The sequence below is a fragment of the Triticum dicoccoides genome, chromosome 1A, assembly GCF_002162155.2.
Source record: "Triticum dicoccoides isolate Atlit2015 ecotype Zavitan chromosome 1A, WEW_v2.0, whole genome shotgun sequence".
Lineage (NCBI taxonomy): Eukaryota > Viridiplantae > Streptophyta > Magnoliopsida > Poales > Poaceae > Triticum > Triticum dicoccoides.
Genome location: NC_041380.1, coordinates 463,401,460 through 463,473,548, shown reverse-complemented (window position 1 = coordinate 463,473,548; position 72,089 = coordinate 463,401,460). Strand labels below are relative to the sequence as shown.

The 72,089-nt window shown below is 46.2% G+C and overlaps 1 protein-coding gene across 1 annotated transcript; it reads right to left on the bottom strand.

The window, feature by feature from the left end:
* Positions 1–27,358: 27,358 nt before the first annotated feature.
* On the bottom strand, positions 27,359–30,350 carry LOC119279117 (protein NRT1/ PTR FAMILY 3.1-like). The gene is made up of 3 exons (XM_037560501.1): positions 30,154–30,350; positions 28,810–29,638; positions 27,359–28,534 (listed from the first exon to the last, which is right to left on the bottom strand). The coding sequence occupies exons 1-3, from the start codon at positions 30,242–30,244 to the stop codon at positions 27,622–27,624; spliced, it is 1,833 nt and encodes a 610-aa protein (XP_037416398.1). The 5' UTR covers positions 30,245–30,350; the 3' UTR covers positions 27,359–27,621.
* Positions 30,351–72,089: the final 41,739 nt, after the last annotated feature.

Here is a 72,089-nt window from a genome sequence, read left to right as displayed (position 1 = left end):
GTTACGTGGCTTGATGTAGGGTCCAAGTCTCCTGAGTTGTATTCGATGAGAAAAACACGTCCCCAAAAGTTCCATTCCGTTTGGACTCCGTTTGATATTCCTTTTCTTCGAAACCCTAAAACAGGCAAAAAACGGCAATTCTGGGCTGGGCCTCCGGTTAATAGGTTAGTCCCAAAAATAATATAAAAGTGGATAATAAAGCCCAATAATTTCCAAAACAGTAGATAATATAGCATGGAGCAATCAAAAATTATAGATACGTTGGAGACGTATCACATACCTTTCACATAGAAAAGTTATGAATCGTCCTTAATAGTCGGGGTTCTATTGATTCATGGGAGCATGAAGTTCAAAGACGGCAACACCGTGGGTAGTGCATCGAGGTGAGATGACGACATGGCTCGCTGCGAAGGCTCAAGCGGAAGCGAGTCGGAGGTTTTCAGGTGCAAGGGTTTCATTTTTATCCTCTGGAGATGGCAATTGTGCGACCAGCAAGGCTTGGATAGGTGGCAACCCGAGGAGTGGCGGTAGGTAGGCTCGATAAGGGAGGTTGTGATCTGGTTATCCGTAGAAGGAGATGAACATGTGAAAACAAGGAGGATGGAGATGACAATCCAATCGTCTATTTCTAATCCAACAGGCTCACAAAATCAACATTACCCAAATCTTTTTTGGGCGGCTGGTCAATAGTTGGTACCAATATTGTCGTTCAAATAGCGTGCGACAACTCTGCTAGTTTTTGTTGCACTGGATAGGATTTTGCACCACTCCTCATGACCTCATGTGCTGTGAGGGAAACAATGAGTTGGTAAACAATCAACAATCAACATTTATTTATTCCTTTTTTAACTGCAAATGACATTTTTTTAAAGTTCACAAGTAGAATCACATGTCATTTTTTAGGATAATCGCATGCCCGTTTTGGAAAGTAGAAAAACTTCCCTAAAATGCAATCCATATAACACCAAATTCACTTGGACATGCCCAGTCCCATATGTATCCCTAATGTGTTGTTGACCCATAGGGTGAGTTGAGCTGGTCAAAATTGTGGTATAATCCGTCATGGCCTCATGGGATCCTAAGATTTCCACATTAACTCATTGAACTGTCAATCTCAAAACAAACAAAATCACTAAAAATCCGAAGTCAGGTTTTTAGAGACTTAAAACAAACGTGGTAGTGGTAGTTGATCTTTTCGCATAGATCTTAGAGCAGTTAAAAGAGACACATCAGCTTCTATAAACGCCCGCTCAATGTGTACGTCCACGCAAAGGCATTTTCTCCCCCGATGCGACTCTTCCATCCTCTACCCCAATGCATCTCTCTCCATCTTCTGCTTTATCCCATTTTCGTCCAGGTGAGAGCACCAGCACCGCCACCAATGAGACCCCGGGCGTAGCCATAATAGATCAACAGAGAGGGAAGGTCAAATGCTGGTGCTTCCTGTTGGCATAGGCGGGCTCGAGGTGGTCGCTACACTAAGGCGGAGTGCGACGGGAGAGATCAAGCGGTGGAGCGGACATCGACATGGCCCTCCTGGAGGAGGCCGGGGTGTGGAAGGGGGAGGTGTAGGCGACGAAGCCGACAAGATGGTCCTCGGTGGCGATGGTTGGATCGTGGACCAGGTCCTCCAGGGCCGCAGCTGTTAAGGCATATCTCTCTCGATGTAGTTTTGGTGATTGATGACAACATATTTGCGGACTAACCGTGTGCTTTGAGCATTTCAGAGATTCATCCTTTGGCTCGAGACGATTTCTTTCCCCTCGGAGTGTTTTTCAAGACGGTGTAGCTCTTTCATTTCTTGTTGGTGGACTAGTTTCGTAGGAGTCACCGTACTATCAAGAGGGGGTCCGCTTTGGTACGGCTTGGGTGGAATCATCACGTACACTTCTGTTTCACACCCTCTGAGCCTTCCCGCTTCGTTGGAGGTTTGATTCCCTGCTGAATGGGCTGTCTTTGGCCTCAACGGTAGTACTGCAGTGCCCAGCGGTAGTACCGCTTGAGGGTCCTCAGTGGCAGTACTGCTGCGGTACCGGGCCACTACCGCCTCGACTCGAGGGGGGCGTTTCTCGTGTCGGGTTGAGCGGCACTTGCAGCGGTAGTAGATGCGGTAGTACCACTCGAGAGCGGTAGTACCGCCCTACCACCACGACAGTACCGTGCTGGACACGGTCCCTACTCTAACTTCAAGCCCTCTCTGACTGGGCGGTAGTACCGCAAGGGGGAGCGGTAGTACCGCTGGGTCCAGCGGTAGTACCGCCCTCTGCGGTGCTGTTTAGTGGGGTAACGGTTGGATTGTTACCCCCACTATAAAAGGGGGTCCCCTTCTTCTTCGTTGACTCACCTCTTCCCCCAAAAGCTCCATTAATGCTCCAAGCTCCATTTTCACCTGATCTCTCTCCCTAGCCAGCCAAACTTGTTGATTTGCTCGGGAGTAGTTGAGAAGGCCCCGATCTACACTTCCACCAAGAGATATTTGATTTCCCCACTAATCCCTAGCGAATCTTGTTATTCTTGGGTGTTTTTAGTACCCTAGACGGTTGAGGTCACCACGGAGCCATAGTCCATTGTGGTGAAGCTTCGTGGTGTTGTTGGGAGCCTCCGATTGAGTTGTGGAGTTTGCCCCAACCTTGTTTGTAAAGGTCCGGTCGCCGCCTCCAAGGGCACCAATAGTGGAATCATGGCATCTCGCATTGTGTGAGGGCGTGAGGAGAATATGGTGGCCCTAGTGGCTTCTTGGGGAGCATTGTGCCTCCACACTGCTCTAACGGAGACGTACTTCCCCTCAAAAGGAAGGAACTTCGGTAACACATCCTCGTCTTCACCGGCTCCACTCTTGGTTATCTTGTACCTTTACTTGTGCAAGCTTTTAGTGTTACTTCCCTTGCTTGCTTGTGTGGTTGTTGTTGTTGCATCATATAGGTTGCTCACCTAGTTGCACGCCTAGACAACTTACTTTGATGCAAAGTTTAATTTGGTAAAGGAAAGCAAAAAATTGTTAGTTTCCTATTCACCCCCCCTCTAGTCAACCTTATCGATCCTTTCAATTGGTATCAGAGCCTCGTCTCTTTTTTAAGGACTTTGTCGTCCAAAGAGTATGGTTGATACCGTAGACGGTGTTGAGGAACACTCTGGTGTGAATCCGATCTTGTCTACGGCCGACGGGGGAACCTCGGTCTCTTGTGAGTAATTCAATGTGGCCTTGGAGACATTGAAAACCTCCATGATGACCGAGGTTGAAAGCATGTTTACTAAATTCATTAAAGGGCTTAAACTATCCACTGCACTGTTGAAAGTGGGTGATCCCACTGACAAGGTGACGGATGCTAACTCCGACAAGGGGGAAGCTAGTAGTGAAAAGGCTCCTTATTCTAGTGGCAAAAATGGCACCGGCATCTTTGCCCATGTGGAACCACCACTTGTTTATGGTGGACCGATTCCTTCCACTCACTTGAATCATGCTGGTCTTCCGCCTAAGATTGTGAAAAATGAGGACTTTGATTCTTGGGTTTATCGCTTTAAGCGTCATTTAAATCATGTGAACACTAATCTTTGGAGAATCATTGAAGAAGGTTTCTATCCGCATGACCCAAGCAACTTCACTTCTCGAGAAGCCGCAGATAATCAATTCAATGAGAATGCTCTCTTCATCATCCAAGTTGCAATCCCACCCGAAGATCTACCTCATCTTCGGCCCTTCGCCTTAGCCAAAGATGCATGGCTTTGTGTTGTCTCTCTCTACCGGGGAAGATGAGGTAGACAATGAGTTTGCAATGAAAGAAGTAGTGCAAGACGAAGCCAATGAGTTTGCAATGAAAGAAGATGAAGAACCTCGTGAGCTTTATCGGAGAGTAACTAAACTCGCGGTCTCACTCCGAGATCGTGGGATCAAGGACACAGATGACAATTGGATCAAGCGCAAATTCCTCAAGGCAATGATGCCATACCACAAGGCGATGTCATCCGTCATTCGTCAAAGGCCGGACTTCCACACATTGACCTCAAGTGAAGTGTTGGATGAGTTTGTGGCTATGAACATCTTGGACAAGACCGCCGACAATGTTGTGCTTCATTCTCAAAGAGCAAAGAAGCCCAACCTTGCATTGAAGGCCAAGGTTTGTGTTGAAGAAGAAGAAGAAGAGGAAGAAGAGGGAAGCAGCCCCGAAGATACAAAACATGCCTATCATGAACACATGGCACTTTCTTCAAGGCAATTTTGGAGCAAGAAAAGCTCAAGGCCAAACTTCAACAAGAACAACTCAAGTGGCACGAAAGGCAAGCAACGTGTGAGGACTTGCTACAATTGTGGCAATGTGAGCCATTTTGTTGCGGAGTGTCCATATGAGAAGAGGGAAGACAATGGTGGCAAGCTCATTCGAAAGGACAAAGCCAAGTCTTTCCCCAACAAGAGCAACTTCACCAAGAAGACCCCTCACAAGGCATTGGTGGTTCAAGAAGAGTACCATGAGGATGATGATGATGATGAAGATGGTGAGTCGGTTGTCATGGCCTCCATTGCCATTGCAAAAACTCCACGAGTGTCCCTCTTTGACTCACCCAATGAGAACATCACCGCCAAGTGCCTCATGGCCAAATCCACCAACAAGATAAACCCCAACATTAAAACTACCATCATTAATAATCCTTCCTTGACGGATTGCATTGATGAGTGTGAGGGATCTAATGTGGAGGAAAATGAGTTTGAGTCCTTTATGGGTAAACTCAAGGGTAAAACCAAGAAGCATTTTGTTTCTCTCTTGGAACAACTTGGTGAAGCCAATGACATGATCGACTCTCATGAAGATACTATCTCCAATATGGAGGGGCATAGTCCTGACTATGCCAATGAGATTTCGGATCTTTCCAATGCTCTTGAGGAAGAGCGTGGTCTTCGTTTGGCTCTTTAGGAGTCACACAACGTTGATCATGCTAAGTTAAAGAAAGATTTTGATCATGCTCTCATTGTTTCTCGTGTGCTAAACTCCGAGAAGGCCAAACTTGGGGTTGATCTTTCTAGACTCAAAGAGGAGTTTGATCTACTTGACAAGGCTCACAAGGTCTTGAAGGATGCTCATGCTAGCCTCAAAGAGTCTCATGATCAACTTCAGGTAAAGCTAACCAAGGAGAAAGCCACTTTTCCTCGTATGATGTTAATTGATAATGCAAATGCTACTAACCCGTGTTGTGAGCATGTGCATCTTGTTGAGGAGAATGCTAAGCTAAAGGTGCAACTTGAGAAAGGTCTTGTGTCTTGCATACAAGGCGAGAAGAACCTCAACGACCTTTTGACCAACCAAAAGGGAGTTGTGGCCAAGGAAGGGATTGGGTACGTGCCCAAGTCCAAGAACAAGAAGAAGAATGACAAGGCCAAACGACCTCCTCCTCTCAAGCAAACCTTTGTGAAGGAGGGGGAGGGTGCTACTAAGGAGAAGGAGAAGAACTCCATGAGGGGTAGTGATGCCAAGAAGGGAAACGCTCCCCTTGCCAACAAAGCCGGCGACTTTAACCCTTCTTATGTGTTGTGCCGCGCTAGAGATGGGCATGTTTATGCCAAATTTGTTGGTTCTCCTTATGAGTACATTGAATGGTCCATTTGGGTTCCTAAGACCCTTGTTACTAACATCAGAGGACCCATTACAAAATGGGTACCTAAAACCAAGCATTGATCTCTTGTAGGTGTTTGCTTCCAGTGGGGGATCATGGTTGCTCGATAGTGGAGCTACTAATCATATGACCGGAAGCAAGGACTTGGTGGTGGACGTGCAAAAGATTCCATCCATGCCCACCAATGTCGAGTGGGGTGATGCCTCGTCTTCTAAGGTATTGGGACTCAGCAAAGTTGTCATTTCTCATGATCTTACGATCGAGAAGGTCATGCTTGTTGAGTCCCTTGCATACAATTTACTTTCCGTTCGTCAACTAACACTCATGGGCTTTTCCACTTTCTTTGATATTGATACCGTGGCCCTCTTGTGGAGCAAGACTCTTAAGTAGCCTTTGTTGGGCATGTTGAGAACGGTCTCTATGTGATTAACTTTTCGGAGCGACCCACTAAGACCGCGACATGCCTAATGGCTAAAGTTGACGTGGGATGGCTTTGGCATCACCATCTTTCCCACGTCAATATGAGATCTTTGCAAAGTCTTCTCAAGGGGGACCATGTCCGTGGACTAACAAATGTTAGTTTTGCCAAAGATCGTGCGTGCAGTGCTTGCATCGAAGGAAAGCTACATGAGAAGGCTCACCCTCCCACGACTATCATCTACTCGAAGAGGCCTTTGGAGCTCCTTCATTTGGATCTCTTTGGACCTCCATCCTTTGATAGTCTTGGGGGTAGAAAGTATTGCTTGGTGATTGTATATGACTATTCAAGATACACTTGGGTATATTTCTTCAAGAGGAAGAGCGAGACCCAACAAACCGTCATCGACTTTGCAAATGAAGCTTAATGACAACACAATGCAAAGATCTTGACAATAAGAAGTGACAACGGCTCCGAGTTCAAGAACTACAACTTGGATGAGTTTTTGAGTGATGAGGGAATCAAGCATCAATATTCCGTACCTTATACCCCTCAACAAAATGGTGTAGCGGAGAGGAAGAACCGAACGCTGATGGATGCGGCAAGGACCATGATGGCGGAGTTCAAGTATCCCTACAACTTTTGGGCCGAAGCCATCAACACCGTGTGCCATGCATCTAATCGGCTCTACCTCCGCAAAGGCTTGAACAAGACTCCATATGAGATACTCACCGGTAACAAGCCCAACCTCAAGTACTTCCGGGTGTTCGGGTGTAAGTGTTTCATTCTCAAGAAAGGTGTCCGTTTGTCTAAATTTGAGGCTAGAGCTTATGAGGGCATATTTGTTGGTTATGCTACAAACTCTCATGCTTACCGTGTTCTCAATAATTCCATGGGACTTATTGAGGAAACGTGTAACGTGGAGTTTGATGAGAATAATGGCTCCCAAGTGGAGCAAAGTGGTACTTGTGATGTAGGTGATGAAATTCCTCCCCAAGCCATAAGAAGAATGGGTGTTGGTCATATCCTACCCATTGAGGAACCCCTTGTGGCCGAAGGAGAAGAACAATGTTCTACTCAAGTGAAACCTTCACCAACCCAAGACCCACATGCTTCCGAAAAACAAAGTGAGGGCCCTCAACCTCAAGAACAAGACCAAGGGCAAGATCAATCTCAAGATGGTGTTGTAACATCACGTGATGCCCAAGGTCAAGCTCCCTCCTCCGAGCAAGTTCAAGATCAAGAGCTTCCACGAGATCAAGAACAAGCTCAAGACGACGCTCAAGATGATCAATTGACCACTCCTCGTCTCACCCTCGAGGAGGAATTGGAGCGTCGTGCCGCCAAGGTTGCTTCCAAGCTGTCCACCAAGGATCATCTCATGACAAATGTGCTTGGAAGCTTAAGAAAGGGGGTAAGCACTCGTAGACAATTAGCAAACTATTGTGAACATCACGCGTTTGTCTCTTGTGTTGAACCCCAAAAGGTCTATGAGGCGCTCGAAGATCCGGATTGGCTCAATGCCATGCATGAAGAACTCAACAACTTCAAGCGCAACAAAGTGCGGAGATTGGTGCCAAGGCCAACGGTGAACCACAATGTCATTGGAACCAAGTGGATATTCAAGAACAAGCAAGATGCTCATGGGATTATCATTCGCAACAAGGCTCGTTTGGTAGCACAAGGCTACTCCCAAGTCGAGGGTATCAACTATGGTGAAACCTTTGCTCCCGTTGCTCATCTTGAATCCATTCGCATGTTGATTGCATATGCTTCTCATCATAACTTTAAGTTACAACAAATGGATGTGAAGAGTGCTTTTCTTAATGGTCCTATTAATGAATTGGTTTATGTCAAGAAACCCCCTGGGTTCGAGGATCCCTACTTTCTCGATCATGTGTATCAACTCGATAAGGCACTCTATGGCCTTAAACAAGCCCCACGTGCATGGTATGACCACCTTACCGAGTTGTTACAAGACCGTGGTTTTGAAGTTGGGCTAATCGACCCCACTCTTTTTACTAAGAACGTCAAAGGGGAGTTGTTTGTGTGCCAATTATATGTTGATGATATTATCTTTGGTTCCCCTAACAAAGCTTTCAATGAGGAATTTGCCGCTCTCATGACCTCAAAGTTCGAGATGTCTTCCATGGGAGAGTTGAAGTTCTTTCTCGGGTTCGAAGTGAAGAAAAGGAGAGAAGGAACCTTCATCAACCAAGCCAAATACACTCAAGACATGCTCAAGAGATTCAAGCTAAGTGATGTCAAGCCGACTTCCACTCCCATGCCCACCAAGTGCCAACTTGACATTGATCCCAATGGTAAAGCGGTGGATCAAAAGGTATATCGTTCCATGATTGGCTCCTTGCTTTACCTTTGTGCATCTAGACCGGATATCATGTTGAGTGTGGGAATTTGTGCACGGTTTCAAGCCGCACCTAAGGAAAGTCACTTTGTGGCAGTCAAGCGAATCTTTCGATATTTGGCTCATACCCCAAACTTTGGCCTTTGGTACCCAAGAGGAGCAAACTTTAAGCTTGTAGGTTATTCGGACTCAAATTGGGCGGGAGATAAAGTGGATAGGAAGTCTACTTCCGGAGGGTGCCAATTTCTTGGTTGCTCTTTGGTGAGTTGGTCTTCCAAGAAGTAAAGTTGTGTGTCTCTCTCGTCCACGGAAGCGGAATATGTGGCCGCCGGTAGTTGTTGTGCAAAACTTTTATGGATGAGGCAAACTTTAAAGGATTACGGTGTCACTTGTGACAAAGTGCCTCTTTGGTGTGACAATGAAAGTGCCATCAAGATTTCTCTCAACCCGGTGCAACACTTCAAGACAAAACATATTGAGATTAGGTATCACTTCATCTGGGATCACATTAGGCGAGGGGAGATCGAGCTCAACTATGTCAGCACTCATGATAACCTTGTAGATACTTTCACGAAGCCTTTGGATGAAGCAAGATTTCGCGAGTTAAGGCATGAGCTAAATATCATTGATTCGAGCAATGTGACTTGAACCCTTGCACACCCCACCTCACTCAACTTCTTGTCTAGTTTAGGTGTAGGCATGTACATAGGGAGAGTGTTTTTCTCTCAATGAACTTTCCCTCCCCCCATAATGCATAAACTAACCAAACTCTTTCACATTAGCCATTTTTGATGGTACCTGTGTCTCGGTTGTGTGTGTGTGTGTTCTCGTTTTGTCTCGGTTTCTTCTCTTGTACTAAGCCCGGTTTGGTCGGTCCTTTTTGCGGCAGAGCGGTACTACCGCTGCGTGCACGGTACTACTGCTGACAAGCGTCAAGCGGTACTATCGCCTACCCTAGCGGTACTACCGCTGCGGGGCAGGCGACGGGGGGTTATGTTGGGGCAGGGGGGTTGTTTATCCCCCATACACATTTTCCCCCACTCGCTCGTCTTCCTCGTCGCTCCAGCGACCTCTCGACGCAGGAGGGGCCCGGCTGGCCGCTGCTTTCGGGCCGTCTCTCTCCATTTCCTCCGGTGGAGTCGATCCCCACCATGTCCTCTAGCCATGGATGCCGGTATTGCCCCTGTTCCCGTTCTCTCTTTGCCTAGATCTTGCATCTAGTTTTTAGGGGCAATAGGCATTGTTCTTCTCGTCTTTTGGCTAAGGCGAGGCTTGAGTTGGATGGAGATGGCTTCTAGGCACTGTGGATTGAAGTTTGGTAGGTTTGTTTTTGAACTTGGCATCTCCGGTAGTGCCGGATCTGACCACGATAGTAGGGAACCGCCGTTCCCCATCTGGTGTGGTACTACCGCTCTCCTCGAGCGGTACTACCGCTCAAGCGGTACTGCCGCTATTGGGTCACGGTACTACCGCTCAAGTGGTACTACCGCTGTTGGGTCGCGGTACTACCGCTGGATGCCCAGTTCCATCTTTTCCTACCAAGTTTTGATTCTTTTTGTTTTGTTTGGTGGCTTATGCTCTTTCTTTCGTGTGTTTCTTCTGGTCATGTGTTTTGGTTCCAGGTGATGATCATCCTGTGCAGCAGGTCCGCCCTGTCAACCCCGGTCGTGCAACGTCAAAGCGTTACCGCACTTCTGAGTCAGCAGGTGGTTCCTCTAGTGATCAACCGCCGCCAGCAGGCGCAACCTCAAGTGCTCCACCGCCACCTCAGCACTCGAAGAGATCCGCCAACAAGCCAAAGGGAAAGACTGTGACTGAGATGACTGCCAAGGAGTTTTGGGCAAAGCGTCGCCGCAGCCCCTATGAGGAAGACCAAGATCCCACTTTGGTCAACCGCCCGTTCTGGAACCGCTTTCAGTTTGCCATCTATTTTGATGTGATCAAGGCTAAGAAGAATATCTATGTTGATGTACGCTCCATCGACACAGATGTTATGGAGAAGGACCCTGAGTACTTTGGCGAAGCCCTTCATATGTGTTCTCAGTTGAACATTCTCAGAATCATGCAGTTCAACAAGGATTTTAATGCAGATTTGGTGGCTCAATTCTTTGCTACTGTTTATCTTGGAACTGATGCAGACAGGACTCTGACTTGGATGACAAATGGCAAGTTGCTTTCCGTCAAGTGGAAGGCCTTCATGGAGTTACTTGAGGTGGAATATCATGGGCTTGAGACTCCAGTCGGCTTCCGCCCTCACCGCAATTCTACCTCCACTCACAAGCAAGCCCTCTGGCCCTACTGTACTGTGAAGGTTCACCCTGTGACTAAGAAGGAAACCTATGAGCTGTCTGCCTTTCTGGACATCCTTCATCGTGTCTTCCGAGAGACTCTCTTCCCTCGCATCGGGAATCTGGATATGGTCCACTCCTATCTCGTGGACATGCTTCTATTCTGCCAGCATGAGAAGGAAGCAAACACTGGAGAGTGCCTAGACATTTCTCATGTTATGTGGACTGAACTTCTTTCTGCCTTTTCTGAGCGCAAGTGCCTGATCTATGGTCCATTCATCATGCGGCTCATTGAGAAGGCCTGGGCACGTGTCTATCCCAAGGAGATGTTGGAAACTGGAGAATTGGTTTCTCATGAGATCAAGCGTCTGAGGAAGAAGGACAATTGGGGCACCCCAGTGCCTAAACCCGGGGATCCATCTACTGCTGCTGACATGGAGATCGAGGGTGGGGCTGTGGTCGATGATCACGATGAGGACTATGGGCCTTCTAGTGCAGAACCCTCTTGGGCAAAGAAGTTTAAACGCAAGATGAAGAAGCTTTTCTGCATGGAGTCACATGGCCAGTACATCTCTCATGTCTCTGAGAAGAAGGCCCGCAGATGTCACAAGGAGCTCATGCGCCAGTTGGGTGCCTCTGTTAACAGCGGATCTGAGGAGAGGATCACTGACGAGGAGGAGTGGGTTCAGCAGCATTGCCCATGGACCGATTCAGACGCCGAGCAGTTTTCGACCGACGACGGCGGTGCAGACGATCACGCTGAGATGTGATGTTCGAGATCCTCAGCTTGCTATCACCTGGAGCCGTAGCAATGATCTTTGCCCTTTTGGTGTCTCGCTGCCAAAGGGGGAGAGAGTTTAGGGATTTGTGTTATTACCGTGTTGCGAGTGTGTCTTTGTGGTTTGTGGTGTCTTGTGTTTTCTCGTCGTTTTGCTTGGTTTGGTTTGGTGCCGTGAGACCTAAGTTCTAGACATATGGTGTGAGACATATGCTACCTTGTCTTTACCTTTATTATCTATGTCTATCCAGTACTGTAGTATCTTATGAGTTGCATGCTTATCCTGTTTTATACCCTGCTCTCATGTATCCTGTGCTTAGAATTGTTGGACTATAAAATATAGGGCGAGTGTTGATCCTAATGTGTGTGTCTTGCATTCCAAAGGCACTACTTACTAAGTGCACACATTCAGGGGGAGCCCGTCTATATTTTGTAGTTCTAAGTATCTTTACTTTCATGTCTTTTCCCTGTGCAAATCCCTGGTTGTCATCAATCCACCAAAAAGGGGGAGATTGTTAAGGCATATCTCTCTCGATGTAGTTTTGGTGATTGATGACAACGTATTTGCGGACTAACCATGTGTTTTGAGCATTTCGGAGATTCATCCTTTGGCTCGAAACGATTTCTTTCCCCTCGGAGTGTTTTTCAAGACGGTGTAGCTCTTCCGTTTCTTGTTGGTGGACTAGTTTCGTAGGAGTCACCGTACTATGAAGAGGGGGTCCGCTTTGGTACGGCTTGGGTGGAATCATCACGTACACTTCCGTTTCACACCCTCTGAGCCTTCCCGCTTCGTTGGAGGTTTGACTCCCTGCTGAATGGGCTGTCTTTGGCCTCAGCGGTAGTACCGCGGTGCCCAGCGGTAGTACCGCTTGAGGGTCCTTAGTGGCAGTACCGCTGCGGTACCGGGCCACTACCGCCTCGACTCGAGGGGGCGTTTCTCGTGTCGGGTTGAGCGGCACTTGCAGCGGTAGTAGATGCGGTAGTACCGCCCTACCACCGCGGCAGTACCGTGCTGGACATGGTCCCTACTCTAACTTCAAGCCCTCTCTGGCTGGGCGGTAGTACCGCTGGGTCCAGCGGTAGTACTGCTGCCCCCTGCGGTAGTACCGCCCTCTATGGGGCTGTTGAGTGGGGTAACAGTTGGATTGTTACCCCCACTATAAAAGGGGGTCCCCTTCTTCTTCGTTGACTCACCTCTTCCCCCAAAAGCTCCATTAATGCTCCAAGCTCCATTTTCGCCCGATCTCTCTCCCTAGTCAACCAAACTTGTTGATTTGCTCGGGAGTAGTTGAGAAGGCCCCGATCTACACTTCCACCAAGAGATATTTGATTCCCCCACTAATCCCTAGCGGATCTTGTTACTCTTGGGTGTTTTGAGCACCCTAGACGGTTGAGGTCACCACGGAGCCATAGTCCATTGTGGTGAAGCTTCGTGGTGTTGTTGGGAGCCTCCGATTAAGTTGTGGAGTTTGCCCCAACCTTGTTTGTAAAGGTTCGGTCGCCGCCTCCAAGGGCACCAATAGTGGAATCATGGCATCTCGCATTGTGTGGGGGCGTGAGGAGAATACGGTGGCCCTAGTGGCTTCTTGGGAAGCATTGTGCCTCCACACAGCTCTAACGGAGACGTACTTCCCCTCAAAAGGAAGGAACTTCGGTAACACATCCTCGTCTTCACCGGCTCCACTCTTGGTTATCTCGTACCTTTACTTGTGCAAGCTTTTAGTGTTACTTCCCTTGCTTGCTTGTGTGGTTGTTGTTGTTGCATCATATAGGTTGCTCACCTAGTTGCACGTCTAGACAACTTACATTGATGCAAAGTTTAATTTGGTAAAGGAAAGAAAAAATTGTTAGTTGCCTATTCACCCCCCCTCTAGTCAACCTTATCGACCCTTTCAGCAGCCACACCCTGCATTCGGAAGGCCGGACATATAATTATATTTTTGTCGCACCATAGAATTCTAGGTTGGGTACTTGTGGACTCAAAAGCTCCCATAACCCTGTTGTACAAAAATGGGATATGCATAGAAATTAATGTCCAAGTTATTATGTATCTCATGATCGATATTGGACAATGGCAAACTTTAGTTATTCGAACATGGTCAATAATTTTGGGAACATGATCAGTTATTTCTTTTTGGAACATGGACAATTGTTGTCGAACAAACCATGTAAGACTCCATATTTTTTTGTACAAAATTCTTTAAACAAAAAAAAAACTTATTACACCACGGCAAATTCATCTTTGAAACATCCCATTACAGATTTTTTTTTCATATGACAATTTTTCCATGATGTTTCTTTTTTCAATATTTTCTCGCCATCATTTTTAGACCATGGCGACTTATGTTCTTTAATATTTTTGTCATTTTTCATTTTTTTAGTTATGTAGATTTTGTTGGGGAACGTAGCAGAAATTTAAAATTTTCTACGCATCACCAAGATCAATCTATGGAGTTATCTGGCAATGAGGGGAGAGGAGTGCATCTACATACCCTTGTAGATCACGAGCGGAAGCGTTCACGAGAACGGGGTTGATGGAGTCGTACTCGTCGTGATGCAAATCACCGAAGATCCTAGCGCCGAACGGACGGCACTTCCGCGTTCAACACATGTACGGAGCGAGGACGTCTCCCGCGCCTTGATCCAGCAAGGAGGAGGGAGAGGTTGAGGAAGAGGGCTCCAACAGCAGCACGACGATGTGGTGGTGGTGGAGCTGCAGTACTCCAGCAGGGCTTCGCCAAGCTCTTGCGGAGGAGGAGAGGTGTTGGGGAGGGGAGGGGCTGCGCCTTGGATGGTGTCTACAGCCCTCCCCTTTCCCCTCTATATATAGGGGAAGGAGGAAGGGGGTCGGGCCCCTCTAGATGAGATCTAGAGGGGGGGCAGCGGCCAAGGGGTGGGGGCTTGCCCCCCAAGCAAGGGGGCGCCCCCCTTAGGGTTTCCCCCCCAGCCCTAGGAGCATGGGCCCAAGGGGGGGGGGTGTGCCCAGCCCATGTAGGGCTGGTTACCTTTCCTCTACAGCCCATTAGGCCCTCCGAGAGAGGTGGCCCCTCCCGGTGGACCCCCGGAACCCCTCCGGTGGCCCCGGTACAATACCGATATGCCCCCGAACCTTTCCGGTGACCGTATGACAACTTCCTACATATAAATCTTCACCTCCGGACCATTCGGAACTCCTCGTGACGTCCGGGATCTCATCCGGGACTCCGAACAACATTCGGTAATCACATACAAGTCTTCCTAATAACCCTAGCGTCATCGAACCTTAAGTGTGTAGACCCTACGGGTTTGGGAACCATGCAGACATGACCGAGACAACTCTCCGGCCAATAACCAACAACGGGATCTGGATACCCATGTTGACTCCCACATGTTCCACGATGATCTCATCGGATGAACCACGATGTCGAGGATTCAAGCAATGCCATTTACAATTCCCTTTGTCAATCGGTACGTTACTTGCCCGAGATTCGATCATCGGTATCCCAATACCTCGTTCAATCTCGTTACCGGCAAGTCACTTTACTCGTGTCGTAATGCATGATCCCGTGACCAACTACTTAGTCACACTGAGCTCATTATGATGATGCATTACCGAGTGGGCCCAGAGATACCTCTCCGTCATACAGAGTGACAAATCCCAGTCTCGATTCATGCTAACCCAACAGACACTTTCGGAGATACATGTAGTGCACCTTTATAGTCACCCAGTTACATTGTGACGTTTGGTACACCCAAAGCACTCCTACGGTATCCGGGAGTTGCACAATCTCATGGTCTAAGGAAATGATACTTGACATTCAGAAAAGCTCTAGCAGACGAACTACACGATCTTGTGATATGCTTAGGATTGGGTCTTGTCCATCACATCATTCTCCTGATGATGTGATCCCGTTATCAATGACATCCAATGTCCATGGTCAGGAAACCGTAACCATCTATTGATCAATGAGCTAGTCAACTAGAGGCTCACTAGGGACATGTTGTGGTCTATGTATTCACACATGTATTACGATTTCCAGATAACACAATTATAGCATGAACAATAGACAATTATCATGAACAAGGAAATATAATAATAACCATTTTATTATTGCCACTAGGGCATATTTCCAACAGTCTCCCACTTGCACTAGAGTCAATAATCTAGTTACATTGTGATGAATCGAACACCCATAGAGTTCTGGTGTTGATCATGTTTTGCTCGAGGGAGAGGTTTAGTCAACGGATCTGCGACATTCAGGTCCGTATGCACTTTACAAATATCTATGTCTCCATTTTGAACATTTTCACGAATGGAGTTGAAGCGACGCTTGATATGCCTGGTCTTTCTGTGAAACCTGGGCTCCTTAGCAAGGGCAATAGCTCCAGTGTTGTCACAGAAGAGAGTCATCGGGCCCGACGCATTGGGAATAACTCCTAGGTCGGTAATGAACTCCTTCACCCAGATTGCTTCTTGTGCTGCCTCCGAGGCTGCCATGTACTCCGCTTCACATGTAGATCCCGCCACGACGCTTTGCTTGCAACTGCACCAGCTGACTGCTCCACCATTCAAAATATACACGTATCCGGTTTGTGACTTGGAGTCATCCAGATCTGTGTCGAAGCTAGCATCGATGTAACCCTTTACGACGAGCTCTTCTTCACCTCCATAAACGAGAAACATATCCTTAGTCCTTTTCAGGTACTTCAGGATATTCTTGACTGCTGTCCAGTGTTCCATGCCGGGATTACTTTGGTACCTTCCTACCAAACTTACGGCAAGGTTTACATCAGGTCTGGTACACAACATGGCATACATAATAGACCCTATGGCCAAGGCATAGGGGACGACACTCATCTTTTCTCTATCTTCTGTCGTGGTCGGGCATTGATCCGTGCTCAATCTCGTACCTTGCAACACAGGCAAGAACCCCTTCTTTGACTGATCTATATTGAACTTCTTCAATATCTTGTCAAGGTACGTACTCTATGAAAGACCAATGAGGCGTCTCGATCTATCTCTATAGATCTTGATGCCTAATATATAAGCAGCTTCTCCAAGATCCTTCATTGAAAAACACTTGTTCAAGTAGGCCTTTATGCTCTCCAAGAATTATATATCATTTCCCATTAATAGTATGTCATCCACATATAATATGAGAAATGCTACAGAGCTCCCACTCACTTTCTTGTAAACACATGATTCTCCATAAGTCGGCGCAAACCCAACGCTTTGATCATCTCATCAAATCGAATGTTCCAACTCCGAGATGCTTGCACCAGCCCATAGATTGAGCGTTGGAGCTTGCACACCTTGTCAGCATTCTTAGGATCAACAAAACCTTCCGGCTGCATCATATACAATTCTTCCTTAAGGAAACCATTAAGGAATGTCGTTTTGACGTCCATTTGCCATATCTCATAATCATATAATGTGGCAATTGCTAACATGATTCGGACGGACTTCAGCTTTGCTACGGGTGAGAAAGTCTCATCATAGTCAACCCCTTGAACTTGTCGATAACCCTTAGCGACAAGCCGAGCCTTATAGATGGTCACATTACCATCCGCGTCTGTCTTCTTCTTAAAGATCCATTTATTTTCTATGGCTCGCCGATCCTCGGGCAAGTCAGTCAAAGTCCATACTTCGTTTTCATACATGGATCCTATCTCGGATTTCATGGCTTCCAGCCATTTGTCGGAATCTGGGCCCGCCATCGCTTCTTCATAGTTCGAAGGTTCACCATTGTCCAACAACATAATTTTCAGGACAGGGTTGCCGTACCACTCTGGTGCAGAACGTGTCCTTGTGAACCTACGAAGTTTAGTAGCAACTTGATCTGAAGTTTCTTGATCATCATCATTAACTTCCTCTCTAGTCAGTGCAGGCACCTCAGGAACATTTTCTTGAGCTGCGCCACTCTTCGGTTCAAGAGGCAATACTTCATCAAGTTCTACATTCCTCCCACTTACTTCTTTCGAGAGAAACTCTTTCTCTAGAAAGGATCCATTCTTGGCAACAAAGATCTTGCCTTCGGATCTGAGGTAGAAGGTATACCCAATAGTTTCTTTAGGGTATCCTATGAAGACGCATTTTTCCGATTTGGGTTCAAGATTTTTAGGTTGAAGTTTCTTCACGTAAGCATCGCATCCCAAACTTTTAGAAACGACAGCTTAGGTTTCTTCCCAAACCATAATTCATATGGTGTCGTCTCAACGGATTTCGACGGAGCCCTATTTAAAGTGAATGCGGCAGTCTCTAAAGCATAGCCCCAAAATGACAGCGGTAGATCGGTAAGAGACATCATAGATCACACCATATCCAATAGAGTGCGATTACGACGTTCAGACACACCATTACACTGAGGTGTTCCAGGCGGCGTGAGTTGTGAAACTATTCCACATTTCCTTAAGTGCGTGCCAAATTCGTGACTCAAATATTCTCCCCCACGATCTGGTCGTAGAACTTGATTTTCCTGTCATGTTGATTCTCAACCTCACTTTGAAATTCCTTGAACTTTTCAAAGGTCTCAGACTTGTGTTTCATTAAGTAGACATACCCATATCTACTCAAGTCATCAGTGAGGGTGAGAACATAACGATAGCCACCGCGAGCCTCCACACTCGTTGGACCGCAGACATCAGTATGTATGATTTCCAATAAGTTGGTTGCTCGCTCCATTGTTCCGGAGAACGGAGTCTTGGTCATTTTGCCCATGAGGCATGGTTCACACGTGTCAAATGATTCATAATCAAGAGACTCCAAAAGTCCATCTGCATGGAGTTTCTTCATGCGTTTGACGCCAATGTGACCAAGGCGGCAGTGCCACAAGTATGTGGGACTATCATTGTCAACCTTACATCTTTTGGTATTCACACTATGAATATGTGTAACATCACGTTCGAGATTAAATAAGAATAAACCATTGACCAGCGGGGCATGACCATAAAACATATCTCTCATATAAATAGAACAACCATTATTCTCGGATTTAAATGAGTAGCCATCTCGTATTAAACGAGATCCTGATACAATGTTCATGCTCAAAGCTGGCACTAAATAACAATTATTGAGGTTTAAAACTAATCCTGTAGGTAAATGTAGAGGTAGCGAGCCGACGGCGATCACATCGACCTTGGAACCATTCCCGACGCGCATCGTCACCTTGTCCTTCGCCAGTCTCCGCTTATTCCGCAGCTCCTATTTTGAGTTACAAATATGAGCAACCGCACCGGTATCAAATACCCAGGAGCTACTACGAGTACTGGTAAGATACACATCAATAACATGTATATCACATATACCTTTGGTGTTGCCGGCCTTCTTGTCCGCTAAGTACTTGGGGCAGTTCCGCTTCCAGTAACCACTTCCCTTGCAATAAAAACACTCAGTCTCGGGCTTGGGTCCATTCTTTGGCTTCTTCCCGGCATCTTGCTTACCGGGCGCGGCAACTCCCTTGCCGTCCTTCTTGAAGTTCTTTTTACCCTTGCCCTTCTTGAACTTAGTGGTTTTATTCACCATCAACACTTGATGTTCCTTTTTGATTTCCACCTCCGCTGATTTCAGCATTGAATATACCTCAGGAATGGTCTTTTCCATCCCCTGCATATTGAAGTTCATCGCAAAGCTCTTGTATCTAGGTGGGAGCGACTGAAGGATTCTGTCAACGACCGCATCATCCGGGAGATTAACTCCCAGCTGAGACAAGCGGTTGTGCAACCCAGACATTTTGAGTATGTGCTCGCTGACGGAACTATTCTCCTCCATCTTACAACTGTAGAACTTGTCGGATACTTCATATCTCTCGACCCGGGCATGAGCTTGGAAAACCATTTTTAGCTCTTGGAACATCTCATATGCTCCGTGTTGCTCAAAACGCTTCTGGAGCCTCGGTTCTAAGCAGTAAAGCATGCCGCACTGAACCAGGGAGTAATCATCAGCACGGGACTGCCAAGCATTCATAACGTCTTGGTTTGCTGGGGGTGGTGCTTCACCTAGCGGTGCTTCAAGGACATATGCTTTCTTGGCAGCTATGAGGATGATCCTCAAGTTCTGGACCCAGTCCGTATAGTTGCTACCATCGTCTTTCAGCTTGGTTTTCTCTAGGAACGCGTTGAAGTTGAGCACAACATTAGCGTGGGCCATTTTATCTACAAGACATATTGTAAAAATTTTAGACTAAGTTCATGATAATTAAGTTCATCTAATCAAATTATTTAATGAACTCCCACTCAGATAGACATCCCTCTAGTCATCTAAGTGATACATGATCCGATTCAACTAGGCCGTGTCCGATCATCACGTGAGACGGACTAGTCATCATCGGTGAACATCTTCATGTTGATCGTATCTTCCATACGACTCATGTTCGACCTTTCGGTCTTCCGTGTTCCGAGGCCATGTCTGTACATGCTAGGCTCGTCAAGTCGACCTAAGTGTTTTGCGTGTGTAAATCTGGCTTACACCCGTTGTATGCGAACGTTAGAACCTATCACACCTGATCATCACGTGGTGCTTCGGAACAACGGACCTTAGCAACGGTGCACAATTAGGGGGAACACTTTCTTGAAATTATTGCGAGGGATCATCTTAGTTATGCTACCGTTGTTCTAAGCAAATAAGATGTAAAACATGATAAACATCACATGCAATCAAATAGTGACATGATATGGCCAATATCATTTTGCTCCTTTTAATCTCCATCTTCGGGGCGCCATGATCATCGTCGTCACCGTCATGACACCATGATCTCTATCATCATGATCTCCATGAAGTTGTCTCGTCAACTATTACTTCTACTACTATGGCTAACGGTTAGCGATAAAGTAAAGTAATTACATGACGTATAAGTTAACACGCAGGTTATAAATAAATTAAGACAACTCCTATGGCTCCTACCGGTTGTCATACTCATCGACATGCAAGTCGTGATTACAAGAACATGATCAATCTCATACATCACATATATCATTCATCACATCCTTTTGGCCATATCACGTCACACGGCATATGCTGCAAAAACAAGTTAAACGTCCTCTAATTGTTGTTGCAAGTTTTTACGTGGCTGCTATAGGTTTCTAGCAAGAACATTTCTTACCTACGCCAAGACCACAACGTGATATGCCAATTTCTATTTACCCTTCATAAGGACCCTTTTCATCGAATCCGATCCGACTAAAATGGGAGAGACAGACACCCGCTAGCCACCTTATGCAACTAGTGCATGTCAGTCGGTGGAACCAGTCTCACGTAAGCGTACGTGTAAGGTCGTTCCGGGCCGCTTCATCCCACAATGCCGCCGAATCAAGATAAGAAGCGGCAAGTAAATTGACAAAATCGACGCCCACAACAACTTGTGTTCTACTCGTGCATAGAAACTACGCATAGACCTAGCTCACGATGCCACTGTTGGGGAACGTAGAAGAAATTTAAAATTTTCTACGCATCACCAAGATCAATCTATGAAGTTATCTAGCAACAAGTGGAGAGGAGTGCATCTACATACCCTTGTAGATCGCGAGCAGAAGCGTTCAAGAGAACGGGGTTGATGGAGTCGTACTCGCCGTGATCCAAATCACCGAAGATACTAGCGCCGAACGGACGGCACCTCCGCGTTCAACACACGTACGGAGCGAGGAACTCTCCCGCGCCTTGATCCAGCAAGGAGGAGGGAGAGGTTGAGGAAGAGGGCTCCAACAGCAGCACGACGATGTGGTGGTGGTGGAGCTGCAGTACTCCGGCAGGGCTTCACCAAGCTCTTGCGGAGGAGGAGAGGTGTTGGGGAGGGGAGGGGTTGCGCCTTGGATGGTGTCTGCAGCCTCCCCTTGCCCCTCTATATATAGGGGAAGGAGGAAGGGGGCCGGCCCCCTCTAGATGAGATCTAGAGGGGGGCGGCGGCCAAGGGGAGGGGGCTTGCCCCCAAGCAAGGGGGCGCCCCCCTTAGGGTTTCCCCCCCCAACCCTAGGAGCATGAGCCCAAGGGGGGTGCGCCCAGCCCATGTAGGGCTGGTTCCCTTTCCTCTACAGCCCATTAGGCCCTCCGAGAGAGGTGGCCCCTCCCGGTGGACCCCCGGAACCCCTCCGGTGGCCCCGGTACAATACCGATATGCCCCCGAACCTTTCCGGTGACCGTATGACAACTTCCTACATATAAATATTCACCTCCGGACCATTCCGGAACTCCTCGTGACATCCGGGATCTCACCTGGGACTCCGAACAACATTCGGTAATCACATACAAGTCTTCCTAATAACCCTAGCGTCATCGAACCTTAAGTGTGTAGACCCTACGGGTTCGGGAACCATGCAGACATGACCGAGACAACTCTCCAACCAATAACCAATAGCGGGATCTGGATACCCATGTTGACTCCCACATGTTCCACGATGATCTCATCGGATGAACCACGATGTCAAGGATTCAAGCAATCCCGTATACAATTCCCTTTGTCAATCGTTACGTTACTTGCCCGAGATTCGATTGTCGGTATCCCAATACCTCGTTCAATCTCGTTACCGGCAAGTCACTTTACTCATGCCGTAATGCATGATCCCGTGACCAACTACTTAGTCACACTGAGCTCATTATGATGATGCATTACCGAGTGGACCCAGAGATACCTCTCCGTCATACGGAGTGACAAATGCCAGTCTCGATTCATGCCAACCCAACAGACACTTTCGGAGATACCTGTAGTGCACCTTTATAGTCACCCAATTACATTGTGATGTTTGGTACACCCAAAGTACTCCTACGGTATCCGGGAGTTGCACAATCTCATGGTCTAAGGAAATGATACTTGACATTCAGAAAAGCTCTAGCAGACGAACTACACGATCTTGTGCTATGCTTAGGATTGGGTCTTGTCCATCACATCATTCTCCTGATGATGTGATCCCGTTATCAATGACATCCAATGTCCATGGTCAGGAAACCGTAACCATCAGTTGATCAACGAGCTAGTCAACTAGAGGCTCATTAGGGACATGCTTTGGTCTATGTATTCACACATGTATTACGATTTCCGGATAACACAATTATAGCATGAACAATAGACAATTATCATGAACAAGGAAATATAATAATAACCATTTTATTATTGCCTCTAGGGCATATTTACAACAGATTTTAGTTCCCCATGCACATCTTTTTATATTTTTACATGTGGCATGGGTTTTTTATTTACTGTTTGTTGTGTTTTGGACTTTTCTAAAGTTCAACAGGAATGCAGATTGGCTATGCCCTGGCCCCCTTTTTTGGGCGACTGTTTTTTTGTGGCATGATGTGCCCGCTACAATCTTTACACGACAGGCCCTAGATTAAACGTATTCATCCGATCATGGATCGATCATGGGGAACGATTTCGTTCAAACAGGGAACATGCCAGATCGAACATCACCGCGATATTGAGGTCCAAAAAAACTCATTGAACTGACGGTCTATACTGTACTACTCTCTCCGTCCCACAATATGAGATCGTTTTTCAAGCTATGTGAGCTTGAAAAACAATGTTATGGTGTGGGACGGAGGGAGTAGTTGTTAAATAAATATTTTTAAAAATTCTAGTTATTAATAATCACCTGAACCCAAAGTTAAGGCTTGGATGCTCTTTCTTTTTAGATTAAAAGGGCATCATCCCGGCTTCATTTCATTAAAATGAAACCAAACAATTTTAGATGACCGAGCATGCAAGCAGGCTGACATGTCAACCACAATGGAGAACTAAGTAAAAGAAACTATAACAAGAAAAATAAGCATTCCCATAGATTAAATAGGGGAATATGTGAAAGTCATCTTCTGCTCGTGAGCTCAAATGAGTTCCGATGAATAGCAAAATAAAATAAAAATCATTAAATTTCAGAATTTTTGTGTGCGAATGTTGGCAAATGTTTAAAGTCCTTACAAAGTTCCATCATGAAATGACATTTGTGTAAGTGATGGCAAAAAAACAATACTCCAAAATTCTTTAAAAAATAACACTTTTGGAGAATCGATTTGTTTATTTTTGCCACGACCTTCATGAATGTAATTTCATGTTGAAATTTTATGAGCACTCAAACATTTGTCAATGTTTGCCAAAAAGTCAGATTTTTTTCTTGGAATTTTCTGTTTACCCAAGCTCATTTGAGCTCGAGTTTAGAAACACCATGGAACATGCTACATTACTAGAGTCATAGACATGACCATTGTAGACTCACAAACAAAGCATGGGATCTCATGTCAGCAACACAAGCCCAACACATTTAAGCTCCACGTGCACTCTTGAGCCAAACGTTATCTTCAATCAGACAGTGAGAGGATTACTGTGCATGCTTCACTAACCTAGCAATGGTGGATTCCAAACAACTACATTTTTTTAACACTGGACTGTAGAACAATTGTTCTATGGTAATTATATATATAAAAGTAATATGTACAAATCAAGCAAGTATAAAAAAGAATAATCATCCCATGCAAGTTCTTAGTAACATGATCAATAAACTACAAGTGGCTATCAATCCAAGTGTGTAACTTCTAAACCTTTGTTGGCCCAGCTCTGATTGCAATAGTAGAAATGCCCTCCTTCAAGTAATGGAGCCAATTAAGAATGTGAGTGACAGCTTGTCTGAAGATCTTGTCATTTCTGATGGACCAAATACCCAGGAGCCAATGAGAATAATTTTTAGAGGACGACAGGCCTAACAACGACGACGACTACAACCACTATCCAATCAGCATGTATCCGACCACATCAATGTAGGTGGGCTCCTGGCCAGTGCCCATATATAATGAACTCGTGATATCCAACGTGCGCTCTTTTGCAAGATCTGGGCATAGAATTTTCCATTGAGAGCATGCTACAGATATGCCTCGCAGAACTACCTACACACCAAGCCATGAAAATGTGTTAAAGCGGAGTTCATTTTTATGCTTCCAAAGAGCTCGTAAGGTTGCAACATGAATAAGGTGAATTGCTTGATGCTTTTGGTACTAACCACCACTTAGCAATGTATTCAAAGTCTACAGTAGCATAAGTTCCAGAGAGGGCGTTAATATATCTCCATACTTCTTTAACAACAACACAAACAAAGAACAAATGCATGCAAGTTTCCTCTTCATTACACAAGAGGCAGGACAACTCGAAATTTTTGCTCTTAGCTAGGTTACCTCTCTAGTGAGTGACTTATTATGAGCTAAAAACAAATAAATATGTAAATTTTAGGAGGGACATTTAGCTACCGAACATCAGGGATATGCATAGGAGTTATTCCTCTAAAATTTCACCACAACATACAATGATCTAATAGTATAAATACCATTGGATTCAAGCTTCCAAATAACTGCATCTGAATCATTAGTGAACTAAATAGACCCAGCAATGTGAACCAAATCAAACCACATAAGAAGCAGCCAATTGTTTACACATCTCCTAAAGGTGATTTTAAGGTTAACACCATCTCATGCATCAGCAATGGTGATGTTTTTCTCAGGCCCAGATGCTCTTTCAACGCAGAGGTGCATTCAAGGTGGAGTTAAATTGCACCCTAATCGTGTAAGAAGACTAAGTTGGTGGAGTTAATAGTTCACAAGATCGCCACATGCACCTCTATTTTGACATTTGTCACGTAAAACTAAAAGAAATTCAATTTAGCTATACATAAGTCACCTGAAAAATTGATTTTAGGTCAGTTGATTTTTGGGCCTTTCATTTCTGCATCAAGATTCGTGCATCTTTTTTTCTACGTTAGCCTGTGTGGTGGCTTTGACTTTTCCGACTGACCATTAAGTCTGTCAATTCTTTAAAGGGCTGAAGCCCATTCCTGTGCGAATATAGCCTTCTTTTTCCTCCTTTGTTTTTTCTGTTTTGTGCTTTTGTTTTCGTTTTTTTCTTTCCTTTATTAGTTGTTTTTTATTTTATGGGCATTTTTTGGATGTTAAATGAGTGTAAATATATACTATAAATACTATCTAATATGTGCCAAAATTTCAAAATTATATGATATTTTTTTGCATATTACAAAAAGTGCAATTTCGGTGCAAATTTGTGTGCAAGTTTTTATTATTAAATTTTATTTCTTCTTAAAGGGAATACCTACACCACTAATTAATACCCCTTTTTATGAAAATTCATTATTTTGATATAGTTTTAGTCTTTATTTTATTTTCATTCTACTTTAAGGGTAATACTAATGCCACTGATTCATTCGTTCTTAGATTTGTTTTGCAAAAGTTACATTTTATATGCTATATTTTTAAAAGTGCATTTTTGTGTGTGTTTGTGCAATTTTCTCACTGTTTGTTTTAGTTTTTCCCCCTCATTTTCTTTCTTCATAAATGGTAGCACAAATGTCACTAATTCATTACTTCTTAGTAAATATATTTTTTGTGAAATTCCCCTATTATATGGTTATTCTTGCATGTTATAAAAAATGCAACTTTTGTGTAAATTATGTGCCAATTTTATCACTATTTTCTTTTATTGTTTTCACTTCTCTTTCTTCTTAAAGGGTAGTACCAATGCCACTAATTCATTCTTTCTTGAAGACATTTGTGTGTGTGTGTGTGTAAGTATATATGCGAGTACTAAATAATATGTGTGTAAATTATAGTAGAAATATGAATGTTGCACTACTATATGTTTACTTTGCATACTTCGGAAAGTGCAATTTCAGTGCAAAGTTGTTCTCAAGTTTTGAAAGATTTTTTCTTATTCTTAAAGGGTCCAATTCTTTCTTAGAAAAGTTCATTATTTTGATTTCATTTTGATTTTTTATTTTCTTTCTTCTAAAAGGGTAAAACCAATGCCACGAATTCATACTCCATAGAAAACTTCATTTAACTATTATCTTGTTTTAGTTTTAATTTCGTTTTTTCCTTTATTTTAGTTTTCATTTTCTTTCACTAATCCATTACTTTTTAGAAAACACTCTTTTTCACGGAAATCTCACTAGTATATGCTTATTTTCATCATAATAACACATTTTGATATATACATATGCATATATGCATTGTATGCATGTATAAAACTAAATATACATGTATGAGATTGCAAATATAAAAAATAAATAACTCATTCCTTCTTACAAAAATTCTTTTTTGCATAAATTCCCCTCCTATATGCTTATTTTCGCATATGGTACAAATGTGCAATTTTTGTGTAAGTTGTCTGCAATTTTTTTCCGTTATTTTACGCATTAACTAATTCATTCTCCATTTGAAAACTCCTTTTTTTTTTTGTTCATCAACGGGCCATTGTTTTTCATTGGGCCCAAGAAGTCTTGTGAGCTTCTGTTGTTTTTGTATGCAAAAAGACTTAAGTTGTGCTATAACACTGAAATTGACTGACCACAATTTTGGTTCACTCAATTGGTTAGTAATCGACTGACCCAATTCTTAAAATCAGGCGACTGACCCGTAGCTAGCCCCAAAGAAATTCTAGGTTGATGGGATGGGATGCACAATCACAAACAGAATTATACACTGTAGTATTTACTATCTAATTTCGATGCACACACGGAAGATGGAAACAATGCATAGGATTACTGTCGGTGAATACTATGCATAGTAGTTGATCGGCCACTTGACGAGTACTCTCTCCGTTCACAAATATAAGATGTTCTAGCTTTCTTGCATGTATATGGACACGTTTTAGTCTATTTGTTTACTCATTTCAATTTGCATGTAGTTTATATTGAAATATCTGAAACATTTTATAGCATACTTTATTTGTGAACGCAGCGAGTAAATCCATTGCATGCGATCACTGGATTTTGCTCTTGTTTTTACTACGTCTAGATATATTCATTTCTACGACAAGTAATTCCGAACGGAGGGATTACGTACTAGCTATTTAATGGTTCAACCTCACGCACGCAATTGCGTGCAAATTGCATGTGGCCTGAACAAGAGAAGCCGGCACCGGGCCCTCGTTGTCTTACTCCAATTATTAAAGCGAACAAGATGATCCATATTAACAAGAGATACTCTATATATATCATGGTTGCCTTTTGCGGCATGATCTTCCTTTTCTTTCTTTTTGCGACACGACCATTATCTCCACAACTGGATCTTGTCACGGGATGCTCACTATACTAGCTAGATCCAAGGCCATTTGGACGTTGCAACGGTTGTGCACGCATGTGTACCGCAACTAGTTAGCGCTTGCTAACCAGATTCCCCGTAATCACTATACCCTCACTCTACACGATCTTATACCAGCCCGCCGGCGGCGCCGCCGTCGCCATTTTTGTGGACGGAGGACAGCTCGCACTCCTTCTCGTGGTCGCCGTCGTCTTCCGCCACCTCCAGCGGCTTCATGGTGTAGAAGTGGAAGCAGACGAGGTAGTAGCCAAGGTTGAGCACCATGAGGCAGGTGACGAGCCAGTAGTAGGCGTCCAGCCTGCCCCGGTTGATGTTGTCCTGGAGCCACTCGCCGCCGCCCCGCGTGGCGCTCTGCACCGCCGTCACCAGCACCGTGCCCATGTAGCTGCCGAGCGAGGCCGAGAGCCAGAAGAGCGCCGCGGCGGTGCTGCGCATGCTCTCCGGCGCCTGGTCGTACAGGAACTCCATGTGCCCCACCGACGAGAACCCGTCCGCCACGCCGTGGATGGCGTACTGCGGCACCAGCCAGAACACGCTCATCGGCACCACGGCGCCCGGGGCGTCCAGCAGCCCGTGGTCGGCCGCCGCGCCCCGGCGCTTGGCCTCGACCAGCGCCGCCGTGGCGACGCTGAGGATGGAGATGGCCAGCCCGACGGCCATGCGCTGGAAGTAGGTGATCCCGGCCGGCAGGCCCGTGAAGCGGCGCGCCAGCGGCACGAAGGCGCGGTCGTAGAGGCCCAGGGTGACGAGCATGGCGGTGGTGGTGAAGATGGACATGGTGGCCGGCGGGATCTGGAAGTGCTGGGTGACGTGGCGGTCCATGGTGCGCGCCTGCTGGATGGTGAAGCTGTTGTTGTGCGAGCCGGCGGTGACGAGCAGGATGCCGGCCGACCAGATGGGCAGCATGCGGACGATGGACTTGAGCTCCTCCACGCGGTGCACCGTCGACAGCCGCCACAGGTCCACGTTCCCGGCGCCGGCGGCGTCCCCCGGCGTCACGATCGCCGCCCGGTCGAAGAACCTGCACCAATTCACACGGCAACATGCAAGCGTCCATCAGACGAGCTCCGAAGCCGTACGTACGTGCACACGTGCGCGTCTCCATCGACGCTACGTGGAGGCGCGGTTTAAACTAAAGCAGTACGCGCTCTTGCTTTCTTTCTTTGTGCACTGATAATGTAACTGCCACCAAAAGCAGCCGACATGGCGAGCACAATCCGTGCACGCCGGCGCCGAGCCACACATGCACGATAAGCCAGCGATAACGAGACGGCACGGCACGGCGGAGGCACTTACGTGAGCTGGTTGGTGTGGAGGAGCCTGCCGTTGGTGGAGATGAGCGCGTCCAGCTCCTTGTCCTGGTACAGCATGCGGGGGTCCTCCGGCAGCGGGGCGCGCCGCTTCTTGTAGGCGGCGGCGACGACCTGCGCCAGCCGCGTGAACGGGCTGCCGCCCGGCTTGAGCCGGACGTAGAGCGGGTAGCCGACCACGAAGACCACGATGGAGACGAGCATGCCGATGGCCGGGATCCCGAACCCCCACCCCCACCCCACGTTCTCCTGGATGTACACCACCACCGTCAGCGCCAGCAGCACGGCGAACCCCATGGTGAAGAAGTAGAGGTTGAAGTACTGCCGCTTCTTCCCGGCCACCGCCTCCGTGTCCGTCCCACCGACGCCACGGCGCTCCTCCTCGTCCTGCTCCTGCTCCTGCGGGTCGAACTGGTCGGCGCCGAAGGCCACGACGCACGGCCGGATGCCGCCGGAGCCGAGGGACGTGAAGAGCAGCGAGACGTAGAGCACGGCGAGCTGCAGTCCGTTGGCGCGGCGGCACGGGGCCGCGGGAGGGGAGCAGGGCCGCGGCCGGAGCGACGGGAGCAGCGCGGAGACGACGAGGCCGAGCATGCCGAGCTGGTAGAAGACGGAGCCGGCGACGATGGTCCAGAAGCGGCCGGCGAAGGAGTCGGCGGCGAGCGCGCCGAGGATGGGCGTGAGGCTGGACGTGCCGCCGAAGTTGGTGAGCGTGTTGGACGCCTCCACCAGCGGCAGGTGCAGCTGCTGCGTCAGGTACGTGATGAGGTTGGCGCCGAACCCCGCCGTGGCGAACCTGTCGCACACCTCGTTCACTGCCGGCACAATTTTGGACCGACGTAGCAAAAGCGATGAGAAGAGAATCAAAAGCTCATGCATGTATTGAATTGAAGTACGTATGTCCAATTGTTCGTCTACTCCAGTTTTTGCCAACTTGCCATCGTTAAATTTTGTTTCAAGTGCGACAAACTGGCAGTGGAAATTGGTGCGGAATTGTCGTCAAGAAGCTCAACTGCCAGCAGAAAGGAGAAGCAAGAAACCAACTACTCTACTCTAGAACGAAACAAAGTTACTGGCCAAATATCCAAAGACGGAGAGGCGTACGTCTTCGTACTGTGAAGAAAATCATATAAAATGCAAGTCGTCACAAGCGCTCTAGTTGGTAATCTTCGCTGGACGCGACCTTGAGTTGCCGCCCAAATCGGGAACTTTACAAGGTAGGATGGACTCTACAATGCTCGCTTGTTTCCTCAGATTATATTCATTCAGGAAGGATGCATCTACCGACAGCAGATGCTAGTGCTAATGCAAGCGAGCAGCTCTCACTCACCTAGTATGAAGGGCATGGTCTTGAAGCCGCCCTGCTTCCTCTTCTTCCGGCCCCCGGCCCCGTCCCTGCCCGCCGGCGGCGTGGTCGCCATGGCAGCGGCGCTACGGACGGCTATGTGATGAACGCTCGAGCTGCTGCTTGCTGCAAACAATGGAGGCAGAGGATGCGACAGTGGCCTTCACATGCCCCTACATGTGATGTGGGGATGTAGCCACGTATATATAGGTGCGACGAGGGAGGGAGGGGCAGCAAAGCATCGCAGCGGCCGACCACCCAACCTGTCACTGTGCACTGTTGGCTCAGACCAATTAACCCAGCGTACGATCTGGGATTTTGCTGGATTTTTTGAGAAAAAAAGAAAGGAATGCTGGCTGGCTGGCTAGGAAATGAAACGTGGTAGTGGTCTGGTCGTAGTGAGCATTATCCATTGTTAACGTATAACTTTATATAGCTAATCTCGCGTATTCTGTTTGCATACGGTTGTACATATACGCGTATAGGGTTTATTTCTTGGTCTCCAAGACTTGTAACTCTGCTATAAATATATGAGCCGATCGCCCCTTGAGAAGCATCTTCCCTCAAACTGTTTCACATTTATATGGTATCAGCCCTACATCCTAAAACCTAGCTTCCGCCGCCACCAAAACCCTCAGCCACCACCGTCATCCTCCCTCCGCGCCGCTGCAGCTCCTTCCTCCTCCCCAGGCCGCCGCCATGTCGACCTCTGCCTCCACTTTCTCTACACTCGGGGGCCTCCACCTCATCGACGCTCGCGACGCAGACCGCCGGGGCCATGATCCCGTCCATCGCGTCGTCGGCGTCCCAGGCCGTCCATGTCGCCAACGTCAAGACGCATGTCCCCGTCGTCCTCGACCTCCAGAAGTCCAACTACGCCAAGTGGCGTATGCTCATCACCGTCCTCCTCGGCAAGTACGACCTCACCGGCCACATCTCCGACCTCACGCCGCCGGATGCCCGCTCGGCGGACTGGCAGCGTCAGGACTTCGTCGTGCGCTCGTGGATCTACGGCTCCATCAGCGAGGACATCCTCGACACAATCATGGCCCAAGATCAGACCGCGTACGAGGCCTACGCGCTGATCCGGAACCTCTTCCTCGACAATCAGCTCACCCGGGCCGTCTACCTCGAGGCGGAGTTCTGGGCCCTCGTCCAAGGCGACCTCACCATCACCGCCTACTGCCATCGCCTGAAGGCCCTCTCCGACGCGCTCGCGGACGTGGGGCAGCCCGTGACCGACCAAACCCTGGTCCTCACCTGTCTCCGGGGGCTCAACCCCCGCTTCTCCGACATCACCACCCTCGTCACGATGCAGGTTCCGGCCCCCACCTTTCTGCAGACTCGCTCCATTCTTCTCCTCCGCGAGAACCAGCTCGCCAACACCGCCCCGGGCGGCCCATGCCGTCCCAAGTCGCCCTCTACGGCAACACCACCGGCTCCTCCACCGGTGGCAATTCCGGCGGCAATGGCGGCCAAGGCGGCCGCTGGTCCAAGAAGAAGAAGAACGGCGGCGGGAGCGGCGCCAACTCCAACCATGCCTACCCTGCCGCCGCGTCCGGACCGTGGATCTACTTCAACCCCTACACCGGGCAGACACAGCAGATGCAGCCCACCTGGCGCCCCTACGGCGCTCCGGCTGCTCCCGCCGGGGGCGCCAGCCTCCTCGGGCCAGCCCCGCGGTCCACCGCCCCGGCACCGCCATCCCGTCAGTCCACCTGGGTGCCCCCTGGCCAGGTCGCTTACACGATCCAGCTGGCGCCCCTGCATGGCCAGGCATGGGGCACCAACCCGCCTCCACCCGCGGTGCCCTACCACCCTGCCGGCTCCGCCCCGGCTCCTGCATGGGACTGCTCCGCCCTCGTCGCCGCCCTCAACGCCACCGCTGGGCCCTCTGCCGCCGGCTCCTCCACGCCAGGTGCTTGGGTGATGGATTCCGGCGCCACCTCACACATGGTCTCCGACCCCGGTATACTCTCCACTTCCTCCCATCCTCCTCCCTCTCTTCGAGTCACTGTCGGCAATGGTGTTCCCCTTCCTATCACCGCCACCGGCCACGTCACTCTCCACACACCTAGTCACACATTTTATCTCAACAATGTTCTCGTTGTTCCAGATATTATCAAAAATCTCCTTTCTACTCGTCAATTTACAATCGATAATTCTGTTTCTGTGGAGTATGACCCATGTGGTTTTTCTATTAAGGATCTGCACACTCGGCGCGAGATCATTCGCTGCAGTAGCCCCAGACCGCTCTACGAGTTCAACGCCAACACCAACCCCACCACCTCCCCGTTTGGACTCGTCGCCACCACCACCACATCGGAGCTATGGCATCGTCGCTTAGGACATCCCGATCGTGACTCTATGTCACATTTATCTTCAACATTTGCTATTCCATGTAATAAAAGTACTCAAGTGTGTCATGCATGTCAACTTGGCAAGCACGTGCGTTTACCCTTTTCTAGATCATCAACAGTTTGTGTTCCAATTACTTCATTGCGATTTATGGACCTCACCTGTTGCTAGTAATTCTGGTTTCAAATATTACCTTGTCATTGTTGATGACTTCTCTCATTTTATGTGGACGTTTCCCCTTCACCGAAAATCCGACACATGTGATATTCTCATCAACTTTGTTGCATACGCACGCACACAATTCAACCTCCCCGTCATATCCTTCCAGACCGATAATGGTACCGAGTTCGTTAACTCTACCTTCATCGAGTTCCTTGCACGCAACGGTATACACCTCCGCATGTCCTGCCCATACACCTCCCCTCAAAACGGCAAGGCCGAACGAGCACTTCGCACGCTCAACGACATTACCCGTACCTTGCTGTTCCAAGCTTATATGCCCCCTGCGTACTGGGCCGAGGCCCTTGCCGTCGCAACCTTCTTGCTCAACCGTCGTCCTAGCCAAGCCTTGGACTTCCGGATCCCGTATACCCTCCTCTATCAAACCCCCCCCCCCTCCTTCTTCGACCTCTGTGTCTTCGGGTGCCTATGCTACCCTAACCAGTCCGCCACGGCACCTCATAAACTCGCCCCTCGCTCCATCGCATGCGTCTTTCTTGGGTACCCTGCATCGCATCGCGGCTATCGGTGTCTCGACCTAACGACACGCCGCATCATCATCTCGCAACATGTCATTTTTGACGAACACACCTTTCCTTTCGCCACCACTTGAACCACTCAGTCTCCGGACGATCTCGATTTTCTTCTCGACTTGGTCGCCACGCAGCCTGCTCCCGCGGTCGTCGTGCCTCCCGCGGGCCAGCCCAACATGGCGCCGGCCTCCTCGGCCCAGCCCGCCATGCATGGCTCGGGGCCTTCCACCCCGACGTCGATCGCCACAGCGCCCGCCTCACCCGCGCCACTCTCGTCTGCGTCACCACCCCCGTCCCCCTCTCCACCACCACCACCACCCCTTCTCGTCGCTCTCGCGACAGCACCGCCTCCACCACCAACACTCACACCATGCTCACTCGCTCCAAGTGTGGTATTTTTCAGCCCATTAATAAACTTAATCTCTCGGCTGAACACTCCTCTCTCTCTCTCCTATTCCCAAAACATATCGCTCTGCTCTCTAGGATCCTCTTTGGCGTGCTGCCATCACTGGGGAGTACGATGCTATCCTTCAGAACCGCACTTGGACTCTTGTTCCTCGACCGTTTGGTGCTAACATTGTTTCAGGAAAGTGGATCTTCAAGCACAAGTTTGGTGCTGACGGTGCTCTCGCTTGGTACAAGGCACGGTGGGTGGTCCGTGGATTCTCGCAGCAGCCTGGCATTGACTACGACGAGACCTTCAGTCCCGTCGTCAAGCCGGCCACGATCCGTGTTGTGCTCAGCATCGCCGTCTCACATGCTTGGCCGGTTCATCAGCTGGACGTCAAGAATGCCTTCCTCCATGGCGATCTCGATGAGGTGGTCCACTGTGAGCAGCCACCCGGCTTCATCGACCCTACACGTCCTCCCCATGTCTGCCTGCTCCACAAGTCACTCTATGGACTCAAGCAGGCGCCCCACACGTGGTACCAGCGGTTCGCTCATCACGCTCATCGACTGGGCTTTGTGGCTTCTCAGAGCGACGTGTCTCTGTTCGTGCTCCGGCACGGCTCTGAGATGGCCTACCTGCTCCTCTACGTGGACGACATCATCCTCACCGCGTCCAGCGCCGCGCTTCTCCAGCACATCACCGACCAGCTTCACCGGGAGTTCTCCATGACCGATCTCGGGGACCTGACTTACTTCCTCGGGATCTCGGTCTCTCGGTCTTCTTCCGGGATGCTTCTCTCGCAGCGGCAGTATGCCATCGATCTTCTTCAGCGCGCTGGCATGATGGACTGCAACCCGTGTGTCACGCCCATTGACACCCGTTGCAAGCTCTCCGCCGACGAGGGTCCTCTCGTCACCGACGCCTCGGAGTACCGGAGTTTTGCCAGGGCCCTTCAGTACCTGACGCTCACTCGCCCCGACATTGCACATGCTGTTCAGCAAGCGTGCCTCTACATGCATGCTCCCCGGGAACCTCATCTCAACCTCGTTAAGCGGATTCTTCGCTATGTTCGTGGCACCCTCGACCTCGGTCTATAGCTCCACTCCACACCGGCCGCCTCGCTCACTGCATACTCTGATGCAGATTGGGCCGGCTGCCCCGACACTCGACGATCTACCTCTGGCTACTGTGTCTACCTCGGTGATAACCTGGTGTCTTGGTCCTCCAAACGCCAGGCCACGGTGTCTCGCTCCAGTGCCGAGGCCGAGTATTGCGCCGTGGCCCATGTCGTGGCTGAGTGTTGCTGGCTTCGCCAACTTCTCCTCGAGCTTCATCGTCCTCTTCCATCCGCCACCGTTGTCTTCTGTGATAACGTCAGTGCTGTTTACATGGCATGTAACCCGGTCCAGCATCACCGCACGAAGCACATCGAGATAGACATCCACTTCGTCCGCGAGAAGGTGTCTCTCGGTCAGATTCGGGTTCTTCATGTGCCATCCTCACAGCAGTTTGCCGATATCATGACGAAGGGCTTACCGACTCAGCTCTTCTTGGACTTTCGGTACAGTTTATGCGTTCGACCGACGCACAAACTGCGGGGGGATGTTAACGTATAACTTTGTATAGCTAATCTCGCGTATTCCGTTTGCATACGGTTGTACATATACGTGTATAGAGTTTATTTCTTGGTCTTCAAGACTTGTAACTCTGCTATAAATATATGAGCCGATCGCCCCTTGAGAAGGGTCTTCCCTCAAACTGTTTCACGTTTATATCCATGTCCATTCTGGGTTCTTTTCTTTCCTTTCAGTGGCAGCCGAGCCGAATGATTGCAATCATCCGGGGGAAAGGAAGGGTTTGTGTTTCCGGAACTTTGCCAACGTCAAAGGTTACTCGATCTGCCTCGTTTCTCGCTTTTGGAGAAGAGATGACTGAATGAAAGGTTTTGCACGGTTGTTTCAGAGTTAGGTTTACTGATGCTGACTTTGCCAACTGAACTCAGAGCTTAAATAATATTAAGTTTAATACTTTAGCTCAACACTACATAGCCGTGCCAAGCATTCACTTTCAAACAAACAAAAATTGACACCGTGACCTTGTTGAGCTAAACACTCATAGTTTAGCTCAACCCATCCTTGTGGTGCTACCGGTGCATCGAATGTTATAGCACATTTTAAAATATTTGAAAATAATCTAGCACATTGAACATCAATGCATGTCGCCACAGAATTTCATATCAGAATTGGAGACATTGCTCGAGATACAAATTGGTAAATTTGGCATGAATGTGATAATTAGCCAAATCTAAAGCCCAACTTATGCTATGTCTATTCAATGTCAAATTGTCATTTTGTTTTTTGATCCACGCCTCAAATTTTGATTTTAAGTTCTGTGACGAAATACGTTGATGTTGTATGGATGTGTTTATTTGTTTTCTGTTTTTTCTGGGTGTTTAGAAATGTGAGACAGGAATTTGATGCACCGGGTGCACCTGACACTAAAGGACCACAATCGCGTGGTCACCCGTAAGTAAAGACGAAATATAATTTTCTGGGTATTTAAAAATAGAGTGAATTCCGGTTTTTACCCCCTATTTTGACTTTTTTGACACTAACTACCCCATTTAGCGGGATTTCACCCGTTTTACCCCATTTAGCACAAGTGTTGCCACAATTTACTCTCTTTTAAATTTTGCGTGCGTTCTGACCTACGGGTCACAATTTGTCAGGTCTAGCTGGCATGCCACGTCAACGGGTTTTTTCTGTCTATTTTTTTCCCTACTAAACTCATTTCCGGTTTGAAGTATTCTGATGGGACGATTGTACTTGATCAGCATGTCATATTACCATTGAATAAATTATAGGAGAAATTGTTACCAATATAATCTAAAATCATGTATGTTTTTCTTCAGTTATCATATATGGCCTTAAGTACGGATGGTTCTGTAGATTAGATTAAAGTGGTGTAAATATACTACTTTACTAACTCTGATGCACCTACATATCTAAATATCTAGGTAGCAAATATGTTGACTGAAGAGTATGTGTTGTTACTTGCTAGCTGTAAAGGAAGTTTGGATCTTTGTATCTTATGATGCATGCTGAAACGTGTTCGTTCACCGTATTATAGTATATTATGATTGCAGCCACTAATTCATTTTTCTTTTTCTTGCACAAAGCGGATGGCAACGGAGATGTAGAGTGTTAGGCATATTTTACATGTCCGTGGATACAAGAATCCAGAGCCAGAGATGATTGAGAGGTATTTCATTATTTATTTTGATATAAAGGAGAAGATGAAGGAATTGGGTTCCAACCCTTGGGACAGCGCTAATTATCAGAAGAAGGGGGCCAACGGGAACTCCATGATTGAGTTAACAGATGATGCAGGCATGATGAACATGCTAGAGGAACTTGATGCTTATAAGAAAATCAGTTTGAATGTTAATTGGGGGAGAGCAACACAAACGAGAAGCCATGGGAGGCGAGCGTGGCGCGCGGACGACTTGGACGTTGGACGTGCCGCGAGCGACCTCCATCGGCTGAGCCGGTCAGAAGAAGCGGCGCTGCCCAGTTCAGCAGTGAGAAAAATAGCCAGGAAAAACCACTGACGTGGCATGCCAGCTGGACCCGACAATTGTGACCCACCAGTCAGAATGCTCAAAAAAATTAAACGGGGTAAACTGTGGCAACATTTTTACTAAATGGGGTAAAATGGATGAAATCTTGCTAAATGGGGTAATTAGTGTCAAAAATGTCAAAATAGGGGGTAAAACCGGAATTCACTCTTAAAAATACGAAACTTGGAATTTGATGCACCAGGTCAAAACATACCAACCACCTATGGAGACCAAGGAACGATCCGCGGACTACACGGACATTCATTTTGGGTAAAAGATATCAATAGCCGCTTGCCAAGGAACGATCCGCGGACGACGGTTGTATTTAAACTCTTAGTTTGATGCAACACGTTTATGTCAAATTATAAAACTAGTTTAATGTATTTTGCAAGTTCAAGAATCAAAGTGCACACTCGTGACAAGTTCAAGCACGAGTAATGTATTTACCTCTTCTTTTGATAACGGCTTTCCCCGGTTCGACATGTATGTGTGCATGAACCTTAATGTCTATATGCTTTTTTCCGAAAGATTTTTGCAATTTGCTCATGAGTTTAGAGGCGGCTAGCCCTGGATCTGCCAAAACGACTGATTGCATCTGCGCTTTCTTAATGGATGTTTCTTAGTCACTAGGATCATCCTCATGGTTTGTCTTGTCTTCCTGGTTTGGTGGCGTTTGTTGTCTTCAACCGAGGTGTTCTTAATGTGTATGGGGATCTATGACCGTTGTGTGTTGGGATTGGTTGTCAAGTCGACCATGTGGTCATGGGGTTTCGTATTTTGTGAATAGTTCATACGTGGTTTGTTTGTATCGGCTGGGTCTGATTTTCCGTTAATTATCAAGCAATTATCTACTCTCTCCGTCCTGTAATATAAGAACGTTTTTGACACTATTAGTGTCAAAAACGTTCTTATATTATGGGACAGAGGAAGTACTACTTTGTCCCATAATGTAAGACATTTTTTGACGCTATACTAGTGTCAAAAAACAACTTAGATTATTGGACGGAGGAAGTACTTCTTAATTAACTAAAAATCGATTTAGAACCGTGACATCTCTCTCTCTCTAGCTGTACTGGCACAAAACCAATTTCCATTTTTAAACTATCTCTATCCTTATAAAAAAGTAAAGTTGATGATGATGGTATGCCTGTCAAACTGTAATACAGGCCGTTTGATCTAAACTAACACTGGCCGAAAGCGCCTCCACTACAACCTCCAAAGGTTTTCCGGGAGTGGGAGGCCGGAAGAGGTAACCAAACCGGCAGCTAAACGGAACATGCACATAAACGGCGTCGTGGATCGATCCAAGCTACTACGCCTACGCGTTAATGCCGACGGAGAAGGGTGGTGCTGTTTGTCAGCCTGTGTTCACCGGACAGCTCACGGACGGTACTGGTACCGGACGACGGACAACCAGGCCTATCACCTATGTATAGTCCCTATACGGCCACTGTGATGGGCTGGTCCTCGGTGCAGGTTTCAGTACAACGGACCTACTGACTCCATTACTGCGGCTGGATGAGCTCGGGACGGGTGAGAATGCGAGATCCCGATCTGATTCTGACATGTTTGAGTTTCAAGTGTAGTGCCATGAAGAACATCCATGTTCCCAACAGGGCCTGCACCATGAAGAGAATTCAGATCGGCGTGAATTGATCCTGACAACCGGTGCTGGTGCCAGTACTTTGACTGAATATGCGAGCGTAATCAGAGAACTAGTGCTGCCAGGCTTGACACTGTTTTTGTATTGCAACAGTTCTAGTTCCATGCCTAGCTATTACACTAGTTTGACTAGATTGAGATGTCGGATCTTCCTCCGAAGTACTAGTAACAAAAAGTGCAGGTCTTTTCGGGAAAAAAAAGCTACTGAATATTGGTTATCTCTCTCTTTCATCTCAAGAACCTTGACGCTTGACGGTGATCATGATTGTGAGTCAGCAATTCTTCTACACAGTATTTGCAGGCTGCAGATTGTTGATTGTCACCTGAGTGAAAAATGAAAAATTACTACATCAACTGGCACTGTAGAAAGTAGAAGAAAAGAAAAGGACCGAATGCTAGGTTCCATTGCACCTATTCACAGCAAGCAAGCACACACGGACAGGAAGTGCTCCAATTTCTAGTGCCGACAGACACTAGTGCTGCCAAGCGCCAAAGATTGGCTGATTCATCTTCACGGGCAAATCAGATGAATCGCCCAAGTCGTGACGGGGCTGCATAAATATTGGTTATCTCTCTTTCATCCCAAGAACCCTGACGTCGATCATGTTTGTCAGCCAGCAATTGTAGTTTGCAGGCTGCAATCGATGTGAACAAGACGAGAAAAGGACCCACCGAATGCTAAGTTCCGTTGAACGTAGCATTTACAGACGCTAGTGCTGCCAAGCGCCAGAGATTGGCTGACTCGGCTCACGGGCAAATCAGATCAGATGAACCGCCGTAGACGGGACGGGGCCTCGTAAACTCTGAACCTTACCGTGTGTACACTACTGCGTCTTTCTTTTTCTTTTCTTTGCACTGGCGGCCTACCGATTGGCAGTGCAACTCCGCATAGCCCCTGCAATCATGCCTAGAATTTTCATTCTATGTTGTTGGATCCTACGAGAATCGTGCCTAGGTTGCCTGCGTCGTACCGTGTTCGATTCCACGTTGACATCTTAGCATGAAATCACGACACGAAGACTGGATGAATCTAGAGGACACAGCCCCACGAACTCATGTCTTTTTTGTCTCGGATGCTGCGGGATCGATCGCTACGTTCACATCGGGTGCGTCCGTAGCCAAGTTGAATTCCGCTCTCTCATTTGCAGTCGATCTAGTGGCAACTTGGGACGATCATGCTGCCAAGCGCAACCGGGCAGGCACGTGCCTTGTGCTTACTGCTAGGGTGGGCAGTGGTTTGCCTGGTTCAAGCTCTGGCTTGTTGCCCATGCCGCGATGCTTGATAGCCAGCCCGTGCTTGCTTAGGGTGGGCGGGCCGGTCGCCCCAGCCTTCAGTCATGGGGTTATGGTCCTCACTCTCTCCAGTCAGTGAGCCTTAACTTTGTGCGACTTCCGGTCGACCTGGTTGGCACCCATTTGAAAATTCCGGTCGTGCGAAATGATGCCGGCTGTGGCGGCTATCGCCTCCGGTACAAAACTAGTGACGTGCCAAATCCTATCCTCTACCCAATCTTAACGTCTGATGATTAGAAGAACCATCGTCGTATCTTTTGTACTACCGGTAATCTATTAGCCGATAACAAAGACACGAATTGCAGTTTGCACACGACACACGGTAGATAATCGATAATCATTGACCGGCACGGCAGGTGACCAATGTAGTATACCACGAATGCACTAGAATACATCACCATGGGAGGCGCGCCCCGGGATGTCCGTGCGCGGTGCACCGCGCACGTCCAAATTACCGATCAAAGGCCGTAAGCCAGCAGCCCGGTAGTGCGGGGCACAGCGGGCGCGACCGCGACCGCGGCGAGCAAGGCTCGGCTGGTGCGCCGGTCCAAACTCATCTCGATCCGCCGGTCCCATTCACGAGCTCTCCATGATTGGAGCACCGAAAAAGACTCGCTTTACAAGTGTTGAGTGCAGCGCGGTGCGCCGCGGTGGTGGCGATCTACGGCGATCTGCCGTCCCATCGCCGTATCCGGGCCTTCCGGCTTGTTGGGCACCGGCGCGGCGCGGGCGTGGCAGATTCGGCGCCCGGGCTCCGGTGGCCTTTTCTGCCGGCTCGCTCCGGCCGCGCACGTACCGAAGATAGGGTGGATAGAGCGCTGGTGCGCCGTGCGTGGCGAGCGGCGCGGGGGTGGGCGGTGCACGCCGGACGGGCGCGCGAGGGGACGTCGCTGTATCTGCATGTACGTCTGGGCTCGCGGCGCCGGCGGGACAAAACTGGTGGCGTCTGGCGTGACCTCACCGGTCACCGCCACGAGCTGCTGTCGGCGTGTGGGGGCATGCGGCCGGCAATCCCGTACGTGGTGACACATATGTACGTGGTTGGGTCGGGATGGCCCGAACGGCTTCTCGAATGGGTTTCGGTTTGGAGAGCGACGAGCCGACGACAGGGGGTGGTCGACTTCGGTAGACGCCTGGCACGATGCTGGTCACAGCCTCAGAGGTATATACACAGTGGCGTCGCTGTGCCATTGTCGAATACTGTAGCGACTTCGGCGTCTGATTGATCCTGTGCGTGTTTTCATCCCTGCCACTTTAATCGTACGACCACACCTGTTTACCCAGGAGCGACACGGGACCAAATCGATTTCGTCTGCCATGGCAAGTTTTAGGTTAACTCAGTCAAACGGAATCCAGGCTTAGACGCCGATGCCTCGATCATTTTGCTAGGCACTCCTTCCCTTCCATCGCTACTAAATCAGTGACACTTAGGCCATTTTCAAAGCACACCTTCAAACCTCTCGCAAAAGTGCCTATGTAGTTCACCATCCAATAATGTTCTGCATCAGCCTACGGACCAGTTCGAACGTTTGTTTTACCGTAAATCAAAAGCAAACTATAAGGTTTTGCGGAAATTCAAACATCGGTCGTGTAGGACTCCGACACCCATGGCCCACCAAAATCCCATCCATAACCCGCGTCTCCATTTTTTCCTCTTTCTCTGCATCCGTTTTCTCTCTTGTCGATGCCGCTGCTTTACCACCCCGGTCGTTCACCAACGCCAAGCACATGCCAGACCTCCGTGACCTTGACCACTACATCGGGCCTCCACGCCGCCTGTCCACACCTCTCGTTCGTCCGCCGTCGCGCAGGTACCATCCGCAATAGGATAGTGTTCACATCAGATTTTAGCGCGGCAAGAAACATATATATGATGGCCTCGACCAATAAAGTTATCAATACTAAAAAGTTCCATATTGTTAGAATGAACAACTTCAATATTTGGGTCATCGTCGTCCCATCCCATTTCAGGGCCTAAAGTTGTGCTCGGAATGCTGACTTTTCATATTTAGAATACTGTTCGGCCGATTAACCCTCCAAGACAACCTCATATAATGGATTTCCCTACATACATGTCTTCGTCTCATCGAGCAGATTGATTTTCATATATAAATCTTCTCAATCCAAGGTCGAATGCAGCCCGTGGAGTCAAAACAAGGTGACATTGGAAAATCCAATCGGGTAATCTGAATGAAAATTGCCGTCCGAGTGAAAATTTGTCGTCCAAGTGAAACATTTTTTTTCCTCGAGTGAAAATCTAGTCGGACAATCCGAGTGAAGCACATGAAAATCTGACTGAAAGATTTCCAAATCCGAGTGTTGTCGGCTAATCCGACCAGAAGCAAGAGATGGGCATGTAAAGTCAAGAAAATGGCTTTAGATGAAAAATTGTTCAACATGGAAGTTATGCGTATCATCCAGACAGTCAACTTTGTATTTGAGGTGATCATCATCTGAGTTAATATGTGACCTACAAAGTCGATACAAGAACCGACCAGTCCAGTCGAATCCATGACGGGTTCTGACGTGAAGCTAAGGATCGACTCATAAAGGCATCAAGGTGGACTTATTTGGAAAAGTGAACAATAGAAAAATTGTCAGTCTCATCAAGGCGCGTAAAATTGATGTTCGAATCATCTCGATCTGAGTTAGTATGTGAATTCTGCAGCCAGCGCAAGGAAGAGGACACATGTACGGGTCATATCCGGGTTGAATCCGAGTTGGACTACAACTAGGCTTTTAAGACGTGAATTGATATATTTTCATGTAAGGAAGAATGCTACCTCTTAAGCACTGTGTTGGTTTTCCCCGAAGAGGAAGGGATGATGCAGCAAAGTAGCGTAAGTATTTCTCTCAGTTTTTGAGAACCAAGGTATCAATCCAGTAGGAGGCTACGCGCGAGTCCCTCGTACCTGCACAAAACAAATAAATCCTCGCAACCAACACGAATAGGGGTTGTCATTCCCTACATGGTCACTTACGAGAGTGAGATCTGAATATGATAAGATAATATTTTTGGTATTTTTGTGATAAAGATGCAAAGTAAAATAAAGGCAAAGTAAAAAAGCAAAGAAAATAACTAAGTAGTAGGAGATTAATATGATAAAGATAGACCCGGGAGCCATAGGTTTCACTAGTGACTTCTCTCGAGATGATAAGTATTCTACGGTGGGTGAAGAAATTACTGTTGAGCAATTGACAGAATTGAGCATAGTTATGAGACTATCTAAGTATGATCATGTATATAGGCATCACGTCCCAGACAAGTAGACCGATTCCTGTCTGCATCTACTACTATTACTCCACTCATCGACCGCTACCCAGCATCCATCTAGAGTATTAAGTTAAAAACAGAGTAACGCCTTAAGTAAGATGACATGATGTAGAAGGATAGACTCATGCAATATGATGAAAACCCCATCTTGTTATCCTCGATGGCAACAATACAATACGTGCCTTGCTGCCCCTACTGTCACTGGGAAAGGACACCGCAAGATTGAACCCAAAGCTAAGCACTTCTTCCATTGCAAGAAAGATCAATCTAGTAGGCCAAACCAAACTGATAATTCGAAGAGACTTGCAAAGATAACCAATCATACATAAAATAATTCAGAGAAAATTCAAATATTGTTCATAGATAGACTTGATCATAAACCCACAATTCATTGGTCTCAACAAACACACCGCAAAAATAAGAATACATCAAATAGTTCTCCACAAGAGAGGGGGAGAACATTGTATTGAGATCCAAAAAGAGAGAAGAAGCCATCTAGCTAATAACTATGGACCCATAGGTCTGAAGTGAACTACTCACACTTCATCGGAGAGGCTATGGTGTTGATGTAGAAGCCCTCTATGATCGATGCCCCCTCCGGCGGAGCTTCGGAACAGGCCCCAAGATGGGATCTCGTGGATACAGAAAGTTGCAGCGGTGGTATTAGGGTTTGGGCTCCGTATCTGATTGTTTGGGGGTACGTAGGTATATATAGGAGGAAGGAGTACGTTGGTGGAGCAACAGGGGGCCCATGAGGGTGGAGGGCGCATCTGGTGGGGGTGGGCGCGCCCCCCTACTTCGTGGCCTCCTCTTTTGTGTCTTGATGTAGGGTCCAAGTCTCCTGAGTCTTGTTCGTTGAGAAAATTACGTTCTCGAAGGTTTCATTCCGTTTGGACTCCGTTTGATATTTCTTTTCTTCGAAACCCTAAAACAGGCAAAAAACAGCAATTTTGGGCAGAGCCTCCGGTTAATAGGTTAGTCCCAAAAAATAATATAAAAGTGGATAATAAAGCCCAATAATGTCCAAAACAGTAGATAATATAGCATGAAGCAATCAAAAATCATAGATATTTTGGAGACGTATCAAGCATCCCCAAGCTTAATTCCTGCTCGTCCTCGAGTAGGTAAATGATAAAAACAGAATTTTTTATGCGGAGTGCTACTTAGCATAATTTTAATGTAATTCTTCTTAATTATGGTATGAATATTCAGATCTGAAAGATTCAAGACAAAAGTTCATATTGACATAAAAATAATAATACTTCAAGCATACTAACAAAGCAATTATGTCTTCTCAAAATAACATGGCCAAAGAAAGTTATCCCTACAAAATCATATAGTCTGACTATGCTCCATCTTCACCACACAAAATATTTAAATCATGCACAACCCCAATAACAAGCCAAGCAATTTTTTCATACTTTTGACATTCTCAAAACTTTTTCAATTTTCACGCAATAAATGAGCGTGAGCCATGGACATAGCACTATAGGTGGAATAGAATTGTGGTTGTGGAGAAGATAAGAAGGGAGAAGATAGTCTCACATCAACTAGGCGTATCAACGGGCTATGGAGATGCCCATCAATAGATATCAATGTGAGTGAGTAGGGATTGCCATGCAACGGATGCACTAGAGCTATAAGTATATGAAAGCTCAAAAAGAAACTAAGTGGGTGTGCATCCAACTTACTTGCTCATGAAGACCTAGGTCATTTTGAGGAAGTCCATCATTGGAATATACAAGCCAAGTTCTATAATGAAAAATTCCACTAGTATATGAAAGTGATAACATGAGAGACTCTCTACTATGAATATCATGGTGCTACTTTAAAGCACAAGTGTGGTAAAAGAATAGTAACATTGTCCCTTCTCTCTTTTTCTCTCATTTTTTATTTGGGCCTTTTCTCTTTTTTTATGACCTCTTTTCTTTCTCTTTTTTTTTTCGTCCGGAGTCTCACCCCGACTTGTGGGGGAATCATAGTCTCCATCATCCTTTCCTCACTGGGACAATGCTCTAATAATGATGATCATCACACTTTTATTTTTCTTACAACTCAAGAATTACAACTCGATACTTAGAACAAAATATGACTCTATATGAATGCCTCCGACGGTGTATCGGGATATGCAATGAATTAAGAGTGACACGTATGAAAGAATTATGAATGATGGCTTTGCCATAAATATGATGTCAACCACGTGATCATGCTAAGCAATATGATAATGATGGAGTGTGTCATAATAAGAGGGACGGTGGAAAGTTGCATGGCAATATATCTCAGAATGGCTATGGAAATGCCATAATAGGTAGGTATGGTGGCTGTTTTGAGGAAGGTATATGATGGGTGTATGATACCGGCGAAAGGTGCGCGATATTAGAGAGGCTAGCAAAGGTGGAAGGGTGAGAGTAGTGCGTATAATCCATAGACTCGACATTAGTCATAAAGAACTCATATACTTATTGCAAAAATCTACAGGTTATCAAAGCAAAGTATTACGCACATGCTCTTAGGAGGATAGATTGGTAGAAAAAGACCATCGCTCATTCCCGACCGCCACTCATAAGAAAGACAATCAATAAATAAACCATGCTCCGACTTCATCACATAACGGCTCACCATACGTGCATGCTACGGGAATCACAAGCTTTAACACAAGTGTTTCTCAAAGTCACAACTACTCAACTAGCACAACTTTAATATCACCATCTTTATATCTCAAAACAATTATCAAGTATCAAACTTCTCATAGTATTCAACACACTCATAAGAAAGTTTTATTATTAATTTTGTATACCAAGCATATTAGGATTTTAAGCAAATTACCATGCTATTTAAGACTCTCAAAATAATCTAAGTGAAGCATGAGAGATCAATAGTTTCTATAAAACAAATCCACCACCGTGCTCTAAAAGATATAAGTGAAGTACTAGAGCAAAACTACATAACTCAAAAGATATAAGCGAAGCACATAAAGTATTCTAACAAATTCCAAATCATGTATGGCTCTCTCAAAAGGTGTGTACAGCAAGGATGATTGTGGTAAACTAACAAATAAAGACTCAAATCATACAAGACGCTCCAAGCAAAACACATATCATGTGGTGAATAAAAATATAGCTCCAAGTAAAGTTACCGATAGAAGTAGACGAAAGAGGGGATGCCTTCCGGGGCATCCCCAAACTTTGGCTTTTAGGTGTCCTTAGATTATCTTGGGGGTGTCATGGGAATCCCCAAGCTTAGGCTCTTGCCATTCCTTGTTCCATAATCCATCAAATCTTTACCCAAAACTTGAAAACTTCACAACACAAAACTTAAAGTAGAAAATCTCGTGAGCTCCGTTAGCGAAAGAAAATAAAAGACCACTTCAAGGTACTGTAATGAACTCATTCTTTATTTATATTGGTGTTATACCTACTGTATTCCAACTTCTCTATGGTTTATAAACTATTTTACTAGTCATAGATTCATCAAAATAAGCAAACAACACACGAAAACAGAATCTGTCAAAAACAGAACAGTCTGTAGTAATCTGTAGATAGAGCAAGATCTGGAACCCCAAAAATTCTAAAATAATTTTCTGGACATGAGGAATTTATCTATTAATCATCTGCAAAAAGAATTAACTAAATAGCACTTTCTAAATAAAAATGGCAGCAATTCTCGTGAGCGCTAAAGTTTCTGTTTTTTACAGCAAGTGTAACAAGACTTTCCCCAAGTCTTCCCAACGGTTCTACTTGGCATAAACACTAATTAAACACAAAAAGCACAACCAAAACAGAGGCTAGATAAATTATTTATTACTAAACAGGGGCAAAAAGCAAGGAATAAAAATAAAATCGGGTTGCCTCCCAACAAGCGTTATCGTTTAACGCCCCTAGCTAGGCATAACAAGCAAGGATAGATCTAGGTATTGCCATCTTTGGTAGGTAATTCTTCAATGAGGCATCTACCATCTTTAGGAATTTCTTTCTTTTTATTAATTATCAAACTTTTAGGCACAAGATCGAAAAATTCATTTGTAACAAATGGTTCCTTAATGATAGCAAAAAGATTGGGATGAATACTTATAGATTTGAGATCCGCATTTCCCTTACTAGAGGATTCACCCTTATTTTTAGGAACATACATAAGCTTGGCAATTTTAGTGGGAGGAAAATACTTAGAGATAAAATCATCTTTGCACTTATTCCATGAATCAATACTATTTTTAGGCAAAGAAGAAAACCAAGCTTTAGCACGATATCTAAGCGAAAAAGGAAATAGTTTCAATTTAACAATATCATTATCCACATATTTATTCTTTTGCATGTCACACAAATCAACGAAGCTATTTAGATGGGTAGCGACATCTTCACTAGGAAGGCCGGAAAACGGATTTTTCATGACAAGATTCAGCAAACCAGTATTAATTTCACAAGATTCAGCATCGGAAAGAGGAGCAATCGAAGTGCTAATAAAATCATTGTTATTGGTATTGGTGAAGTCACACAATTTAGTATTAACTTGAGCCATCGTGACAAGCAAGCAAACTAACACACAAGCAAAAAGCAAGCGGGCAAAAAGAGGCAAAAAGAGAAAGAGAGGGAGGATAGAGAGAGAGAGAGGGCGAATAAAACGGCAAGGGTGAAGTGGGGGAGAGGAAAACGAGAGGCAAATGGCAAATAATGTAATGCGGGAGATAAGGGTATGTGATGGGTACTTGGTATGTTGACTTTTGCGTAGACCTCCCCGGCAACGGCGCCAGAAATCCTCTTGCTACCTCTTGAGCACCGCGTTGGTTTTTCCCGAAGAGGAAGGGATGATGCAACAAAGTAGAGTAAGTATTTCCCTCAGTTTTTGAGAACCAATGTATCAATCCAGTAGGAGGCTACGCGCGAGTCCCTCGTACCTGCACAAAACAAATAAATCCTCGCAACCAACACGAATAGGGGTTGTCAATCCCTACACGGCCACTTACGAGAGTGAGATCTGATAGATATGATAAGATAATATTTTTTGTATTTTTGTGATAAAGATGCAAAGTAAAATAAAGGCAAAGTAAAAAAGCAAAGGAAATAACTAAGTAGTAGGAGATTAATATGATAAAGATAGACCCGGGGGCCATAGGTTTCACTAGTGGCTTCTCTCGAGAGCATACGTATTCTACGGTGGGTGAAGAAATTACTATTGAGCAATTGACAGAATTGAGCATAGTTATGAGAATATCTAGGTATGATCATGTATATAGGCATCACGTCCGAGACAAGTAGACCGACTCCTGCCTGCATCTACTACTATTACTCCACTCATCGACCGCTATCCAGCATGCATCTAGAGTATTAAGTTAAAAACAAAGTAACGCCTTAAGCAAGATGACATGATGTAGAGGGATAGACTCATGCAATATGATGAAAACCCCATCTTGTTATCCTCGATGGCAACAATACAATACGTGCCTTGCTGCCCCTACTATCACTGGGAAAGGACACCGCAAGATTGAACCCAAAGCTAAGCACTTCTCCCATTGCAAGAAAGATCAATCTAGTAGGCCAAACCAAACTGATAATTTGAAGAGACTTGCAAAGATAACCAATCATACATAAAAGAATTCAGAGAAGATTCAAATATTGTTCATAGATAGACTTGATCATAAACCCACAATTCATCGGTCTCAACAAACACACCGCAAAAAAAGATTACATCGAATAGTTCTCCACAAGAGAGGGGGGGGGGACATTGTATTGAGATCAAAAAAGAGAGAAGAAGCCATCTAGCTAATAACTATGGACCCGTAGGTCTAAATTGAACTACTCACACTTCATCGGAGAGGCTATGGTGTTGATGTAGAAGCCCTCCGTGATCGATGCCCCCTCCGGCGGAGCTCCGAAACAGGCCCCAAGATGGGATCTCGTGGATACAGAAAGTTGCGGCGGTGGAATTAGAGTTTTGGCTCCGTATCTGATCGTTTGGTGGTACATAGGTATATATAGGTGGAAGGAGTACGTCGGTGGAGTAACAGGGGGCCCACGAGGGTGGAGGGCGTGCCTGGTGGGGGTGGGCGCGCCCCCTACCTCGTGGCCTCCTCTTTTGTGTCTTGACGTAGGGTCCAAGTCTCTCGAGGCTTGTTCGTTGAGAAAATCACGTTCCCGAAGGTTTCATTCCGTTTGGACTCTGTTTGATATTCCTTTTCTTCGAGACCCTAAAACAGGCAAAAAAACAACAATTCTGGGATGGGCCTCCGATTAATAGGTTAGTCCCAAAAATAATATAAAAGTGAATAATAAAGCCCAATAATGTCCAAAACAGTAGATAATATAGCATGAAGCAATCAAAAATTATAGATACGTTGGAGACGTATCAAAGAACTAGATGAAACCTTTTCTTGTACGGGAAGTCCAGTCGGCTCATATATATGTTAGGGGTGACAGCCGATTGCGCAACACACAATCGACAAATCAATCTACTACTTTTTATCCTAGTTTTTTCATATCTCCCTCGTTCTTTATATCTCATTCTTCGTGTCAAAGGGCAGCGATCCTCGAGGCTTTAGGGGCAGGTGCTACTTCTTGAGTTTGCGTTGGTTTTTTCCTTTGAAGAGGAAAGTGTGATGCAGCAAAGTAGATATAAGTATCTCCCTTGTTAAGAACCAATGTATCAATCAACTAGGAGGAACACACAAGTCCCCGAATGCACCTGCACAAACAAACAAATACTTGCACCCAACGCGAAAAAGGGGTTATCAGTCCCATCACGGTCACTTGCAAGGATGAGATCTGACAAAGATAGGTATAAAAGATAAGTAAAATTGCAAAATAAAGTAATGGTAAATAAATTGCAGCAAGGTATTTTTGTGTTTTTGGGTTTATAGATATGAAAATAATATGATAAAAATAGACCCGGAGACCGTAGTTTTCACTAGAGGCTTCTCTCTTGAAAGAACGCATACGATGGGTAAACAAATTACTGTTGAGCAATTGATAAAGAACGCATAGTTATGACGATATCTAACACAATGATCATGAATATAGGGATCACGTCCCTGACAAGTAAACAGACTTCCGCATGCATCTACTATTATTACTCCACACATTGACCGCTATCCAGCATGTATTTAGTGTATTAAGTTAATAAGAACGGAGTAACGCCTTAAGCAAGATGACATGATGTAGATGGATAGATCCATGCAATATGATATAAACCCATCTTTTTATCCTTAATGACAATAATACAAATATGTGCTTGCTACTCTTTCTGTCACTGGGTGAGGACACCGCAAGATTGAACCCACTACAAAGTACCTCTCTCATTGCAAGAAAAATCAATCTAGTTGGCCAAACCAAATCAATAGATCGGAGAGAAATACAAAGATATTTTACTCATGCATAAAAGAGTTTGGAAAAGACTCAAATAATATTCATAGATAATCTGATCATAAATTCACAGTTCATCGGATCTCAACAAACGCACTGCAAAACAATATTACATCGAATAGATCACCATGAACATCGAGGAGAACATTTAATTGAAGATCAAAGAGAGAGAAGAAGCCATCTAGCTACTAGCTATGGACCCGTAGGTCTATGGAAAACTACTCACACATCATCGGAAGGGCAGCAAGGTTGATGTAGAAGCCCTCCATGATCAAATTCCCCTCCGGCGGAGTGCCGAAAAAGGTTCCTACATGGGATCTCATGAGAACAGAAGTTTGAGGCGGCGGAGAAGTATTTTTGGTGTGTCCTCTGGTTTACGGGGATATTTGGGTATTTATAAAACTAAGATTAGGGTTAGGAGAGCCAGAGGGGCACAAGCTTGTTGCCCCCCCCCCCCCCGGGGGCGTGTCCTGTGAGCTTGTCGCAACTGGTGGTCCCCCTGACCTCCTCCCGAAAGTTTTTGGGTGTCTTCTGGTCCAAGAAAAATCCTCAAAAAAATTTGTTCCGTTTCGACTCTGTTTGGTATTGATTTTCTGTAAAAGACAAAAACAAGAAGAAAAGAACAATTGGCACTTGGCACTAGGTTAATCCCAAAAATGATATAAAATAACATAATAATGCATATAAAACATTCAAGATGGATAATATAATAGCCTGAAACAATGAAAAAAATTATAGATGCGTTGGAGACGTATTAGCGGGCGAACCTACCTAGGGCAGCCCATAGCCGTCGTGCGTCCAGATGGGGTCTCTCTGTTGGAAATATGCCCTAGAGGCAATAATAAATTGGTTATTATTATATTTCCTTGTTCATGATAATCGTTTATTATCCATGCTAGAATTGTATTGATAGGAAACTCAGATACATGTGTGGATACATAGACAACACCATGTCCCTAGTAAGCCTCTAGTTGACTAGCTCGTTGATCAATAGATGGTTACGGTTTCCTGACCATGGACATTGGATGTCGTTGATAACGGGATCACATCATTAGGAGAATGATGTGATGGACAAGACCCAATCCTAAGCCTAGCACAAAGATCGTGTAGTTCGTATGCTAAAGCTTTTCTAATGTCAAGTATCATTTCCTTAGACCATGAGATTGTGCAACTCCCGGATACCGTAGGAGTGCTTTGTGTGCCAAACGTCACAACGTAACTGGGTGGCTATAAAGGTACACTACAGGTATCTCCGAAAGTATCTGTTGGGTTGGCACGAATCGAGACTGGGATTTATCACTCCGTGTAAACGGAGAGGTATCTCTGGGCCCACTCGATAGGACATCATCATAATGTGCACAATGCGATCAAGGAGTTGATCACGGGATGATGTGTTACGGAACGAGTAAAGAGACTTACCGGTAACGAGATTGAACAAGGTATCGGGATACCGACGATCGAATCTCGGGCAAGTATCGTACCGCTAGACAAAGGGAATTGTATACGGGGTTGATTAAGTAATTGACATCGTGGTTCATCCGATGAGATCATCGTGGAGCATGTGGGAGCCAACATGGGTATCCAGATCCCGCTGTTGGTTATTGACTGGAGAGTTGTCTCGGCCATGTCTGCATGACTCACGAACCCGTAGGGTCTACACACTTAAGGTTCGATGACGCTAGGGTTATAGGGAAAGTATGTACGCGGTTACCGAATGTTGTTCAGAGTCCTGGATGAGATCCCGGACGTCACGAGGAGTTACGGAATGGTCCGGAGGTAAAGATTAATATATAGGAAGTATGGTTTTGGCCACCGGAAGTGTTCCGGGCATCACCGATAGTGTACCGGGACCACCGAAGGGGTCCGGGGGTCCACCAGGTGGGGCCACCAGCCCCGGAGGCTTACATGGGCCAATAGTGGGAAGGGACCAGCCCCTAGGTGGGCTGGGGAGCCTCCCACCAAGGCCCAAGGCGTCCTCAAGAGGAGAGGGGGGAAACCCTAGGCGCAGATGGGCCCTAAGGCCCACCCTAGGTGCGCCCCCCTCTCTCTCCCTCTTGGCCGCCTCCCAGATGGGATCTGGGGGCTGCCGCCACCCCTAGGGAGGGAACCCTAGGTGGGGGCGCAGCCCCTCCCCTCCCCCTATATATACTTGAGCAAAGGGGCAGCCCAACACACGATTCAATCTCCCTGTTGGCGCAGCCCTACCCCTCTTCCTCCTCGTCTCTCGTAGTGATTGGCGAAGCCCTGCTAGAGTCTCGCGCTCCTTCACCACCACCATGCCGTCGTGCTGCTGCTGGATGGAGTCTTCCCCAACCTCTCCTTCTCCCCTTGCTGGATCAAGGCGTAGGAGACGTCACCGGGCTGTACGTGTGTTGAACACGGAGGTGCCGTCCGTTCGGCACTAGGATCATCGGTGATTTGGATCACGACGAGTACGACTCCATCAACCCCGTTCACTTGAACGCTTCCGCTTAGCGATCTACAAGGGTATGTAGATGCAGTCTCCTTCCCCTCGTTGCTAGATTACTCCATAGATTGATCTTGGTGATGCATAGAAAATTTTGAATTTCTGCTATGTTCCCCAACAGTGGCATCATGAGCTAGGTCTATGCGTAGTTTCTATGCACGAGTAGAACACAAAGCAGTTGTGGGCGTCGATATTGCCAATTTGCTTGCCGTTACTAGTCTTATCTTGATTCGGCGACATCGTGGGATGAAGCGGCCCAGACCGACCTTACACGTACGCTTACGTGAGACTGGTTCCACCGACTGACATGCACTAGTTGCATAAGGTGGCTAGCGGGTGTCTGTCTCTCCCACTTTAGTCGGATCGGATTCGATGAAAAGGGTCCTTATGAAGGGTAAATAGAAATTGGCATATCACGTTGTGGTTTTGGCATAGGTAAGAAACGTTCTTGCTAGAAACCTATAGCAGCCACGTAAAAACTTGCAACAACAATTAGAGGACGTCTAACTTGTTTTTGCAGCATATGCCTTGTGATGTGATATGGCCAAAAGGATGTGATGAATGACATATGTGATGTATGAGATTGATCATGTTCTTGTAATAGGAATCATGACTTGCATGTCGATGAGTATGACAACCGGCAGGAGCCATAGGAGTTGTCTTAATTTATTTATGACCTGCATGTCAACATAAACGTCATGTAATTACTTTACTTTATTGCTAAAGCGTTAGCCATAGTAGTAGAAGTAATAGATGATGAGACAACTTCAAGAAGACACGATGATGGAGATCATGATGATGGAGATCATGGTCTCATGCCGGTGACAATGATGATCATGGAGCCCCGAAGATGGAGATCATAAGGAGGAAAATGATATTGGCCATATCATGTCACTATTTGATTGCATGTGATGTTTATCATGTTTTACATCTTATTTGCTTAGAACGACGGTAGCTTAAATAAGATGATCCCTCACTAAAATTTCAAGAAAGTGTTCCCCCTAACTGTGCACCGTTGCGAAGGTTCGTTGTTTCGAAGCACCACATGATGATCGGGTGTGATAGATTCTAACGTTCGAATACAACGGGTGTAAGCCAGATTTACACACGCAATACACTTAGGTTGACTTGACGAGCCTAGCATGTACAGACATGGCCTTGGAACACGGAAGACCGAAAGGTCGAACATGAGTCGTATAGAAGATACGATCAACATGAGATGTTCACCGTTGATGACTAGTCCGTCTCACGTGATGATCGGACACGGCCTAGTCAATTCGGATCATGTTTCACTTAGATGACTAGAGGGATGTCTATCTGAGTGGGAGTTCATTAAATAATTTGATTAGATGAACTCAATTATCATGAACATAGTCTAGATTGTCTTTGCAAATATGTTGTAGATAAATAGCTCACGTTGTAGCTCCCTGTTTCAATACGTTCCTAGAGAAAGATTAAGTTGAAAGATATTGTAAGCAATGATGCGGACTAGGTCCATAGTCCGAGGAGTGTCCTCACTGCTACACAGAAGACTTATGTCTTTGATGCACCGCTCGATGTGCAAACCCCTACAACGTCGTCTGTGGATGTTGTGAACACCTGACAGACACATCCTGATGACTATTTGATAGTTTAGTGCACCATACTTTACGGCTTAGAATGGGGATTCCAATGACGTTTTAAACGCCATAGAACATATGAGATGTTCCAAGAGCTGAAATTGGGATTTCAGGCTCATGCCCGTGTTGAGAGGTGTGAGACCTCTGACAAGTTCTTTTTGCCAACAAGATGGAGGAGAATAACTCAGCTAGTGCGCATGTGCTCAGAATGTCTGGGTGCTACAATCACTTAAATCAAGTGGGAGTTAAACTTCTAGATAAGATAGTGATTGATAGAGTTCTCTAGCCACTATCACTAAGCTACTAGATCTTCGTGATGAACTATGACATGCAAGGGATGGAGTTGATCCCGGAGCTGTTCACGGTGCTTAAGACCGCAAAAGGTAGAAATCAAGAAGGAGCATCAAGTGTTGATGGTTTAACAAGACCACTGGTTTCAAGAAGGGCAAGGGCTAAAAGGGAAACTTCATGGATGGCAAACCAGTTGCCGATCCAGTGAAGGAACCCAAGGTTGAACCCAAACCCGAGACTAAGTGCTTCTATTGTAAGGGGAACGGTCACTGGTAGTGGAATTACCCCAAATGCATGGTAGATAAGAAGGCTGGCAACTTCAACAAAGTATATACGTGTTATTAATGTGTACCTCACTAGTACTCCTGGTAGCACCTGGGTATTGGATACCGGTTCAGTTGCTATTATTGGTGACTTGAAGCAAAAGCTACGGACTAAACGGAGACTGGCTAAGGGCGAGATGACGATGTGTGTTGGAAGTGTTTCAAAAGTTGATGAGATCACCATCGCACGCTCCATCTGCCTTCGGGATTAGTATTGAACCTAGATACATGTTATCAGGTGTCTACGTTGAGCATGAATATGATTAGATTATCTTCATTGCAATACGGTCATTCATTTAAGTTAGAGGATAATGGTTATTATGTTTTACATGAATGATACCTTTCATGGTCATGCACCCTATGTGAATGGTTCATTGAATCTCGGTCGTGGTAATACACATGTTCACGCCAAAAGATGTAGAGTTAATAATGATAGTACCACTTTCTCGTGGCACTGCCGCTTAAGTCATATTGGCGTAAGATGCATGAAGAAACTCCATGTCGATGGATGTTTGGAGTCACTTGATTTTGAATCGCTTGACACATGCGAGCCATGCCTCATGGGCAGGATGACTAAGACCCCGTTTTCAGGTACAATGAAACGGGCAAGTGACTTGTTGGAGATCATGCATGCTGATGCGTGTGATCCAATGAGAATTGAAGTGTGCAGTGGATATCGCTATTTTCTCATCTTCACTGACGATTTGAGTAGATATAGGTATATCTACTTAATGAAGCACAAGTATGAAACGTTTGAAAAGTTCAAGCGATTTCAGAGTGAAGTTAAGAATCATCATAACAATAAGATCATGTTCCTGCGATCTGATCAAAAGGGGATTTTCTGAGTTATGAGTTTCGCAATCACTCAAGACATTGTGGAATTGTTTCACAGTTGAAGCCACCTGGAACACCACAAGGTAATGGTGTATCCGGATGTCTTAATCGAACACTATGAGATATGGTGCGATCTATGATGTCTCTTACCAATCTACCATTTTCATTTTGAGGTTAAGCATTAGAGACAGCTGCATTCACTTTAGATAGGACACCATCTAAGTCCGTTGAGACAACATCGTGTGAACATTGGTTTGGCAAGAAACCAAAGTTGTCGTTTCTTAATGTTTGGGGCTGCGATGCTTAAGGCTTCAGCCGGAGAAGCTCGAACCCAAAGCGGACAAACACATCTTCATAGGATACCCAAAGGTGACAGTTGGGTACACCTTTTATCTCAGATCTGAGGGCAAATTGTTTATCACTAAGAACGGGTCCTTTCTCGAGAAGGAGTTTCTCTCGAAAGAATTGAGTGGGAGGAAGATAGAACTTGATGAGGTTGTCGAACCTTTACTTCAACCGGAGAGTGATGCAACACAGAAAGATGTTTTTTGTGGTGCCTACGTCTGTTGAATAGGAAGTTAATGATAGTGATCATGAAGCTTCAGATCAAGTTGCTATCGAACCTCGTAGGTCGACAAGGATATGTACTACTCTTGAGTGGTATGGTAATCATGTCTTAGATATCATGTTGTTAGACAACAATGAACCTATGAGCTATGGAGAAGTGATGATGGGCCCGTATTCTGACAAATGGTTAGAAGCCATGAAATCCGAGATAGGATCCATGTATCAGAACAAAGCATGGACTTTGGTGGACTTGCCCAATGATCGGCAAGCCATTGAGATAAATGGATCTTTAAGAAGAAGACGGACGTGGGCGGTAATGTTACCGTCTATGAAGCTCGACTTGTGGGAAAGAGTCATTTCACAAGTTCTAGGAGTTTACTACGATGAGAGTTTCTCACCCGTAGCGATGCTTAAGTCCGTCGGAATCATGTTAGCATTAGCTGTATTTTTCGATTATGAAATCTGACAGATGGATGTCAAAACAAGTTTTCTTACCAGTTTTCGTAAGAAAAAGTTGTATGTGATACAATAAAAGGTTTTGTCGATCCTAAGAATGCTAAAAGGTATGCTGGCTCCAGCAATCCTTCTATGGACTAGAGCAAGCATCTCGGACTCGGAATATATGCTTTGATGGAGTGATCAAAGCTTTTAGGTTTATACAATGTTTGCTAGAAACTTGTATTTACAAGAAAGTGAGTGGGAGCACTACAATATTTCTGATAAGTATATGTGGATGACATATTGTTGATCTGAAATAATGTAGAATTTCTGGAAAGCATAAACGGTTGTTTGAAGAGTGATTTTCAAAGGAAGACCTGGATAAATCTGCTTACATATTGGGCATCAAGATCTATAGAAATAGATCAAGACGCCTGATGATACTTTCAAAGAACGCACACCTTGACATGTTTTTGAAAGAGTTCAAAATAGATCAGTCAAAGAAGGGGTTCTCACCTGAGTTGTAAAGTGTGAAGTTGAGTAAGACTCAAAGATTTACCATGGTAGAAGAAAGAGGAAGGACGAAGGTCGTCCCCTATGCTCTTGTCATAGGCTCTATACGGTATGCCATGCTGAGTACCGCACCTGATGTGTGCCTTGCCACATGTCTGGCAAGAGGGTACAAAGGTGATCTAGGAGTAGATCACTAGATAGCGATCAAAATTATCCTTAGAGGAATAAGGAAATGTTTCTCGGTTATGGAGGTGATAAAGAGTTCGACATAAAGAGTTACATCGATGCAAGCTTAACACCTATCTGGATAGCTCTGAGTAGAGATATCGAATACGAATAATGGAGCAACAATGTGGAATAGCTCCAAGTGGAACGTGGTAGCAGCATCTACGATATGACATAAAGTTTTGTGAAATACATAGGGATCTGAATATGGCAAGACCCGTTGACTACAACCTCTCTCACAAGCATAACATGTTCAAACCCAAAACTCTTTGGGTGTTAATCACATAGTGATATGAACTAGATCATTGAGTCTAGTAGACTCTTGGATGTTGGTCACATGGCGATGTGACCTGTGAGTGTTAATCACATGGCGATGTGAACTAGATTATTGACTCTAGTGCAAGTGGGAGACTGTTGGAAATATGCCCTAGAGGCAATAATAAATTGGTTATTATTATATTTCCTTGTTCATGATAATTGTTTATTATCCATGCTAGAATTGTATTGATAGGAAACTCAGATACATGTGTGGATACATAGACAACACCATGTCCCTAGTAAGCCTCTAGTTGACTAGCTCGTTGATCAATAGATGGTTACGGTTTCCTGACCATGGACATTGGATGTCGTTGATAACGGGATCACATCATTAGGAGAATGATGTGATGGACAAGACCCAATCCTAAGCCTAGCACAAAGATCGTGTAGTTTGTATGCTAAAGCTTTTCTAATGTCAAGTATCATTTCCTTAGACCATGAGATTGTGCAACTCCCGGATACTGTAGGAGTGCTTTGGGTGTGCCAAACGTCACAACGTAACTGGGTGGATATAAAGGTACACTACAGGTATCTCTGAAAGTATCTGTTGGGTTGGCACGAATCGATACTGGGATTTGTCACTCCGTGTAAACGGAGAGGTATCTCTAGGCCCACTCGGTAGGACATCATCATAATGTGCACAATGTGATCAAGGAGTTGATCACGGGATGATGTGTTACGGAATGAGTAAAGAGACTTACCGGTAATGAGATTGAACAAGGTATCGGGATACCGACGATCGAATCTCGGGCAAGTATCGTACCGCTAGACAAAGGGAATTATATACGGGATTGATTAAGTCCTTGACATCGTGGTTCATCCAACGAGATAATCGTGGAGCATGTGGGAGCCAACATGGGTATCCAGATCCCGCTGTTGGTTATTGACCGGAGAGTTGTCTCGGCCATGTCTGCATGACTCACGAACCCGTAGGGTCTACACACTTAAGGTTCGATGATGCTAGGGTTATAGGGAAAGTATGTACGCGGTTACCGAATGTTGTTCGGAGTCCCGGATGAGATCCCGGACGTCACGAGGAGTTCCGGAATGGTCCGGAGGTAAAGATTAATATATAGGAAGTATGGTTTTGGCCACCGGAAGTGTTCCGGGCATCACCGGTAGTGTACCGGGACCACCGGAGGGGTCCGGGGGTCCACCAGGTGGGGCCACCAGCCCCGGAGGCTTACATGGGCCAATAGTGGGAAGGGACCAGCCCCTAGGTGGGCTGGGGCGCCTCCCACCAAGGCCCAAGGCGTCCTCAAGAGGAGAGGGGGCAAACCCTAGGCGCAGATGGGCCCTAAGGCCCACCCTAGGTGCGCCCCCCTCTCTCTCCCCCTTGGCCGCCTCCCAGATGGGATCTGGGGGCTGCCGCCACCCCTAGGGAGGGAACCCTAGGTGGGGGCGCAGCCCCTCCCCTTCCCCTATATATACTTGAGCAAAGGGGCAGCCCAACACACGATTCAATCTTCCTGTTGGCGCAGCCCTACCCCTCTTCCTCCTCGTCTCTCGTAGTGCTTGGCGAAGCCCTGCTAGAGTCCCGCGCTCCTCCACCACCACCACGCCGTCGTGCTGCTGCTGCTGGATGGAGTCTTCCCCAACCTCTCCTTCTCCCCTTGCTGGATCAAGGCGTAGGAGACGTCACCGGGCTGTACGTGTGTTGAACACGGAGGTGTCGTCCGTTCGGCACTAGGATCATCGGTGATTTGGATCACGACGAGTACGACTCCATCAACCCCGTTCACTTGAACGCTTCCGCTTAGCGATCTACAAGGGTATGTAGATGCACTCTCCTTCCCCTTGTTGCTAGATTACTCCATAGATTGATCTTGATGATGCGTAGAAAATTTTGAATTTCTGCTACGTTCCCCAACACTCTCCCGGGCACGTGGTGTTTCGGGTCTACAAAAGCACCTTTCGGATTGCTTGCGTACCACGCTTCTGACCGGCTCTCCTTCGACGTGAGATGCGGTGCATCACCCCTGGCGTCGAGGGTACACAGTGACGTGTCCGTGTGCGAACGGGTAGCCACCACTCCTGGTAAGTGTGTGGTGAAATGTCCGTGCTAATATTTTCCCTTGTTTGAAGCAATGGATTCAGACATGGAATACATATATAAGTAGTACATTTAGTCATCCGAGGACTCGTCTGAGGAGGACTACACAGATGAAATGGCTATGGTGCAGATAGTCGTTGCAGTTGCGGAGCAAGTGGAAGAGCGTGTTCTCAATTTCAAAAAATCAATCAAGGGTCATCGAGTGCTCCATCGGAATAGGGCACAGGTCATTTGACAATAATGGACGACTACTTTGCCCTTGATGCCCTATTCGCTAACATTTTTTGCCGACACTTTTATATGCAAAAAATGTCTTCGATCACCTCTACCATTGCGTCTGGTCCGTTGTGCTGATTTGTTGCATGAGTTTAGTGTATATTTCTCTCATTTCTTGAGAGCTTGTCATCTGCAATATGTCATTGCATATCTACGAAAAAACCAAATTCGGTAGTTTACTTAACTGAACCTGATATTGAGTTCTTTTTTATCCATACCTGATCTGCAAAAGACTCTGCCATTGTTCTGTATGATCCATTTTCCTGCATAGAAGTATAGCTACTGTATACTATGAGGAGCATATATAGTTCCTGCACTTTACATTCATCAACAACTATTATCATAGTTGTATGGAATTTTTTTTATGACGATTGAGTTCTTTTTTTTGCAGCATATGATGATCGCCTAGTTATATTTTGTTGATGCATTGAGCAACATCTATTTTAACTGTATCTATGGTCTAGATTTTTACAGATAAGCTTGTTTCCTTAATCATGTCTCATCTAGGGCATTAGCTGGTAGGGTTTAAGAGAATTCTGACCTGTCTAAGCAGCCTTGTCTATGTCTTAGGTTCATCCATCTTTTGCAGTTTGTTTCCCATTTAATTTTCAGATCTTCTGGACACCCATCTTTCCCTTGTTGTTAACGGTGGCAGCTGGGGAACATGGCGATCTGGGACAATGGGAAAAATATAGGGTCATGGGGAAGAAGAGGCTGGCATGGGGCGATTTAACGGGTTAAAAGACAACACCTTTAATCCGGATCGGTTTAAAAAGCACTACACTACAGCGCACCCAACAGCGCAGAAGGGGTCCACCACGCACGAAACGCTACGGGCGACTGGGAGGCAATTGCGTGGCGATCTCCACCCAGCGTTTGAAGGAAATATGCCCTAGAGGCAATAATAAAGTTATTATTTATTTCCTTATATCATGATAAATGTTTATTATTCATGCTAGAATTGTATTAACCGGAAGCATAATACATGTGTGAATACATAGACAAACAGAGTGTCACTAGTATGCCTCTACTTGACTAGCCCGTTAATCAAAGATGGTTATGTTTCCTAACCATGAACAAAGAGTTGTTATTTGATTAACGGGATCACATCATTAGGTAAATGATCTGATTGACATGACCCATTCCATTAGCTTAGCACCCGATCGTTTAGTATGTTGCTATTGCTTTCTTCATGACTTATACATGTTCCTATGACTATGAGATTATGCAACTCCCGTTTGCCGGAGGAACACTTTGTGTGCTACCAAACGTCACAACGTAAATGGGTGATTATAAAGGTACTCTACAGGTGTCTCCAAAGGTACATGTTGGGTTGACGTATTTCGAGATTAGGATTTGTCACTCCGATTGTCGGAGAGGTATCTCTGGGCCCTCTCGGTAATGCACATCACATAAGCCTTGCAAGCATTGCAACTAATGAATTAGTTGCAAGATGATGTATTACGAAACGAGTAAAGAGACTTGCCGGTAACGAGATTGAACTAGGTATTGAGATACCGACGATCGAATCTCGGGCAAGTAACATACCGATGACAAAGGGAACAACATATGTTGTTATGCGGTCTGACCGATAAAGATCTTCGTAGGATATGTAGGAGCCAATATGAGCATCCAGATTCCGCTATTGGTTATTAACCGGAGACGTGTCTCGGTCATGTCTACATTGTTCTCGAACCCGTAGGGTCCGCATGCTTAAGGTTTCGATGACAGTTATATTATGAGTTTATGAGTTTTGATGTAACGAAGTTAGTTCGAAGTCCAGGATGTGATCACGGACATGACGAGGAGTCTTGAAATGGTCGAGACATAAAGATTGATATATTGGACGGCTACATTCGGACACCGGAAGTGTTCCGGGTGATTTCGGAGAAAACCGGAGAGCCGGAGGGTTACCGGACCCCCCCCCCCGGGAGAAGTAATGGGCCATATGGGCCTTAGTGGAGAGAGAGAGGGGCAGCCAAAGGTGGGCCGCGCGCCTCCTCCCCCCTGGTCCGAATTGGACTAGGAGAAGGGGGGCGGCACCCCCCTTTCCTTCTCCCTCCCCACTTCTTTCCCCCTCCTAGTAGGAGTCCTACTCCTACTAGGAGGAGGACTCCTCCTTGGCGCGCCATAGGGTCCGGATGGCCTCCTCCCCTTGATCCTTTATATACGGGGGCAGGGGGCACCCCTAGACACACAAGTTGATCCACGTGATCATATTCTTAGCCGTGTGCGGTGCCCCCTTCCACCATAATCCTCGATAATATTGTAGCGGTGCTTAGGCGAAGCCCTGCGACGATAATACATCAAGATTGTCACCACGCCGTCGTGCTGACGGAACTCTTCCCCGACACTTTGCTGGATCGGAGTCCGGGGATCGTCATCGAGCTGAACGTGTGCTAAAACTCAGAGGTGCCGTAGTTTCGGTGCTTGATCGGTCAGGCCGTGAAGACGTACGACTACATCAACCGCGTTGTGCTAACGCTTCCGCTGTCGGTCTACAAGGGTACGTAGATCACACTCTCCCCTCTCGTTGCTATGCATCACCATGATCTTGGGTGTGCGTAGGAATTTTTTTGAAATTACTACGTTCCCCAACAGCGTTAGGGTTAGGGTTTTGACGGCGGTGGTGGTGAGGATACGGTCGTGTTTGGGGCGGCGATGACGCTTCCCTCGACGCGGGCTGGTGCAGGATGTCTTCCCTTCACGGCGCTGCCATGCGGGAGAAGGCAAAGGAGAAGGGCGCGGCGACTCTGGCGAAAAAGGCGAACCCGGTGGCGACAGCGACCCCGGGGAAAGCTACAAGCGGCGGTTCCTCGGAATCCCAGATCACGCGCAACACGCCGGATCCAGCCGCAAGCCTCTCAGCGAGACTGGGTGGCATGGTTCTGTTAGACAAGAAGGCGGAGGGTTTCGTCTACGAGGAACCAGATCAGATCTTGCCCAAGAGTTTAAAGTGGTCGGCGGTGGGGAAAGCCTTCTCCCCGCAACCCCTGAACAGGACGGTGTTAGAGAAAACGATGCATAGGGCATGGGGACTCCATCATGAAGCACGGTTTCGAGACATGGGCGACAATATCTTCGCTGTCCACTTTGGAAGTGAGCGGGACTGGAAGCATGCTATGAATAGCGGACCATGGCAATATGATTTCAACGTGTTGGCGCTGAAGGAATATGAGAGTAATGTTAGGCCATCGGAGATGGTGTTTGACAAGACAGAGGTGTGGGTAAGAGTCTCGGATCTTCCACCAGGTAAAAGGATGGAGACGTTTGGCAAAGCGCTGGGCAACTGGCTCGGTGAAGTTGTGAAGGTGGATGTTGATAAGGATGGCATGGCTAGAGGAAATCAGCTGCGGGTGAGGGCTAGGATCCCGCTGTTTGAACCCTTGGTACATGGATTTGTCCTCAAAACCTCGCAGGACGAGAAGGTGGGCACCTGGTTTGATTTTCACTATGAAAAAATTCCGCACTTCTGCTTTGAGTGTGGAAGAGTAGTGCATGAGAATGGACAATGTGATCCCCCTGTCAACAAGGCTGAGCAATGGGGGGATGGCTGAGAGCTTCACTAGGTAGGAGCACGGGCTCCAAAAATGAGACCAAGGGGGGAAAACTAACCCTAATACGAGTAGCAGTTTCATGAGTTCTTAGTCGGACGGTAATAACAGAGAGCAGGACAGCCATGCTCACGGATGGGATGCGCCTGTTAAACGTAATCTGAATGCAGACTTCGACCGGCCGACGAATGCTCGCACTGGCGGGCAGAACCGAGGCGAAAGAGGGGTCGTCGAATCCCCTAGGAAGGACAGGGCTAGAAGGGAGTGGCCAGATGAACGCGACCTCAGGCATGCGATAGAAAGGAAGAAAGAGCGAGATTTGAGGGAGCAACTCAAGGAGCAACAAAGGCAGAGAGGGGTCGAGCGTGAACAGTTTGGAGTACAAGGCCAATGGGACAGGGGTTCTTCTAGTATAGGTAGAGATGACAAGTATGGATACCGTCCACACTATCCTACAGAGAGGAGAAGAGGGCACTATGTTAGAAAATACAGAAATGAACCTGAGGAGAGTAAGAGGAGGTATGTCAGCCCCCATAAAACCCCAAACTCAAGGAAGATGAGGCCGAGGAAGATGTGGGTGCCCAAAGGGGAAGGGGACAAGCAAGATGGCGAAGAATCCTTTATCAGAGATACTAGACAAAAGACCTCGTCTGTGTTTGACCGCATTGAGGAGCATGCAGATATATCGGCGGACCCTGCCAGGGAGCAAGGCCGCCGGGAGCGATGATCATCTTGGCCTGGAACTGCCGAGGATTGGGGTTGGACTCGGCAGTGGGCGAACTTCGGGACCTGGTTAGGTCGTACAACCTAGCGGTGGTCTTTTTATCTGAAACCAAGAAGAGATCGGGAGCTATGGATAGGCTAAAGTGGAGCTTGGGTTTCAACAAGGGTGTGGCGGTGGATTGTAAGGGCAAGAGTGGAGGTCTAGCGTTGTGGTGGAGGGACCATGTGGAAGTAACTGTGCGACCGTGGTGTCAGTTTACATTGATGCGACGATTGTGTCTGACGGTGTTTCCTTCAGGTTCACTGGAATCTATGGGGAGCCATGCATCGATAAGAGAACAAAAACTTGGGAGATTTTGCGATATCTTCGAGCCCAAGATAATCTCCCTTGGTTGTGTGCAGGAGACTTCAACGAAACTCTTCGTCAGGATGAACAGCAGGGGGGCAACCCTCGGTCGCGGCGACAAATGGAGTTATTCGAGGATTGCCTGTCCGACTGCGGGCTGGCGGATCTTGGGTTCTCCGGATATCCGTACACTTGGGATAACAAGAGGGAGCAAGGTGACAACGTTCGGGTACGGCTGGACCGAGCAACATGCAACGGAGAGTTTGCGCACCTATTTCCTACGATTGAGGTGCAACACGTGATGACGGAGGAATCCGATCATCAAGCGCTGGTCATCAAGGCGTTTACCTCGGGGGGAGAGCCCAGCCGTGGACAGAGGCCTTTCAGCTACGAAGCAGCATGGGCGAGGCACGAGGAGTACGAAGCCATGGTCGCTGCTGCATGGGGAGATGCTCAGGAAACGAATCAGATGGAGGGGAGGCTACATGCAACTTATAATATTCCGGTAGATGCGACAAGAGCCATGCAAAGGTGGAGTTGAAAGGTTTTTGGTTCTATTAAAAGGCAAATTGCTCATCTTAAGACCCAGCTCGTGGATGCAAAGGAGAGGGCTGCTCGCTCCGGGTATAGGCAAGAGATAAGAGAGATTGAAGGCCAGCTCCATGAGCTCTATGAGAGGGAAGAGGTGTATTACAAGCAGCGCTCGAGGGTTGATTGGCTGTCGGAGGGATACCAAAATACTAAATATTTTCAAAATCGTGCATCACACCGCAAGAGAAAAACACAGTCAAGAACCTTAGAAGAGAAGATGGGACGTTGTGCTCGGAGGATGAGGGGATGAGAAGCATGGCGGCGCAATTCTATGCTAATCTGTTTGCTTCTGAAGGTGCATCAAATGGGGAGCGGGTTCTTCAGCATATTCAAGGAGCCGTCACTGCTGAGATGAATGCTAAGCTGGGGGCTCCTTTCACTGATGAAGAGATCGAGCAGGCCCTCTTTCACATGGGGCCAACAAAAGCACTGGGACCGGACGGCCTCCCGACTATGTTTTACCAATGCCACTGGGCGCTGGTAAAGGAGGATGTGTGTGCGGCGATCCGTGAGTTTCTAGCCGGCACGGCGGCTTCGAATGGGTTCAATGACACGATCCTCGTGTTGATCCCAAAAGTAAAGGCGCCGCAGCTACCGTCTCAGTTCCGACCCATTAGTCTGTGCAACGTACTCTACAAGATTGCGGCAAAGGCACTGGCCAATCGCCTCAAGGTGGTCCTACCGGTCTTGATCTCAGAGGAGCAGAGTGCCTTCGTGCCTGGTAGGTTGATAACAGACAATGTGCTTGTGGCGTATGAGTGTGTGCATGCTATTAGGAAAAGGAAGAGGAGAAAACCTATGTGTGCTGTCAAGTTGGATATGATGAAGGCGTACGACCACGTTGAGTGGGACTTCTTAGAGAAAATGATGCAGAAATTTGGCTTCTCTGATCACTAGACAGAGATGGTTATGAGGTGTGTGAAATCTGCAACTTTCTCAGTAAAATTGAATGGGGGTCTGTCGGAAAGGTTTAGTCCCACCAGAGGTCTCCGGCAAGGTGATCCTCTCTCCCCGTACCTGTTCTTGTTTTGCATCGAAGGATTTTCTGCTTTATTGGAAAATGCCCAAAGGGAGAAGAATATCAAGGGGGTTTCGTTCGGGAGAGGTGGACCAACGGTAACTCATTTACTCTTTGCCAATGATAGTGTGGTGTTTGTGGAGGGGTCCAGAGAGAACTTTGAGGCTCTGCGCCATATTTTGATTGAATATGAAGAAGCTTCGGGTCAAAAAGTAAACCTCCAAAAATCAGCTGTGTTCTTTGGAAAGGGTACCTTGGAGGGTGACAAAGAGGAGGTCAAACAGGTGCTGCACATATCGGAGGAGGCACTGAGTGAACGGTACTTGGGGCTACCCACAGTGGTGGGGAGATCTAAGGACGATACTTTCAAATACGTCAAGGATAGTGCGAGAGGTAAAGTTTCGGGATGGAAGGGGCAAGGCTTGTCTAAGATGGCAAGAGAGGTACTTGTCAAATCCGGTCTTCAGTCAACACCAACATTTACCATGAGCTGTTTCCAACTCACAAAGAAAATGTGCGGGAACCTGTCTACAATTTCTTTAAACTTCTGGTGGGGTGAAACAGATGGTAAAAAGAAAGTGCACTGGATCGGTTGGGATAAAATGTGCATGAGCAAGAAGGATGGGGGGCTCGGATTTAGGAACCCGGAAGCTTTCAATCAAGCTATGCTTGCGAGACAAGCTTGGCGTTTACTTCAGGTGCCGGAATCTCTGTGTGGCAGGGTTTTAAAGGCGAGGTATTTCCCTGACGGATCGATCCTAAACGCCACATGCCCAGTCGGGGCATCATACACGTTCCGGAGCATCTTACACGGTCGCGACCTTCTGAACGATGGACTGATTTGGCGGATTGGTGACGGATCTCATATTAAGATTCACCACGACAATTGGTTGCCGAGGAATGGAAGTCTCAAGCCATTGGGCCAACAGTATATTGCCTGGTACACACGCGTCTCGGACTTGCTGGAAAGTGATGGTCGCTCATGGAATAGAAGAGTGGTGATGGAGATGTTTGCACCGAATGAAGCCCTTGAGATTCTGCAGATTCCAGTGGGTGGTCCGGGGATTCAGGACTACCAGGCCTGGAACTACACCAAGAACGGGATATTTTCAGTCCGGTCAGCATATCATCTACGGATGAGCCAGGAGCGGGTGAGAGTCGGACGGCCGGAATCCTCATCATCCGTGGCAGATAACAAGTCCTGGTTGAGCCTTTAGGACACGGTTGCGCCAGGTAAAGCGAAAATTCACATGTGGCGTCTGATACGAAATAGACTGGCAGTGGGTGTAGAACTTCTAAGAGGAACATAAAAGCGGGTGTATTATGTACAGCATGCGGGTGCGAGGAAACGATCTTGCATAGATTTTGGGGCTGCTATCACTCAAAGAAATTTTGGGCGATAATGCATTCGGAGTTAGGAGTACCGGTGGCGATCCCACCGGAGTCAATCTATTCCCAGAGTGCGTTGTCAAGGTGGCTACTGTCATGGTTCGCGGATGCCTGGCATGACGAATGGGCTGTTATGGTGCAGGGTACATACGCACTCTGGCTTGCCAGGAACAATTCTCGTGATGGACAAAGGATTGAAGAGCCGGAGCCGATCGCGCAAAGGGTGTTTAACCTGATGTCAGAATGGCAGTCGATCCATGGGCGCAAGAGCAAGCAGGATAGACCGGTGGTGAAGGAAAAATGGAGACCTCCGGACGAGGGCCGGGTCAAGCTCAATGTGGATGGCGCTACAACCAAGGGGGCGATATCGGTGGAGCTGGGATGATATTCAGGAATCAGGATGGGGCTTATATGGGTGGTGCATGCCACGCCCTCCCACTGGGGAGGGATCCGGAGCGATGCGAGCTCATGGCATGTAGGAGAGCTATCTAGATGGCGAGCGATCTGCATGTTTCAAAGTTACATATAGAGATGGATTGCAAGTCGATAGTCACCAAGCTTCAGAGCGAGCAGAAGGATTTCTCATCGATAGGGCCAATTATCGAAGAAGTGCGGCAGTTGTTGGACTCGATGGAAAGCTGGAGAATCGCTTGGTAAGGCGAGAAGCAAATGGTGCAGCTCATCTACTTGCTAAGGAAGCAGCCTCGAATAATGTGTGCAAGGTGTGGCTACATGTGCCTCTAGATTTTATTTTACGTATTGTCTCAGACGAAATCCCCACGGAGGAATCCTAAATAAAGGTTGAAGTGAGTTTCAAAAAAAAAATCTGGATCGGTTTGCCAGCTCAGTTTTTGTGGTCCTAGGTAATTCGACTGAAAAAGAAACATAATTCAATTGCCTTTTCTCCCCCCTTTTCTTCTGCCTTCTTCCTTGTCAATTGATTCCTTATCTGACGGATCAAGATCAATGCGACTGAAACGTGACAAAATTGTAGGTATCTGATGCATAGGTGCTCCCTATAAAGATCATTCCTCCTTGTCCCTGAATGTGTTCACTCTTACTACTCTAAACTAACTTAACAAAGAGCATGTTTAGAATGTACCAACTGGAAGCAAATGAATAAAATAGATGCATAATTCAATGTCATCGCATGTTAAAGTATATCGGAAGCGGAACCAAATCCAAAGGACTGAAACATGGGGCCTTTAGATTGAAGAATTTTCATGGGAATTTCTCGAGTTCTATTTCACTAGATTTTTTAATGCACGCACACTTTTTTATTAATGGAACGAAATCAGCAATTCAAACTTCATATATTTCTTTTTCCTTACTCTAATCTTGTAAAGTAGGCAAACCACCTCCGATACTATACATGGGGACGAGAATACCTCAGATTTGACTAAGAGGTAATCTTTCTAGTTTTTTGGTTTTTACGGGATTTGTGTAGGACTTCTGCTTTGTTTCGCACAAAAGCATGAATGTTTATTTACTTTAGAAGTAAACATTTTATAAAAATGGGAACATTTTCGGAAATTTTTAACATTTTATAGGATTTAATAAAATTTTGTGAACATTTTATAAAATTCATTTTTTAGATAAAAATCATGAATAATTTTCAAATTTAATAAAAATTTCCAGATTGTGTTAACATCTTTTATAAAGTCGAGCTTTTTTATTTTTATTAAAATTAACAATATATAAACAAAATCAAAAGATCGAAAAGCAGAAGAAATGAGAAAAAAGGAATAATGAACCAAAGGAACTAGAATGAGAACAAGGAAAGGTATTTCCTATTTTGCGTTGTGTGTTAATGGTAGCCAACATAATGTTTCGTAGTTCTCAAAAAAAAAATTATACGGGTCAGCCCATATAAACTTCGCGAGTGCACTCGGTTTATGGAAGATTAGAGAACTTATGCTCGGTTTGCTCTTCCCAATGCGGTTTTCAGAAACTTTTAGAATCTTCCAGGCTGCTTTTTCAGCCGGTCTTTTTCCCTTTTGTGTTTTGGCCGATTTTCGTTTGGTTTTGCTGTGTTTCTTTTTTTTGTATTGCTTTGTTTGTTTTTTTAAGCGTTTCTAGATTACTGAACTTTTTCCAAATTCATGATCTTATTCAAGGGAAAACTTTTTTTTATTTTAAAATTCTTGAATTTATTCAAATCCATGAAATTTTTCATTGTGTAGAATATTTTTAAATCATTTTTTCTCAAAACAAGATTTTTTTCAAACTCGTAAACCTGATTTCTACTTAGTAGAGTTATTTCAAATTCATGTTTTATCATTTTCACAAAAAATTTCAAACCTCAATTATTCAAAAAAAAATAAAAATCTTTGAACTTTTATTATTTCACCATATTTTCTTTCAAAACTAAAGAAATGACGGTTTTCTCCCCACGATAGTGTACCAGCTACGTTGAGAGACGAACGAAGCGAGTGAAAAAACGATCAAGTGGGCACCCGAGGAGCTGACGTAGCGACTCATTTTCGCTGGCCCATCTCACGCCAAGCCTATGCGCCAAAGCGATAACATGGTGCCTCATGCGCCAAATAAGACCTCTCTCAAGGGTGGTCCTATGACGCCACGGCAACAACATCTTGCATTAAACGAGTCGTAGAAAGTCTCGCGTCGAGATTTTCGTGGTCATGATCGTTGCTGGACTGGACTATTTTCACAAACGGTTAAAGAAAAAGAGAAGGAAAAAGGGAGCATGAGGGATTGATCATTGGTCGCCGCAAAGATATCCAGGGGTGCTAACCACCGCACCCGACCGCAGTTCGTCCTAAGTGAAAGGGCGACACCTACCCGAAGCGACTCGAGCCGGTTTTACTTTTTTTAGTCTTTTTTTTCTTTTTTTGGTTTTCTTTGTTTCTTCTTGTTTCCATTCTACCTTTTTTATATGTCAACAACATTTTCCTAATACATGTTTATCACTTTTCCAATACAAATTTAACATTTTTTAATACACGGTCAACTTTTGTTCTAAGCACATTTTAAATATTTTTTCAAATCCTTGATTAACAATTTTCAAATACAATATTACCATTTTTTGGATACATGATCAACATTTTTCCCATGCACACTCTTAAACTTCTTCAAATGCTTGATTATCATTTTTCAGAACACAACATTAACATTTTCTAATACATGACGCCACAACGACTATGTCTCGCATTAAGCGAGTCGAAAAAAGTCTCGCGTCGAGGTTTTGGTCATGGTCATTACTGGACTGACCCATTTTTTCGTACATTTAAAGAAAAAGAGAAGGAAAAGGGGAGCACGAGGGATCGATCCCAGGTCGCCGCGAAGATAGCCAATGCTACTAGCCACCGTGATTGCCTACAGTTCCTCATTAGTAAAAGAGGACGACCTACTCGAAGCGACTCGAGCCGGTTTTCTTCTGGTTTTTTCTTTATTTTTTGTTTTATTTTCTTCCTTTTCTTTTTTCTTCCCCTCTTTTCATTCTTTTAGCATTAGTTTCTTCGTTTTTGTGATTTTACTTCTCCTTTGGTTTATTTTGTTTCTTTTTTTGTTTTTTTGTGTCTTTTGGTTTCCATTCTATATTTTTTGTATATGTTGAAAATATTTTTGTAATACCAATTTAGCAATTTTTCAATACAAATTTAATATTTTTTAAAAACTTGGTCATCATTTATTCTATACAAATTTTAATTTTTT

Excerpts from the sequence above, each read along its gene's own strand:
- LOC119279117 (XM_037560501.1), bottom strand. The coding sequence starts at position 30,244 with ATGGCGACCACGCCGCCGGCGGGCAGGGACGGGGCCGGGGGCCGGAAG. Across the intron at positions 29,639-30,153 it reads GACCATGCCCTTCATACTAG|TGAACGAGGTGTGCGACAGG; the intron begins GTGAGTGAGAGC and ends TTGTGCCGGCAG. Across the intron at positions 28,535-28,809 it reads CTCCACACCAACCAGCTCAC|GTTCTTCGACCGGGCGGCGA; the intron begins GTAAGTGCCTCC and ends GAATTGGTGCAG.